We start from the raw sequence: 72089 nt of genomic DNA on the forward strand, positions 1-72089 counted from the left end.
GTCCCTAAAAGCCTATTTAAAACGACTAAGCCCTCTTCCCATTCCCAGGTCCACTGCCTCAGGGACCCTGTCTTTGCATCTCAGTGATAGCTGCTGGCAGGTGGTACCCTGGTCAGAGTTCTCTGAAAATCCACGTGTTTGGGGGGCTCAGGCTTGGCCTAAGAGTATGGCCAACCATTTCTCCATGGGTTGGAGAAAACCTCTCTAAGGGTTTCTCCCTGACTAAGCTTCCACAAGGCTCTGGCACTTTTCCTGGGCCCCCTCTTCCCCCGGCCAGTAGAATTTCTATACATATCTTCTGACCTCTTCTTGCTGAGAGCTCAAGCGGGCTCTACGGCCATATTAAGGCTCTGAGCCAAGAGTCAATGTGACTCAAGAAACTAGGAACATTATAATTATCACATGGGGGGGGGGGAAGTCCCAGTCTATCCACATACCTGACCCCTCTAATTCCTAGCAGTCCAGACAAGAAGGGAAGATGGTAAAGGGCTGGTTGGAGGTGGTAGGCATTGATCTGAAGTTCATGTGTGTGGGTGGTCGATGCTAAGGCCTGGGGCAAGGGTTAGACGTGAACCTCGATTTTCCACCAGGTTCCCTACAATTGCTCGGCTTCTCACAAATACTCTAATCAATGGAACAGCTTTTCTTCCCTAAAAAAATCCTACTAGACCAGGAATCTCCAAAGCAGGATCTGCAAAATAAGAGCACTATAAGTCATACTTTTTTGGGGGGAGGGGGGGCAGGATATGCAATATGCTACGGTCAAGTCCATTTGAAAAGTGGTCGGTTAAACAAAGACAGTACATCTCGGAGCTACGTTAATATACACGGTGACTCTGAAAATCTGGGCTGTCGATTGAGTGTTGTCTACACCTCTATGGAGCCCTTTCCAGGGAAAGCGTCCCATGAACCTAGTGTACATGCTCTGGGAAACGCTACAGCGGACCTAATGGGATCTAAACTGGAGACGAGCACAGCACTCTGACCCCTAATCCTGCTGCCAGCCCTGGAACAGGAGAAAGGTGCAGGAACCTAAGGCATTTCACACGTTCCCGGCCGGCCTCCCCGTGAGACTCCCCTCCATCTGCAGCACCTCCTTCCCCAGGCCCCAGCGATATCACAGGTAAGGCACTTGCATGGTTTTTTTCTCTTTCTTTGAGGGAAGATGCAGAAGAGTGGGACACACAGGGGATGCCTGATTTTTATTTGCCTTGGACGTGATGGAAAATCCTAAGAGTTGTACCTGAGATTCTGAATATAACTAAACACATATACAGGTATGTATGAAACAAAATTGTGCAAATTATTTGAAAATGAGAGAAACATCTATTACGCTCCCATCCTAATACCCTGTCATCACATTTATGTCTTCACTGCTCTTCTATTGGTAGCTCTTTATGGTTTTGTTTTTCATTTTTTTTAATTAAAGTTTATTGGGGTTATAATTGTTAGTAAAGTTACATAGATTTCAGGTGTACAATTTTGTATTACATCATCTATAAATCCCATTGTGTGTTCACCACCCAGAGTCAGTTCTCCTTCCATCACCATATATATGATCCCCCTTTACCCTCATCTCCCACCCCCCACCCCCTTTACCCTCTGGTAACCACTATTGTCTTTGTCTATGAGTTTTTGTTTCTCATTTGTCTTGTTCTTTTGTTTTTGGTTCATATACCACATATCAGTGAAATCATATGGTTCTCTGCTTTTTCTGTCTGACTTATTTCGCTTAGTATTATACTCTCAAGATCCATCCATGTTGTCACAAATGATCCTATTTTATCTTTTCTTACCACCAAATAGTATTCCATTGTGTATATATACCACAACTTCTTTATCCATTCATCTATCGAAAGACGTTTTGGTTGTTTCCATGTCTTGGCCACTGTAAATAAAGCTGCAATGAACATTGGAGCACACGTGTCTTTATGTATAAATGTTTTCAGATTTTTTGGGTAGATACCCAGGAGAGGGATTGCTGGGTCATATGGTAATTCTATTCGTAATTTTTTGAGGAACCTCCACACTGCCTTCCATAACAGCTGCACCAGTCTGGCAGCTCTTTATGTTATCATCACGTTAATTCCTGTAGTCCTGGAAATGGAAAAGAAGTCCCAATCTTCGTCCCCCATTCCTGAATCTGTCTTTCCAGAGGTTGGGAAAGGCACAACAATGAAGAGCCAACTGACCCTGCGTGAAGACTCCCCCTTTCCTTTAGCCGCCCCCGACTCGTCCTCCTAGCCCACAACTCTATGCTGATCCCCACCCAGAATTGGTCACTGCCACTTCTCCTCCCCATTATCCTGGGTATGCTCCCACTTCTAGCCCAAGGATACCGGGTACCACTGACTAAAATGATGACCCTTTGCCCAGTGACCATATTAACTTTGGCCTTCTACGTACAAACATCTTGCCTTTGTCAGGCATCATTTGTTGAATTGAATTCATCCTTGTAGGCCCAATTCTATACCATAATGCTAGAAGGTTTTTGGATGGTGAAAGATGGTGGCGGGCAGGCACTACTTACTGTGGGACCTCCTTTCGAGAATATTCAGGGAATTAGGTAATGCACCCTACAGTGGGCAACTATTGTTTCTGCCTTCCCAGTGTCCGTTCTCTCCTTTGCAAAAGCATTCAGATTTTCCCGTGGGAATCACCTCGTAATCCACACAATTTGGGTGAGGCTGACATCACTACCACTCCAGGGATGAGAATAGGACCCAGGATCTGGTCAATCAAAGTTGGAGTTAGCAGAGGGAGACACAATTCTGGGCTTTTTTTTTTTTTTTTAAAGTATTGACTAGAGAGAAATCTGTCCACTATGGTTGCTGAGAGAACAAAATATTAAAGAGACTTCCCTTGGTATGTATCCAAAGAAATCCCAAACATTAATTTAAAAATTAAGAGAATACCTGCTAGAGAAGGGAGAGAAAACTGAAGGAAGCAGAGCTGAGAGATGGAAGAGAGTTGAATTCTGACGATACTGTAGTTCTTTACATTGGAGTTGTACCTACATTGTAGTCTGATGCCATTGTAATCCCTCAGTTAGGTTCGGTGCGCAGTGGCTGTAGGATCTGACAGCCAATAGCCCTGCCTTTTCCCTTCCCCCTGACTGGATAGATCCTGTTGGAACATGGTATCACAGAGATGCCTGCAGGCCCTCTTTTTCACTCTGTGACCTTTGTCATGGGGCAACTGACCCCAACATGCATGCAGGTGCCATAGCTTGTCTCTGGTCTTCTAGCTGTGTATATACAAGTACCAGATGTAGAGATCAGCCCTGTAACTCATGCTGACATTAACCTGTCAGGTAGAAGACTGCTTTGAATCCTCACCAGGGATTGAACAGATAAAAGAATCCTAAGCATTTAACACATAACCATCATGTCTAATAAACCCTCTCAAGAGCGGGGTGGATGGTAGATAGTTCCCATTTTGCAGATGAGGAAACGAATCCCAGGTGGAGGGCCTGCCCAGTGCCACGAATCTACCGACACGGCCAGGATTCAAACACAGGTCTCATTCCTAACTAATCCTGTCACTTCCAGAATGCTCTACTGAAACTCAAGAAACCAGAAGCTTTCCTCATAAATGACTGAATTTTTTTTTTTTAAATAAAGACTTTCAAAAACAACTTTAAAATCAGAGCCACACCAAACCTTCAAAGAGGAACCGAGTCATAGGTTAGCAGGGAGAAGAATTAAGCAACAACTGAGTGTAGAGCTAGCTAAGACTGACGCCCCAGGCGTCCCTGAGAATACGGGGTGGGGACCACTTCAGGAGCTGCTGAGGCTTTTGGATTAAGAAGGTGGCTCAGTGACAGTGGAGGGCTTACAGTTCACTCTCTAGGCCACTTGCAACGGCATCATCAAACCACACATATTAAAATGTAGCCACATCCCAAAGTTTTGAAATGCTTTTTATAATTTTGCCTTTCACATTGATCGGTGACCAGCAATGCACTTAACAGATAATTAACTATGATTCGTTGGCAATCACTGTATACTTGGAAATACTTATGAAGAAAACAATTCTCACCTTTATCATTTTCAATATTTTAACAATTAAGGTGGGAAATGTTTCCTTTTGTGACTATTTCATTAATTTTCCTCTTTGCATAATTTGGAGCCAGTATTGTTTTTCCTGTTTTTGTGTGAATGTGTCCATTGGTTCTTCAGCGTTTACAGATCTTAGGCATGATGCCTTTAATTGCCTAACAGGTAAAATAGCAGAGAGGTCGAAACAGCATGGGACCAATAGAGGAACATGCGGGAAGGTCCAGGAACCAAGTGCACTCAATGCTGAAAAAAACCTGAGGTTGGTTGTCAAGACCGGATGTTGGATCCCCATGCAGAGCAAGACAGGCACCATTTCAAAATATACGGTCCCCACCAGTATCTTTTCTTAAAGACTAGAAAGAGCTGCAGGATGTCCTACCATTCCCAGATACAGCAAGAAAAGGCTGCTGCCACTACCATTCCCCTTTCTTCCAGACACCCTCTACTCCCAAGACAGAGATGAGTTGCCCAAACGGCGAGCAGTGAGTCCAGCAGCAGGCTGACCACTGTTATGGCCACAGTGACAGAGCAGACACATGAAGTTGTCACACGTGTTATTGCTGGGCTGGTTGGTTCATTTTTCTTTGTCTTTAAGTTGGACTCTGATGTCTAGAAATTCACCTTTTATCAGTTTAAATATATCATTTCCCAGAATCGCAGCAGAAAGTATTAATCAATCTGAATATTTTTGGATGTAAAGATCTTTAGAGGGTTAAAAATGGGGAGAAAACACTGGAATAAAGTGTCCTGAGACCTGAGAAAACGTCTCAATGCTTTAAAAAAATGCTCATGCCAACTAACCTGCCTGCCACCCCAAATAAACACAAGAATGGGGGTGAAGTAGAAAAGGCAGTAAGGGGCATCTTTTTGAGTTTTGGGGCACCATCTCACACATCCACCCCAATTTGACAGAGGAAACCCAAGTGTGAGGCAGTGAATTATTTAAGATCATAACAGCTGGTTAGAAGCTGAGCTGGGCCAGAAAGCAAGCTGTGCCACCCTTACCTCCTGAGATCACTGTCACCTCCCCAATAGACCCAAGAGAAGGTCTCAGCAGAGCAGGATCCACATCGAGAACCACTAGCATCAGAAGGACCAGGAAGAGAGGGAGTGGAAACACTCTGACCTGGCCCATCAACAGGTGCGGCCCCAAGGCTCGTGCCTCAGGCTTGGGGTCAGACTACCTGACAGGTATGGGCCAAATGTGACAAAGAATCAAAGGCAGCCCCTGACAAAATGACAACTTTTATTTGCTTGAGGAAAGGAATGATGTGGCGTGGTCTCCCTAAGATGCCAAACATTGATAAACTATTCCATGCAAATGGCTTCTGAGACCTAGCCAACTTAGAATCCAAAAGGACCTGGCTTGCCTATTGATGTTCCCATGAACTATTAGTCATTTCTGAAAAACAGGCCAGTCATCTGAACATGGACACTCGTAAGTACCAGGTACTGCTTCACTCTGGAGCCAGGTGAGGAACAATGGAGATCCACGCCGGGCATAACGGCCTGTGGGGCTGCTTTCCCATTCGTCACAAACTGACTACAACTGCCCACTGGTACCTCCACAGGTCTCCAACACAGAGGACTGCAGGAAAATTCAAGGCCCTCAATAAATCTATTTCTTCATCCCCTCTTTGTCGCCATACCTCACCCAGGTGAATCCCACTACCTTGGGCACAGCCAAAACTGTAGTCGTTCCATATTTCCCTGGTGTTTCCTTGTCTCCACCTACCTTTGATTTTACCCATTTAAGTCTCCTCTACTCCATCTTACCTCTTTCTTTCCCTCCCTTTTGCACCCGCAACCCTTCCCCTCATTCTCCGTACAATTAACTCAGCACTGGCCTCACCGACAAGCCACCCAACACAAAAGACCTCCTGGAAAACGGCTACCTCGTGGTCTTCTGTGGTAGAGGGACAGCGAAAGGACAGGCACCGCGGTGCAGCTGTAGTTTTGTGGTTTGTTTGTTGGGTCTGTAATCAGTGATATCCTTCACCACTTTTTATCAGCAAAGATCGAACAAAACAAAAGCAACAAAACCCCGAGGTTTAGCTGCCCAACGAGGGTACTGCGGATTTCAGCAGAGCCTCCTGCTGCTGCTTCCCCATGAGCACATCACGGTGCCACACCCTAGCTTCCTCTCACCCCTTACCAACTGTTCGGATGAATATTGTAAAACAATCATGGTGGAGGGGGGCTGGCTGATGTTTACATAGAATGTAATTGAAGGGCAGTGACAGGCAGAAGCAGGGCCTGGTAGGTGACAGGAAGGTAAAGACAGTCATTCTGCCATGACCCCGATAAGGTCACAGGGGTAGCTGCCTGAAAAAGAAAAAAATCACTAGTCTCCTGGAGTGGTCTGTCTCGGTCGAGGAGAGCAGACAGGTCCCCAATGCTGGAAGCTCTCATCCGTCTACCCCAGGGAAGCTGGACCAATCAGGAGCTACGCTAAGAACAAGGCAGAGACCACGGGCACCGCGTGTCACTAAGACGGACCAGCAACCTGCACAGGACGGCTTCTTCCCAAGGCCTGGCATTCCTCCTCTTGGGCATTGGAGAGGGCCTGGGAGCAGGCTGTTTAAATAAGTATTACATTTGTCCTCCTTTTGGCCATCTCGTCACCACTACTGCCAGATGTTCCCACTCTAAACGCAGCAGGAGGGCTGCAAACCAGCAGATGCTTCCTTGTTTGTAGCAGATAGGGGCCCACGTTCCTTCCACTACTTGCAATGATCTGCCTGGAGTCTACATGCCACCCTAAATTGACCAACAGGAGCTTGTTCCAAAGGACAGAAAGCTCCTGCAGGATAGCACTGGACATGCAGTGCTTTAGTTCTGTATCTGAGCGTGGGCAGATCTGGGTTCAAACACCAGCAGCACTAAAGAAAACTGCAACCTGTGTGGTATGCAAAATTCTCAGATGACCGACCAAGATTCCCAGCCCCTGGCTATTCCAACACAAATCTAAGGACGCCTGGGATCAGGTGACCTTAGATAGGGAGATTATTCAAGGGGGACTGTGATATGAGTCATTGAAAAGCAATGTTCTCTTCAGCTGGTACCACAAGAGGAAGTCAGATTAACAGCACATGAAGGATCTGCTGCATCATTGCTGGCATGAAGATGCAGGGAACCAAGTTACACGGAATGCCTGCAACCTCTCTATAAGCGGAGAGTTGTCCCCAGCGGCCAGAAAGGGAGAGCTCCAGTCCTGCAACCTGAATTCTACCAGTTGAATGAACTGGAAGCATATTCTCTCCCAGAGCGCAGCCTGGCTGACACTTTGACATCAGCCTTGAGACCCTAAACAGAGAACCTGATCAAACCCACCAGGACCTCTGACCTACAGAACTAGAGGGCCACCTTCAGTGCTAGCCCTTCCTCCCCACACCCTCCTACACCCCCAGGCGAAACAGTAGACTGCCTCTGGCCCCTTTCACTGAAAAAGAAAGGGGTACCAAGAGGACTAGGGGACAAAGACCGTCACACTTCCAAAGGTCACCCAGGTGCAGAACATCATTTAGAATCCTAGTAAGAAAGAATCAGATCTTTCCCCTTCTACCAACTCCCACACACCAAATGTAGACTCTTATTAGTGGACAGGGGTGTTCCGGCACATTCCTGTTGGGGAAGCCTTCACCCGGGCCCTTTCTCCTCCTCCATGTTGAGAGATGAAGTAGTGTCCACACCTGGAACAAAGAGCAGGCCTGCTGCGAGGGGCAGCGTCCCCAGGCATGCATGTTTCTTGGCTGTGATGCAAACCCACTGTGTGCAGAGCATCTACCTGGGGCCCCTCCATGTCGCCACTGAGAGACTCGGGGGACAGGGGAAGCCAATACAAACACGAAGCGCATGAGGCTTGCTGTGCTGAGTCTCGAAGTTCTTCTGACCAAGGACTCTCACGTCTTCTCCAGGCATCCATGACACGGTAATCATCTGATTAGCTTGTACATAAGGTAAAATTCCAGACGCTGACATCTTTAATAAGTCAGGAGAGCTGATGTCTTTTCATTATACATTTCAAAGGAACAAAATATCCTTTTTGAATTTTCTTGTGGCGATAATACAATCTGTATGACAGGGCTACTGTGAGAATAAAATAAGAAAATGGAGAGCACATCTGGGATATAGAAAACATCCAACAACTTTAATTGGAGCCCGGCAGCCCCAGGCATTCATCCCCCAACACACACATACAATGGACCAGACAGGGAGCAGTGTCTGTTTCCAAGGTAGCTCAGTCCATTCCTGAGACAAGGTGAAATACTCTCATGTACCAATTTCTGACACTGGGATAACACTGCACTAAATAAAGAGTGTTCACCCATATTATCTCATTTAATCCCTACACAGAAACCAAGGTTCAAAGAGGTCAGTCCTTGCAGAAATGATCTGAAAAGCAGCCACCCGACAGAAGCCCGGGGATGTGGGCCGAGGAAACACTGTGGGGATGCAGCTGTGATGGTGGTCTCACAGCACGACGGGATCCTGAAGTCACTTCCCTTGTCCGGCTAAGCCCAGGGAGCTCTCATCAAGACAGGGCCTCCTGCGGAATATCAGGACCGCTGGAGAAATGGCTGGAAACCATGTGACATAAAGATGTTTTCTATTTGGATACTCTGATTGCTTGTAAATGGAAAATTGAGAAAGGCCTTAATGTAAAAGGCTATCCTGTCCTGGATGAATTTGGACTTGGTCCCTTTGGGTGCTTGGCGGCTTCCGCTTTGTCTGCAGGCGTTGGGGCCTTTGATCCCGCGCCAGGTTCACTTGAGGGTCTTGCTTAGGTTGGAGAAGCCAACGCCAACACAGGTCATCAGCACTTTATCCCCACCCTTAAGTTCTTCACCACATGGCTTCGTTTCAATTTTAAACATAATCTGGAAAAAGCTCTTCAAATGCCGCAAAAATTCTATCCTAAAAAGAAAAAAGGAGGAAGGAATCAAAGAGGAATCGATTTTTTAAAAGAAGTTCTCCTCCCACCTAGAACCCAAGCTTTTTAATTTCCCAGATCAAGAAGAATGACCAAAATTATGACATTCTCATCAAAGCTGATTCAATAATATTTATTTACAGTCTGACAATTTCCAGAGGATGTAGACAGCTTGCAGATGCACACGACAGAAGATTAAATAAGTAAATAAATGCATGTATACATCTATACATAAGGTTAGAGGTTAGTACATGACACAAGTCTTGTCCTACACACTCATTCCAGTAGACATGGATATGGCATTAATAGTTGAGTGGCTCCTGCAAAGAGAGAGACGCGTACTTTCACGATTCAGTGTCCTGAGGTAAAACCAAGTGGAATGACTGCTGCTGATGCCAAAATAGAGACGCCTCTCTCTTCATTCCTCAATCTCAATCCCTCCATTCACTTAACAAACAGTGATTGAATGCCTACAACGTACCTGGCACTGTTCTTGGAGACAGATATTGCAGTCAACTGAAAATCCCTTCTCACACGATGGTTTCAATCAAGTGGGACAGACAAGCTAAGTTAAGAATTCTTGAAAAGGGAAATTTAAATAAAGTAAACAAGGCAGATGGGAGGAAATGTGGGTCTAACAATATCTGTATGCATACAGCAGGAGGCAATACTCAATACGGTGGTCAGGGAAGGGCTCACAGTAAATGTGGTGAAAAGTTTCATGTGGCTGTTTCGTGTCATCTTCCTGAAGGCAGAGCGATGGCGTCACTCATGCCAAGAATACCTTGGGAACCGCGATTCTGTGAAAGGACCATGGTATGGCTATGCAGGCCTCTACCGGTCTGGGCTAGCACATTCAGCATCGCCCCAGTGACCCTGACCAGATGACTCACCTAGAGAATTCATTAAACACACAGGTCCCTGAAGGTTCTGATCAACTGCAACTGACAGGGAGGACATGTCCACGTGGAAGACCCCAGAATCATAGGCTACATGCAAAGATGTCCCCTCCCCACCCCTTTCCAAGCCCTTTCTCCCCAGTGAACAGGGGCCAGAAATATACTGTTCACAAGCACTCCTGGTGATTTTTATCAGGCAAGTTTGAAAAACAGGTTTAGTTAAGAAGAGACGGACTGTACATCTTGAATAAAGAATTCCAGCAACCATGTGTTGTGCTCCCTCCCAATCGAACCATCCAAACTCCCTACCCCAGCACGACGGTTCTCTATGCTGACTGCACGTGGGATCACCTGAGCTTTCAAAATACTGACCCTAACATGCAGCTCAATGGAAAAGAATTGAGAGTCAAGAAAGAAATCCATTCATTTGTGGTCAACTGATTTTCGAAAAGGGTGCCAAGATAACAGGGAAAGAATAATCTTCTCAATGAATGATGCATGAACAATTTCACATGCAAAAGACGAGGTTGGACCCTTCCATCACATTATACACAAAAATTAATTCAAAACAGATCAAAGACCTGCATGTAAGAGCTGAAACTATGAAACTCACAGAAGAAAACAGGAGTAAATCTTCATGATCTTGGGCTAGGCAATGGTTTCTTAAACACAACACCAAAAGTGGAATGATGAAAGAAAAAAACAAATAAACTGGACTTCATCAAAATTAAAATCTCTTGTGGACACTATCAAGAAAGTGAAAACACAACTCCCAAGATGGGAGAAAATATCTGCAAATCATATATCTGATAATGATCTAATATCTAGAATATATACGTAAAGAACCCTGACAACTCCATAATAAAAAAACAAATAACCCAATTTAAAAATGGACAAAGAATCTGAACATTTTTCCAAAGAAGATATACATACGGCCAATAGCACATGAAAAGTTGTTCAATGACATTAGTCATTAGGGAAGTGAAAATCAAAACCACTGAGGCACCACTTGCCACCCAATAGAATGGCTCCAATCAAAAAGACAGATAATAACAAATGTGTGGGTCAGGACGTGGAAAAACAGGAATCCTTACACACTGCTAGTAGAAATTACCACCACTGTGGAAAACAGTCTGACAGTTCCTCAAATTGTTAAACAAGGAGTTACCACATGATCCAGCAAATCCCCTCTTAGGTATATACACAAGAGAAACAAAAAACTACATCCACACAAAAACTTGTATACAAAAGTTCATAGCAGCATTACTCATAAAGGTCAAGGTGAAAATAATCCAAATGCCCATCAACAGATGAATAAATAAAATGTGGGGTATCCATACAATGGAGTATTATTCAGCCATAAAAAGGAAGGAAGTACTGACATGCTACACCATGGATGAACCCTGAGAACATCATGCTAAGTGAGGGAAGGCAGTCACCAAGAAACGCATATTGCATGAGTCTATTTACATGAAATGGACAGAACAGGCAAATCTATCACAGGCAGAAAGCAGATTAGTGGTTGCCTGGGGTGAGGCGAGTGGGAGGAATGGTGAACAACCATGAATGGGCAAAGGGTTTCTTTCCAGGGTGGTGAAAATGTTCTAAAATTAGATTGTAGTTATGTTTACACAACTTTTTGATTATACTCAAAACTATTGAACCGTACGCTTTAATGGGTAACCTGTGTGGCATATGAAGTACATCTCAATAAAGCTGTTTAAAATAAATAAATGAATATATATTTGTGAAGGCAAAAAAAAAGTCCTGATCCTGGCTCCCACCCTCACACAGTATATACCAAGCTAAGTATAAAGTTTACTGAAATGAATTTCCCACCCCCTCCTGTCCCTCCGTCCGAGTTGATCTAGTCCGAGGAGAAAAGGAGACCCAAACAATTCCTCACCCTGCCTGGCTGCCCTGACGGCATGTCAGGGGCGAACAGGAACAGGAACTGCTCTGCGCAGTAGGAGTTCTGGTGAAGGCTGCACACTAACAGAAAAATTCCTCACTTCTTTGCTCTCAATTCCTCTTATGGTTTTGCTACTTCATCTCCATCTTGAAAATACCACCGCATCTGTCAACTCTTCTCTCTGGTCAATAACCCCTCTGCATTGCTGCCTGTGCTTGTAGTGTCTAATTAAACGCTCATGTGTAGTTGTCTCACAATTGCCCCTCCCACCGTGGTGAATTATATAAGCCCCTCAAGGGCAATGACCGTATCTGTCATTGAAACCATGACACCTGCTAGGCACTACATAAGGCATTCAATAATGAGGCGCAGAATAGAATTTAGGAGTTAAAGCTCATTTTGAGAAATGACTTCAACATCCTTAGCAATTAAGGGAAGTCAGTTCTTCCCCTACTGGCTTTCCTGTCTTACTAACCAATAGACATTTTCAGTTCTTTGCTCTCCACAATCTCCCCCACCCTGTCCTAGGAAAAAAAGAAAACAAACACACCAAACCCACAGATCAACACTGCACATCTGTGGGCAAAGCCTCCAGCTGGCAGCCATGCAGACCCAGCCAGCCATCTCACCCACTCGTCTGGGTTCTAAGGAGCAAACAGCCTGTTCTCTCCTCCATTGCGGCCTCGGCTCTCACAGGCCTGCTCCCAGTCAGCACCTCTCGAGCCTACTTCACTCTGAATCGTTCAACTGTGCTAGAAAAACCAGACACCCTCCCAGCTGGCAGAACTCCTAAGAGGCCTCAGCTTGCCTCTGATCTCTTGGAGAAGGATAGGAGAAACACAGATCTGAGTGTGCAGGCCTACAAATTTGCAGCTTTGGGATATTTGTAGCCTTTGGAATGGTTAGAAAAAGCAGAGTTGGTTCCACTTTTTACATAATGTTCTGCCAAGCCCTCAGCCTGAGGAAGGCTGCAAGGGATTGGCTTAAGGAATGTTTCAGAACATCCTCCCAGCTCCAACCCCATTCTCCCTGTCTGCTGTAGCTGGGGTATCAAAGAGCAAACATGCTCGAAAGCTGAGAAATAACCACAGACAATATTAAATCCTAACAGTCTCTTTAAGAAAATGAAAACCAAACAGAACAAGCTCGCCCATAGCTATATGCAGTCGAACAGTCACGTCCGACGCTGATACACACCCTTCTCCACAGCCCCACGGCAGCAGCCACACACAGACCCCACGAGCCCCCACCTCCCGGGTGCAGAAACTTCCCTCTCCTCTCTTCCAAACACCACACTGCAGATCCACACGTCCTAGGCACAACCACGTGACCACACAGCTAGGCAAGCGAGAGCCGCAGCACGCTGAGAGCAGCTCGGCTCATTAACCAACCGGTGACCAGTATTACTGGCAGCTTTTCAGACTAACCATTCTAGGGAACTGGGACTGTGCAACTCCCATGTAAAAGGACTTAGAGGGCTGCATCTGCAGTCAACTTTTTAAGAGGCAATTAAGTTCGCAAAATCAGCCTAGAAAAAGTGCTACACGCCTCATTGCTGAATATCACTGTGGTCACCTTCAAAGTAGTCCCCTTGGAAAGCTATGCACCGATGCCAAAATTCAAAGCAATTTTTCTGGAATGGCCATCAGAGCTGTCGTTGTATTACTCTTGATGTCCTGAATGTCATCCAAATGTCTTCCTTTTAATATTTCCTTCATCTTCAGGTAAAGAAAGAAGTCATTGGGGGCCAGATCAGGTGAGTAGGGCGGGTGTTCCAATACAGTGATTTGTTTACTGGCTGAAAAGTCCCTCACAGCCAGTGCCGTGTGAGCTGGTGCATTGTCGTGAAGCAAGAGCCACGAATTGTTGGTGAAAAGTTCAGGTCGTCCAACTTTTTCACACAGCCTTTTCAGCACTCACAAATAGTAAACTTGGTGAACTGTTTGTCAAGTTGGTGCAAATTCATAATAAATAATCCCACTGAATTCAAAAAAGGTTAGCAACATTGCTCCAACAAGTTCACGAATTTGTCAGACTTCGTATTTTTCAGAACAAAGTCATTTATTTTCAAAAAAAAAAAAAAAGCCCCAAACTAATAACCTACTTTTCATGAAAGCCTCCAGTCCATGTGACAAGTTTCAGAGAATCCTAGAACACAGAGATAATTTTTCCTATGTATCTTCCAGCAGCACTGCTGGTCAACAGGTGACAGCCTTTGGGCTCAGTCACCTGCCCATTGAATCCCAATTGCCCAGGACTTGCCAGTTTGCCCAGCGCTGCCCCTTAAAATGTAGCGCCACTCACCAGATCCCTCTTCTTATGCCTGCTAGTGCGTGGGGGTGAAAGCAATCATGGGTGCACACTCTCTCTATGGCAGCTCCACAAGCACAAAACACAACAAAAGGTGCCTGACTCCCGCGCCACCAAGCCACTTGGATACTGGGGTTACCTACTTCTCAGGTTTAAGGAGTTGCTCTGGAAGTTGAGGGGATGGGAGATACGGGGTGAGAAGAGAATCGCTGGACGCAGCCCCCTGTTGTCATTACACCACAGCTTCTAAATATACTGGTGGTGCTTTTTCTGCCAAATAGTGCCTTTCCCAAAGCCCAGATGGCTTCTGCTCTAAAGACGAAGTTATTAAATTCGACTTAAAGGCAGAAGGAAAGAGAGAGCCAGGCTGGCTGCCCTGTTGGGAGATGTGGGTGCCAAGGCAAGTGGCTAAGGACTTACAATGAGCAGACCTCTAACCTCTCTTTTTCATCTGGAAACTAAAGATATCACTTGCACCATTTGACAAATATGTTCTCGGGTTCAAACAGCTTACTCAAGGTGACAGGGCTTTGCAGCATTTAAACACAATTAAATAACACTTGGAAGGTGGAGTGGTATCACGCTAGCTCAAGGCAGCAGTTAAACAACTGAACCCAAAAAGCAGGAAGCTTGGCCAGCAGTCCCCACTTTTCCCTGCATTATCTCATTTGATCTTGACGCTGCTGTGCTACAGACTACGTGACCCCTAATCAATCAGCGTTTAACAGGGACATTGGGCTCTCGCTTCCCAGCACTTCCCAAGTAGCAGAACGAGGTCACTTATTCAAGTTAGAACAAAACAAAGTGGTATGGTTTATTTTAGACCTCCAACTAAAGATACTAGGAGATCATTTTACGGCAGAATTTGAAATGCAGGCTCTGAAAAGATGCGGCGTGGCAGCGTGCCTCAGGCCAGCGGGCACTCGGGTCCAACACTAGGGACAGAATCCAGTCCTTACGTAAGAGCACAGTGGGTCAGGCAAGCACAGCTCGGCCGAGACTGTCTGGGGCTGAGCCCCACTTGCTGACTGTGTGACTCTGGGCACATGACTTGGCCTCTCTGTGCCTCAAGCCCCTCACCTGCAGCACCGCGTGTGCAGGAGCACTTGTCTTTAGCACCCTCATAGGTTTATTATGAGAACTTAATGAGTTCATAGTTGGAAAGCGCTTAAAACAACATCTGGCCAACAGAAAACATACTGTTTGTTTAATAAACACCTACCTTACAGAATTCTTGGGAACAGTAAATAAAATGTGTGTAGTCTGTTTAGCAACACAACTGCAGGAAGTTAGTCATAATTAAAAATTAATGGATATAGATTTATAGATAGCTGAGCAAACAATTTACAACTGACTTCAGGCCTGAAACTGCCCAAAGCACGTTCACTGGGCCTCCTGGCATTCGAAGTGACCTTAACTGGAGACTGGGGCATGGCAAGGGGGGCTCTGGATGGGACCGCGGCGTTCAGCGCTGACTGAGCTCCAGTGGGAGCACTGCACTGCTGGGAGCACTGAGCACTTGACCTCATTTAAGCCTTGCTCCATCTCCACAAGCCCACCATTTCAGGACCGTCCCTCCTTTCTGAATGACAGCAAGGCTCAGAGATGCTAAATACCTATCAATGGTCTCCAGGTCCCCTGGGGATCAGCCACCACGGAAATCCAACAAAATGCAGAAAGCTCTGGGAACCACAGTCTCCAATCAAACAATTTCTGAAAGTGCTAATTAAGATGCTCACAGATATATGTTTTCTTGCTGTTAATCCTACTTTTAATTAAAGTATAAATCCTCCTTAAACTGTAATATTAAGCTTTTTTAGGGGAAGGTGGAACTACTGCCGCCAACTGTAAAACGCCTAAAACTCAATAAATTGAACAGAAATAGATTCTATCCATACCAGCATCTTATCCAATAGTACTTTATTCTACTGGGGAAAAAAAAATCTCTCTGGCCTTGCCGAAGAATTTCACACATACAGACTTACTTTCTCAAGTACCACAGAAAACCACAAACAACAATCTCCTGAAGTAAGACAAAGGGAAGAAGAAAAGGAAGAATATAGACACCTTTATTTTCCAGAAAGAGTTTAAAAGCAACACTGCAAGAAAAAACATCCTCCTTAATCCCACGGTCTGTAAATAGACATTTAAAAAGCTATTTATACAAATCAGAATGTGCAAACTGCCAGAAGAAATACATTTCTTTAAACCAAGGAGTGTCTTGCTTCTGGTTTTTTTGAGAAACTTGAGGTTTCAGAACACAGATTTTGAAGAGTTTAACTGCACATAAAAATAAGTGAGAGTTTGGCCTCTCAAGCTCTTGAATCCAACCAGGATAAACTGTTCCTCCCACCACGATTATACTGACCTTGATTCTGGGCCGCTTTCACACTAATCTGTACACACAAATATTATGTTAATTTTGTCTACTGGGACCCTAAAGGATGTATTTTTCTTCTCACCTTTGCCCTTCACCACTTGGGGCCACTGGAGTCTTCCACAGTGATAAAAGGGCTAAAAGGGTCCCAAACAGATACAGCTTTCAAAAATAAACGCCTTACTACCCCACCCCCCACCTTTTCTAGCTTACCAAAAAGAAAGGAGGCTCCCCTTCCCACCCCATGGCAGCCTCTCTTGCATGAAACCCTGGGAGGCAGATAATCCAGAAGAATGTCCTGCAATCCCCAAGTCTCAAAACATAATTTTGTAATTTGTCCCACTCCTATAAAGCTCAATTCAGAGCAGACCACTTTGTTTTCCCAGGAGATGTAGTAATTTTAGGCAAGGTTTCTAGAACACAAGACACTACAATTAATGTTTAGTGAGAGGGTGTGTAGAGGAGGACACGGGAACTTTAAAAAATGTCCAGGCTGCTGACCTGAAAAAATTATAAAGGCCCTGTAGCCAAACCAAAAAAAAAAAAAAAAAAAAAAAAATCTCTAAAAGTAAAAAGTGTCAAGGAAAAATAAAAATATACATTCCATTTTCCACATAATGTTCTGCCAAACCCCATGCCCCACGACCACACACATTTCTAGACACCACTTCATGCTGTGGAGCGGTCAGGCCTTCTGCTGCCCTGAAGCAGAGGCTGGGAAAGCAGCAGCAATGAGACAGCTGAGAAGCTGAAGGGAGCCATGGTGGTCACAGAGCTGTCAGCCGCTTCCAGCAAACTCTCTACAGGAAGCGAATCTCTGCATTTAGGGCGCTAGACTCCCAGCCCTCACCTCCTCCCCAAATGCCTTAACTACGAAGTCTATTTTAGCAATGTTGATTCCTGATCTGAGTGTGCCATTTAGGATTACTCAATTTCAGGTTTCCTGTCCTGTGAAATACTTGATACAAGTTATCTGCAGATAATGTGGTCCTCATCAGTTTCCTGCTTATCATTCTTCCCCCACTGAGAACAGAATGTATTCTCTTCCATTTCCTTGTTCTAAAAAAAACCTCCTACCACCAAGTCAAAAAAAAAAAACACAAAAAAACACAAAAAAACCCTCCAAAAGAATCTCTTTCAAGCTCCTGGTCTCCACGTCCCCCTCAAGCCATGGTCCAAGGGTACAATGCCCCCTCAGCAACACTCGCCCCTTTCTCAATGCGATGGCACCACCATTCTTCAGTTATCACAGTACTGTACCTTTCAGATATACAGCATCGGTACCATGATAACCGAAAAAGGACAGTTCAGTCTCATATCTACCTGAATACTTCCTCCCACACGACGAGCACCCCTCCCACCCCCAGATGGCCATGTTAAGATCTCAAGCATATAAGCACATGTCCCCACACCCAGATGTCAGTGCTCACATAGGCTGCTTACAGCAACCTCATTTACTATCAATGGGAAGTGCTTCTTTCACGGTGCTGTTAATAATTCAAGTCTTCTGATGAGCTGCTCTTTTGGAGACTGCTTGCTTTAATACCTCAGCAGTCAACTTCCGGTAACATCCAATGGCCTCAAGCGCACTTTTACAATTTCCCTACTTGTCCAGTGGCATGACTGTGGACTTTGCCTCTTTTCTTCATCTTTCTAGCCAATTCATACCCTATCACCTAGGACGAAGAGATGGTCCTATTTGCCACAGCTAGGGAAAAGAGGGATTAAAAAAACGAACAACAAAATCCAAGCTATAATGGAACTAGTTTACCTCCAAAACAGAAAAAACTCTAAAGCATAAACAAAAGAACTGTCCGATCTATCACACAATTTTAATGACACGGGAATGATGAAACCACAGGAGAGAAAGGAAGGCAAAAATCCTTGTAAAACACCACATTTTTAAGAGTGACAACCTCTAGCTCGTTTACGGATCAGTAAGGCAGGTGTGCACAGTGGTAGCTGTGCGCAGTACAGCACCTTTGTCATTTCATGCACTTGGGAGGCGAGACGGGATAGCATGACGAGGCTGAAGAAAGTAACTCACGTGTAGGGCGAGAGTGGGCCTAACAGGACTTTGGACACATCCTGCTGTCCAAGGGTCATGAGCAACAGAGCCAGGCTTTGGTTGGTCGAGTCCACACATCCACCCTGTGAAGACAAACACTTTAAAGATTAATCGTTGTGCCAACCAGAAAATGGAAAACCGAGGCAATGGTCACAGATACATAATAAAATAATACGATCTTTTAAGAGTAATCTTTGTATCAATTAACTTCAGGAGGTTAAACTAACAGTTAATCAGAACAATTGTATTAGCTGAGACTATCAGAATAAATGGACATTCAAATTTACTGAGGTATCTTGTAAAAAATAAAACCTTCCCTTAGTAATTAAAGCAGCAGCAGGACATGTAAGCCAAAAAGCATAATCAATGCTAGGAAGTGTATAATTAATTAACGAGGGTGAAGTAAATGCTGCTTCTATTTATTTAATCTGTCACTGACCACAGTCGATCTGACATCAAAGGGCCTTTACCTTTCAAGGATTTTATCTCCGTATAGCACTATTCAGTCACACTCAGAAACTGTTTGCCATGTTACATTACTTTCTCCTCTTTCTCTCTTCCTGTGTGCCTTAAAACTGAAGAACTGTTAGGATCAGATACCTCCATTCCTGTTATGCTCTATTTTTTCCTAATTTTCCTTGTTTTTCTCCCAAATCAATAAGCAGAACAGAATTCTTTTCACAAATTTTCTCCTGAAGTACAACTGCTTTGGTTGCCTTTCTTCTATTCTCAAATTTCTTGACTATTTCAGCCATTTTGCTTCTATTATACTAGATCTGTGCATTACTGCTGTTTACATTTGTGTCTTTAAAAAAGTCTGTACTTATGGGATAACTCTATGCAACACAGTTCAAACTTACATTGTACACAGTGAAAGCAGGATGACCTTGAATTTCTACATATTTTGCACAAGTCACAAAAAGAACCCAGTTTCTGACGAAAGCACATTACGGTCCAAGGCTAGACTCTCCCTGGCTTTGAACAGAACAGGTGGCCGGCCACCCACTGCTGTTCATGTGGACACACTTCTCTCCTTTTTAAATGCATGTAGGTAGGTAAGAAATCCGTTCTTCGGCAGACACTCACTCTTTGCTCTCAGACTTCATTTATGACAATGGAGTAAGAAAATAGAAGGCTTCTCGTACTGCTAGCCTTTATGAAAATCTATTGCTCTTCCTAAACTGAGTTAATATTTTCTTCACTTAGTAAATGCTAGGACAAGTAGAGTTGTAGTATATATATTTCCATCCAAAGAGGAAAACCTGACCTATGAAGAACGTGAGAACCCACAAAACTAATTGTTTTACAGAACTTGCTCCCTTTCATAAAACTGTCTAAAATTACGCTGTTCTCTTCAGGATCTGCTTCCCATCACTAGCCTACCAATGTTGCTATGCCACCGTTCGCAACTGATTTGTATTATGTACCAGGCCAGTATTTTAGTGCAATAAACATGTTGGGGTCTGTGTGCAGAACACCACGGAGGAGTGAGAGGGCACCCCAACAGCAAGTACAACCCTTGTGCCATGTTGCTTCAATCTCACTGCACAGATGAGATATGTGCAGGAACCAGAAACAAATCAAGGCGAAGCCACAGCCATGCAGCAGCTGAGGGCTGTGGGCACTGGGCGGACGGGGCAGGGAGGGCGGCTTTGGGGAGGTGGGGACTTAGACTGGCCCTGGAGGGGTGAGCAGGGTTTGGGGTGGGGGAAGAGCAGGAGGATGGGGTAAATATGACCCAGGGCTAGTGGGGAACAGCCAGCAGGCCAGTCTGAAAGTGGCTGCATGCTATCTGTGGGGAAGTACGGAAACTGCGGGGAGAAGGTGGAGCAGACAGACTGAGGGCTTTTTCTGAATAACGGGTTGTGACTTCACCTTGGGAAAGTGCGAAGCTAGTGAAGGTCGTTGAGCACCAAGGGGTAAAAAGATCAGATCAGTGTATGGGGTGGGGGGATTTAGACTGAAGATGTTGGAGAGGATTTGGAAAGGACTCCCCCCTCCCCCGCAAGTGGGGGGAGCCAGCACATTTAATAGGCGGGGAGGTGGGGGGAGCAGTAATGGGCAGAAGGTAGTAGACGGAAGCAGCAAAAAACATGGATAGGAAAGGGCAGTTCCAGAAAGCCTGGAACAGAACTGAGAGGACTTGGTAACTGGTGAGATATAAATAGAACAAGAGGGATTAGATCAGAGGATTAAAACTCTGGTAAAAATAAACCAGACCTTCAAAGGGGATGAATTCTTATTACTCAATAAACCATGTCACATCACAGATCTATAAAGAATTATTCACAAAAACATGAGGCATTTTGTCCTTTTAACAACTGAAGAGCATAGACACAAACAAAGGAAGTTTTCTTAAAGATTAAAACAAACTTGGTACAGGCACAATGAATGGCTTAAAGTGGAACTTAAGTAGAATAAAAAAATACAATGACCTCATCCAGGTTGCACATTTTCTCTTGTGGACTGGGGGCTGTGCTTTCACCCTGAGGTCTAGAATATGCTGTTTATGGGGATGTAAAACACTCCACTTGTGCCCGTGGTTCCCATTGGGCTGTTCTGTAATGTGATGCTTCCAACTCCCCCTGGTCTACTGGAAAGAGACGCATCCCCAGGGTCAGAGAGAGGGCCTGCCAGCCACCACACACCAAGGAAGAGAAACCTAAACAAGTCCCCAGGGACTCAGGAATGCATGTATCACATGCACATTCTGTCTTCACAAATGTCCAGATGACAAACTTCCTGAACTAAGTAACTGACAGGTAACCGCTTGATCATTTACTCTCAACTTTCAAAATAAAAATAAAAATAAAAAATCACTAAATTAAGCATCAAACATTGGACTGATTTAGCACCAAAAAGCTGAGCCAGACCTTGATTGCACAAAATCGTGAGAAGATACTTCCTCCTTCAGGATTTCATTTGACAGGATATTTCTTTTCTCTACTATTTCGTAGCTGAATGGTGAGTAAAGCGGATGGAGTTACTCTACTGAAGACACAATTATAGGTCCTTTGTCTTCCATTTTAATTAGACAGACAGTAAATAAAACCACTTAAGACCTGGACATCGTAATTAATTCTAAAACAGTACTTTTTCTTACTTGTTCCCCCTTGAGAGCAATGAGTTATTTTCAAGAATGATGACCTGCATCACGGAAGTGGACTGTGGCATATGCTGTTTGCCTTAGTGGGACCTGAGAGGGATCAATACCCACGGCCCCAGGCATCACCCTACCATAGTGATTAATAAATTACAGGAGCAAAAGGAGGAATTAAAAAAAAAAAACATCACCACTATACCCTGCCTTACTGGTTTTATTTCACTGGGCTTACACATGACTTTTGCTACTTCAAACAGGGCAAAACTTTCTTGGAGACTTCAGGAAAGAACCACAGAAATGCCTAATAACTGAGAATAAATACACAGATAAATACAGAGATGAAAGGCTCTTCAGCTGGAGGGGAAAAAAAGCCAACTTACAAATATTACGCATCACCCAGAATGCGGTTCTTGCTAGTGCTTAGCTCAAAGGTGTGCAGCCTCACATACACAGCAGAGAAATGACTGTCCCTGGGAGCCTGTCCTGGATCTGCATGGCAGGAAAAGGTTTCACCTGTCTGACATGGAGCCAAGGCGAAAGATGGTGCAGAGTAACGGAAATGTGGGAGCCACATCTGTGATTCTCCTCTAACCAAGTATATAGGACTTCAAAGAATTTATTTTCAGGCAGCCTCGTCTTATTTCTCCTGCCACCATCTTTCCTTCCCTCTCAATTTCTTTCTTGCTTATTTTAGGTCACCCCAACTATTTTGGGGAAACAGAGTAAAAGGGTATGTATGCCTCTGTGCATGCTGCTCATATGAATCAACAGAGAAAAAACTGTGGCAACGGAGAGGACAGGTTGGTCCAGGCTGGTCTGAGCTGTGCCCCCCGCAGCAGAGCTGCAGATGCAAGATGGCAACTGATGACGTCGTCTTCAGCTTCGTGTCGCCTTTCTTTGATCTGTGTTCTCATCTTTCCAAAGCCCCTGTGCCATGCTCTGACACAGGCTTGCCTTCCCTAAACATTCTTCTATGTTCTAAAACACCCACTGCAAATCTAGCCTGTTGACACTATTTTCTACCTGAATCAATTGCTACACACCAACCCCGACTTCCAACTTCCCTTGGAAAACCTGAAGACAATAAGCCCTCGTTCCCACATGGTAACACCTGGGGGAGCAGCTTCGGCAGGGCAATGCGTTCTCTTCAACTAGCCAGGCCCCACCTAACCTGCTTAATTTTTTTTTTTTTTTTTTTTTACCTCCTCTCTCGTATGAGTCTGTTCCAGTGCTTTCCTCTCGCCACAGTTAAAACTTACCTGTCCCGTGTCCTAATCCGGGGGGGGGCGGGGGGGGGCTGGATCTCTGCTCACTGACTAGTTTAGATAATCCATTAAATTATTTCATGTTAAACTGTTTAATGGGTAGGAAGAGGCTAACTCCTTGGCTTAAGCCCTTGGCTTAAGAGGAGAAAGTTGCTAAGGAGTAAGAATGAGAGATAATGAACTGCTTCCTGACGGCTCCTCTCCCGACCTGCAGAGGTTGAGTACATACCCTGTATATTTCTTCCAGGAGTAGCTTGGCACAGCTCCTCCCGAGGTCCTCTGGAAGCACCGCTGTTCCCTGGCCCTGGGGGTTAGAGGCCAGCTCCGCACTGAGGAATGTGCCGTTGGTGGTCTCAGCAACCAGCGACAACCCAAAGCCTGGAGACCTGGGGGTTCAAAGGCATAGATACTGAGTAATGTTCATGAAGTGGGGTTCACATGCAGCAGACATCCTTCTGATGGCATGCTGTCTGGTTACACCAAGGCTTATTAGGGTTCCTTCTAGCTTACACAGGAAATACACCATGTCTCCCTAAAAATAAGACCTAGCCAGACCATCAGCTCTAATGCATCTTTCGGAGCAAAAATTAATAGAAAACCCCGTCTTATTTTAATACAATATAAGATCGGGTCTTATATAATATAATGTAATATAAGACCGGGTTTTATATTACTTTTTGCTCCAAAAGACACATTAGAGCTGCTGGTCCGGCGAGGTCTTATTTTCAGGGACACAGGGTACATTACTTCGTGAGGGCACACATGGCAGAACCAAGGAAGATGCATCTTGCACTGCTTTTCCTATTAGCCTTCTGTTCCCTTCCCCCCACTCCTCCTACACTGTAAAACATCCTACTGTGTGGGTTTATAACATTAACAAGGGCTACCAGATATTGAGCACCTACTTTCTGCCAGTTTCTGCAGAGTAGATACTACGTCTCCATTTACAAATGAGGAGATGGAGACATCATGCACCTGGCACCAAGTCCACACAGCAAGAAGGTGACTGAGATGTGTTCCAATCGCAGGTCTTCGTCCAAAACCTACACAAGTTCTCCACCACAGCCTGCACTCACAACCCATGGGTAAGCAGCCCAGGGACCTCAGTGCAGCTCTTCTTGAGAAACATCAGGCTTTTCCCCTGATAATGAAAAACACCACACAAGCTAGCAAGGGCCTAGATAAGGCACACCTTTATGTTTCTGTCCCCAAGGGACACCTCTAAGTCAGAATTCTAGGAGCTGGCACTATGTTCTCTCCCATTGTGTTTCTACCACCCAACAGCCAGAACCTAATACTCTCTTGTTCAGGACCACAGCTCACTCATTCACTCATGGATCCAACAAACATTTGGGAAAAGCTTCCATGGGACAGGAACTGGGGTCACCGTGGTAACACCTGCCCTCACAGACTTTGGTGACAACCAGTTTGACACAAAACCAAATCAGTCCATAAACAGTAAAAACAAGCATGTCTCCACAAAGTTCCCATATCTGACACCTCAAATCTACTGCACCCAGTGTCTTTTAAAAACATACGAAGTCTGACAACTAAGTTCGAGAACTTATTGCTAACTTTTTTTTATATCAGAGGGATTATTATGAATTTGTACCAATTGGACAGTTAACTAAGTTTACTATTAGGAAGTGCTCAAAAGGCTGCGTGAAAAAGTTAGACGACCTGAACTCTTTGCCAACAATTCATGGCTCTTGCATTACGACAATGCACCAGCTCACATGGCACTATTTGTGAGGGAGTTTTTAGCCAGTAAACAAAGCACTGTATTGGAACACCCTCCCCACTCACCTGATCTGGTCCCCAGTGACTTCTTTCTTTACCCAAAGATAAAGGAAATATTGAAAGGAAGACATTTTGATGACATACAGGACATCAAGGGTAATACAACGACAGCTCTGATGGCCATTACAGAAAAAAGAGTTCCAAAATTGCTTTGCAGGGTGGACTAGGCACTGGTGTCGGTGCATAGCTTCCTAAGGGGAGTACTTCGAAGGTGACCGTAGTGATATTCAGCAATGAGGTATGTAGCACTTTTCCTAGGATGAGTTCGCGAACTTAACTGTCAGACCTCGTATGTCATCAGGAAGGAGCAGCCGCCTTCTGAGCAGTGCAGCCCACACGCAATCACCATACAGACCTGCCTCTTTTGACAAAATTCAACACATGTGTTCAAGAAGCACCTTCCATGCATCTGGCACAACACAAACCAAGATACTTATTTCAGAAAAACTATGTGTAAAATTAATGATGTTTCAAATGCACTATATTAGCTCACTGTAGGGAGGAACTATAATGGCCAGTCATTAATTTCTTTAAAAAAATTTGGTTGTCTTGCAGCCCAGGGTTAATAACACCTGCCAAGAGAAGGGGCTGCAGTGAGTTACTTATTTATTGAAAGGTCCCGGGACACTCTGAGTAATGCTTAACAGTCTAACACCGTGCCAGCCACTCATCATCATGGAACATTCTAGCACCATCTCAAGCTGCCTTTCAGTCACTTGACCAAGAGGAGGGAGGGGGCGTTCAGCTCAGCAGCAGCAGCAGTGGCATGCAAAAATAAAGAGTGAAAAATGGAGGGGAGGGAAAACCTGAAGAGAAGCTACTATCACTGCTTTAACCCACTTACCTGAATTTCCCAAGAACTTCCAAATTTTCCCATCCACGTGAATTTTGTAGGGTATGTGTATTTTTTATTACAACAAACTTTATATTTGATCGCTCCATTTAATATATTTGTTTTACAGAAAACCAGATAATATATTAAGCTTTATGTACATTACTCCAATTTCCCCCTCATTTGCGGTGTGTGTCGTCAGCCCCATTTCAAATTATGCTGACAAAGTAGCTGGTCACCAGGTGGCCTCACTGAAGATGCACATTAGTACAGTTTATAAGAGACAAGCCTCCCAAACTTTCCAACTCATAAAGGATAGATTTTTCTTTAAAAGTCATTACATGAGAGTCAAGAGGGGACCACACTAGAGACGTGCATGCTAGTCAGAGCATTGATGCAGACCATCAGGAAGTGCTGGCCCCAAAGCTCTAGGCCACGGCCACAACATAACTCTCACTTCCAGATTTCAAAAAGCCTAATTCACGTGGATACTTCACTGACTAAGAAGAAGGAAATATCCACCCATGATTTTATCATATCATAACAGAGAAGGAAGATCACCATTTGTCACCTGTAACTTAACAGTTAGAAAACTAAACAGAAACGAAACTGCATACATTGGTTTTAATTTCTGAAGGGGAGCTTGGAGGTGATGGCCCATGCCTCTCATACACCCACATCTCGATCCATGCCTGAGCTTCCTACTCAGCACGAGCAAGTATGGGACCAGCCCACGCCCTAGGCTCAGCCAAGTCAGTGGCCGTATAAAAAGCCACACTCGAGCTGGCGGCAGTACGGCCTTCAGGCCTGCTCTGCTTCATTCCAGGCCACTCTTTGGTAGAGGCAGAGGCCAAAGAGAAAAGGCACTATGGAGATGAAGCCATTCAGACACCTGCTGCTGCTACCTGTCCTCCCCCATCCCTCTGTAATCCACCTGGCCAAGAATAGAAGAGAAAGAAAAGTATAACCTCAGCAGCTACGGACCATTTCTACAGCACCTACTATGTGCCAGGTGCTGCCTTAGTGGCTCACGTATCTGAACTTTTCGTCTTTCCAGTAATGTAAGGATGCAGACATTATCGCTCCCACAGTATGAACACGGAAAACACTGGTGATATTTGAGCAAAACACCAAACGCTTGGGACCATCACTGACCTTTCCAAACTCCAGAAGAAAGGGCCAGCTTTGCACACAAATGCTTTCCCAATGCTAACCTCTGACACCACCACCTCTGTTGCTTTGGACTATGAGCCACCGTGTTTCGGAAATCACCTTCATCTTTCCCTCGGGCTTCACAAAGGTCAGAGATCCCATAACACGCAGCCCTCCCAGTCCAGGAATATACATACGGGTGTTTACTTCCAACTTTTCTTTATGTTTAACATTTTCACAGTAAAAAAAATGGGTTTTACTTGCTTCTCTAACTTGTTTCTAAATATACAACCAACTAAAAAACAGTTTTCATTACATAGATGATCAACTTTTTATCTTCTAAAGTGAGGTTTTCCACAAAGGCTTTCACTAAATCAAACTCAAATCCGCAATAACAACTTTTCTTTGGCTCTAGGGGTGGTGTTCCCCTTGATGGAGAGAGAATGTGACTGGCGCCTAGGCCAACAAAGGATTTTTCCCCCTAAACTGTTATTTACTCAGGGTAGATGAACTTGTTTCCATTTTTGTGGGAACAGAGTCCAGATGGGATTTAAAGCTTACAGTGCTGTCTATTAATAGTTTTCATTCCCCTTGGCTGGGGACTGGGAGCCTCATCTCCCAGCACTGGCTGCTACGACGCTTTCTGTGACGGGAGTTGTTGGTGACACTGGCAGTAAGTCAGAAGGAAATTAATGCTGAAATTGTTCTTCCTTTGGCTGCCCAACCTCAGAGCTGCAGTTCTAACTTCAGTCAGGAATCTGAAAAAGGCCGGGGTAGCTGCAAAATTAGGCTCCAAAAATGCACAGGCACTTACTTCCCAGAGTTGACGCCTTTCATGTGGTCTGTGTAAATATAGATATCGGGTATGAACTTGTTGAGGATGCTCCTTGCGGAATCCACAATCCGGTTCGCCATCTGAGGTGACACACGCACGGAGTACCTACAAACTGCAGTTAAGGGTGTCACACTGCTTTGATGTCAGAACAGAGAAAAGTCAGTTACAAAGCTAGCAGAGATTTATGAAACTGCAATAACAAATTGGGACTTCTAATTCCATTTTATTTTCCAGCTGTATTTCATTACTTGACTGTACAGTACTATTACCGATTTTTATTTTTTATTTATTATAATTTTTACATTATTGTTCTAAAAAGCTTAAATGCTCATGGTGAAAAAAATCCAAACAATATAGAGTTGGAAAGTAAAACCTCCCAACCCTGCTCTAGACTTCCTATCCTGCCCTTAGCAACAGCTCAATGCCATTTTGGAACAAGTGAAGGCAACTGCTTCTCTGTGGGGTATGAGCCAGGCTCCCTTTGAAGTATTCTCTGACCATCCCCACTGCTGCAACCAATGAGTCTTTCTCTTAGAACCTAAGATCAGAACAGACACCACCCTGGAGCTGACCAACCCACCCCCTGGTCTGTTGATAGGGAAAGCAGAAAAAGATTAGTGAAAGAGCATGGTGGCTGTTGTGTATAAAGATCTAAACAGGTTGTTGTTTTATTTTGTTTTTGTTTTTTAACTTACAGAGGCTATTTCCAATTATTTAACTATCATTTACTCCACTGACGCCTTAAAACTGTTATCTTATGGTCACAATACTGGTAATTAGCACTTTTACAACAGGGTATCCCCAGAAAGGAAAGGAGGACGATATTAGCAACTCAAGCGAAGAGGCTGGTGCTTAAGGAAGTGGAAACTGTTACCTAATTCAAACTATATTACAGAGACCGGCTCTCCCTAACCCTACAAATCAAATAAAAAATATGTACCGAGCACTTTCCATGTGCAGTGCAGTCATGAGCTAGCCGCATATGTGCAACGAGGGGCTAAAGGAACAGAGAAGTAATAACACGTGATCTTTCCGCTACCCTTATACAAACCTCGTGTGGCAAGTCCAACAGGGAGACACGGTGCATGGTACGCCTATTCCAGCTCAACTCTTCAAAAATTACTATCACTAACACATTTAATTTTCATTTGAACTGCAGAAACAAAAAGCTGAGTCTGTGCAAAATCTTGACTAGTATCGAGCTTCCCTTTGTTATCTATCCTGAACATTCCAAAGGTCGATCTTTCTCACCCTGCTAAGAGTCTCCCAGGAACTCCAGGCCCTCCTGCACCTTGCTGTTGGACCCTCCAGCCTGCTCAGTGCTCACCCCCAACCCAGCGACATCGCCTGTCCACCCAGCCAAATTCTCCAAGTTCTTCATCCCGAACTGCCTTCTTTCATTCTTCCATTACTGAGTCCCTCTTTCTCCTCACACCCTCCAGTCAACATCCAACTGCAGTCTGCACTTGAACTTACCATACATCCCCCTTCATATACACACATTTTTGTTCGTCAGCGAGACCGCACACTCCATAAGGAAAGGGGCACTGCTGCTGTATCCCTTCCAACTCTCTAATACACTACTTTTGTACTCAGAAATATTCGATAAATATTTGACTTGACTCAAAGGACAAAGCTGAAATGAGGAAAGAGCAAAGAGGGATTTTTCAATACACACACAGAGTCCAGTTACATCACCACGTCTTCTGTCCAGAATGTACTTTTGACCACAGGCAGCTTAGACAAACAGTCCCAGGTCTCATACCCTTTGGACCAGGCAGCTGCTGTTCTGAGGCCTGAGGCTGCCCACTCCTCCTAGGAGAGCACAAATGTCACTACCCTGACACATAATCCCACAGCGTTCAGAGTTCCCAAAGTTCTTTCACGTACATTATCAACTCATTTTACGCTCACGGTAACCCTCTGGCAAGGGCCAAATAATCCTGGTTCTAGGGCTTACACTGAGGACAACTGGGTCAGAGAACCAAGATTCAAAATTAAACAGATCCACTTCCCAAAGACAAGCTTCGCCTCCACCCCTCCAGAGATGTGGAAACCAGGAGGTAACTAACAATGCCAACTCAAGGCCAGTGGAAGTCTATACTAGAATCAGGCAGTGCGGTGAACAGAAAGGAGTTTTAAAGCCAGCGACATCCCAGGGTCACTATGGAGCCACTTGAGTTGGCATGGAGGCCTCACGCCCAGGAACAGCTAAGAGTTCCAGAAGCAGACCATCTGTGTTGAAGTCCCAGCTCCCAAGAACTGCATCACACTGGATCCAACGTGCTATTCTCTGGGCCTTCACTTCCTCATTAGTAAGAGAAGGATAATCATCATACTCTCCTCGCAGGGTTTGGTCTCAAATGAAATAACGCATGAGAAGTGCTTAGCGATGCCTGAGGACGGTCAGAGCCCGGTGAACGCCAACTATTGCTTTCTCTTATTGTTGGTCCAAGATTCAAATCCCAGAGCAGAGGTTCTTGTCCTTTTAGGAATCAGACCCAAGAATCTGATGGAAGCTATGGAACCTCTCTCAAGAAACACATGAACACACTTTTGCAGACAATATCAGGGGTTGTGAACATCATGAAGCTCATTTAAGAATACCATATTAAGAACTCATATCCAAGAGAGACAAGTCCATACAGAACTCCCACCCTTCACCCTCCCTGGGGTTTATTACAGGGAAAGCCAAGGAGTGAGTGTGTGTGTGTGTGTGTTTTAGAAGGGAGTGGGGAGGAAAGAGAGAGAAAAACAGAGAGATTGATTCTCTAAGTACCTTTCCTACGATCAAAAAAAGGAAACCAGATTGTCCCACAAATTGCAACTCACGCCCGTCTTCTGCCTCTACCCGTTTCTTCATTAAACTCTCATGTAGCAGATCATGAGCTACTGGGACAGCACTATAAAACTAAAACAGAGTGCTCCTTTTCCTCTCGTCCCCCATCAAGTGGGGGCAGAGTGAGAGTGGGTGGCATTAAATAAATGGTAACCGCACTGTCCAGTCCCAGCTGCTGGCAAAAGCCAACACCAGCTCCCCCCCAGGCCCTGGCCAGTTGGTCAGGGAGGGAAAAGACACAATCTGGGTGGCAGCTCATTATAACCACAAATGCACACAAGAGTGGGGACAGTTCTCCCACCTCACGCCTTCCTGTGGGGAATACAACCTCCAAGCTCAGCCCAAGTTAACCAGCCTTGCAAGTAAAAACCACGAAACCAGTTCAAAGCTTTTTCCAAAGGCGGCTTTTCTTCTCAGGCTCCACTACTGGCCAAGAAAGTGATCTCAATGCAAACCCACATTCCTGGGAGGTGTTTGGGAAATGGGCACCTCTGCAGAACAGTGCTGGAATGTTTGGTTTTCAGACAGGCTAAGTTAGGGCGCTGCTTCGACTTTCCTGGCAAGTTCAGAGGAAGTTTGGGGAGGATTCAGCAAAGGGAGGACCGTGGGCCCTCACCAGTGTCACTCTAGCTCAGGCTGTATCGAGAAGGCTTTAAGAGCACCAGAGGGAGAAGTTAGGGAACAAAGTCACACCCCAGGTTCCCAGAGCACTACAGCTTCCAGCTTTCACGTTCTCTGCTGTGTTAGGACAATACAGGATGCTTCCCCGTTTCCCAGCATCACCACCAAAGGACTACTCACGTGGCTTTTGCACACCTGGTGCAGGAAGTGCAGGCGGGACCCCCATGGGACAGCCTCTGTGAAACCCACGTTATTACCACAAGATTGTGTCAAGACAAACAGAGCATCGGCTGGAAATCACATTTCCAGACCACAGAGAATGGAATCCAGAGTTCAACTGCCACACTACAGCATTAAGGAAACATACCTCAAATGAGAAAAAACAAACTGAAGTACACCTGAAAGTGTGTAGGATGGCAATCTGAAATACTCAAACTCAAAGAAGCAAAAAGTAGAACGCTACCTGCCAGGAGCTAGAGAGAGGGAAATGGGGAGGTGTTCGTCAAAGGGTACAAAGTTCCAGTTATACAAGATGAGTAAGACCTAGACATCTGCTGTACAACCTAATGCCTATAGCTAAGAATACTGTATTGTGTACCGTCCTTAAAATTTGCAAAGAGGGTAGATCGTCATGTTGTGTTATCCCCCAAAATAAAATTTTTTTAAATAAAGAGGGTGATAGGAAACTTTTGGATGGATATATTTATGGCACTGTGTTTCACGAGCATAAACTTATCTCCAAATTTGTCAAGTTGCATACATTAAATATGTGCAGACTTTTGGATGTCAATCATACCTCATTAAAATGTTTTTACAAAAATAAAGTATATAAAGTAATTATCAATTAAGTACATGCAGAATAAACACTTAATACATAGGAGTTATTGTTCATTATTGTTCCAACCCTCCTACACCCTCTAGACAAAAGTAGCCACTCTCTACTCTTAGTTCCCCAAGCCCATTGCACATATGTCTATACCATTTTACATTATTACATCATAACTATGTGTTTACATACAATAGTACCTCGGTTTTCGAATGTCTCCGTTGACGAACATTTCGGTTTACGAACGCCGTAAACCCGAAATAAATGCTTCGGTTTTCAAACACGCCTCAGAAGTCAAACATGTCACACGGCTTCCACTGAGTGCAAGATCCTGAGGCCTTGCTGTCGGCTGTTTTCGAACGTTTCAGAACTCGATCGGTCTTCTGGAACGGATTACATTTGAAAACTGAGGTACCACTGTATTTGTTTCCTTCACCAGATGGAAACCAAACCAAAGCCCTCAGGAGAGCATCACATACATGGGAGCCATTTAAGCGTTAACTGATAAAGAAAATGAATGAATGAATCAATCTAGTCATGCAGAGGCAGATAATAAAGCATCATATCTAAGTCAACAATTACAACTTCACTGTTAAGACTTTCCCATGATTTTAAATGACCCTGGGAAGACGTAAGGTTGTCCTGAGTCATTCTTATCTTAGTGAGGTGAGAAAAAATAAGAAATCTGAACCAAATGCAAAGGATACGCCATTCCTCTGATACGTTTCACTTTTCCTGGATCTGTGAGCTGCACGGGCTTCAGGACCTTCCTTACAGGACATGAGAAAAACACTTCACCTCCTCCTCCAGGAGGCATTCCCCGCCGCACAATCTGTACACGTGGTGAGAAAGAGGCAAGGAGGTAGCAAAGAGTGGATGACCCTGACACCCGACCGGTAAGGTTTACATCAAGGGACTCTTCCTTAGAAGGGAGATGGCTCTTTCACATTCAACTCAGAATTCCCAAGTCAATAGCACGTTACAGCACATTAGCTCCAAGAGGGCACATGGGGAGCAAGGACACCCATGGTGTATCGGAAATAGCAGCAGGCGCAGGGCCAGCATGTCCCAAAGTCAAGAAGGTTTTCATCACTAAAATGAGGGATTTTTGGCCTATTTCATGAGTTAATCCCATTTCTTAATCATCAGGAACCCTTTTCCTATGCAATTAACTGACCTATCTAAACTCTAAATTACAGTCATGCCCTGCTTAATGACAGGGACATGTTCTGAGACACTATGTGTCGTTAGGTGGCTGCATCACTGCTGGAACATCATAACCTGGATCGAATAGCCTCCTACACCCAGAGGCTATAGGAACAGCCTATTGTTCCTAGGTTACAAAACTGTACACTGTAGGCAACTGTAACACAATGTTAACTATTTGTGTATCTAAATACATCTAAACATAGAAAAGGTAGGTAAGAACATGGTACAAAAGATTAAAAATGGTACACATGTATCAGCCATTTACCTCGGAGTGTGTAGGGCTGGAAGTTGAGTCAGTGAGCGAGTGCTGAGTGAGCATGAAGGCCTAGGACATTACTGCAGACTTTACAAACATTATACACTTAGGGTGCATTCAATTTATTTAAAAATAGTTCCTTTCTTCAATAATAAATTAACCTTCACTTACTGTAAATAAATACACTATTACTGAAAACCTTTCAGTGCTAGGGTCAATGTTTTCAAACTTTTTAAGGAGCTTGTTGAGGTCTGTAAAAGCGTCTCCTAACCCTTCACTGTGAATTTTCTTGGGTGTTCATCTTTTTCTTCTCCTGCAGTTCCCTTTTCTCTTGCCTCTTCTACAGCTATACATTCCAGTTCCAGTTCCAACAACTCCTCCTAAGTCAGTTCCTCAGGAACCACCTCTAGGAGCTCCTCCATGTCACCCGCAGCCACGCCCAGGTTCAAGCTGCACGCCATCTCAACCTCAACCTTGGTGAGTTTTACATCCTCCTCACCCTTGGCAAATCCCATGAACAAACCCCAAGGACAAACTCCTGAGTGTCTTCTTCCAGGTGCCACACACACACTCCTTGGTGACACTACCCCTAAGCCCGAGCAAGGCTCTTGGTGCGGTCGTAGATGTAATCCTTCCGGAACGGTATCAGTGTCTTCCTCAGCTGCAGCAACAGCCCAGGCAAAGGTCCTCCTCAAGTAGTAGGATGTATGAGCTGTTGGAACTCCTGGATCCATCGGTTGAATCGAAGAGGTGGTGTTTGGAGGGAGAAACACCCCTTTGATGTTGGGATGAAGATCACCAATGAAAGGAGGACGTCCGGAAGTATTGTCAACAATAGGCAAAATCTTGAAAGGTATGTGATGCTGCAAACCGTACTTTTCCATTTCAGTGACATGACAATTCAGGAGGGCACCTGAGAAGAGCAGCTGGTCATCCACGACTTCTTCCTGCTCTGCAGTACCCGGGCAGTGTGCTTACTGATGTGTTTAAAGGCCCTTCACTGTGCCAGATCACAGATGGTTTCAATTTGTAGCCTGAAACATTGCCTCCAAGCGAGACTGTTATCCTGTCCTTAAAAGCCTTGAAACTGGGCATTGATTTGGCCTCTTTATGGATGAAAGTCCTTTCAGAAATCTGTTTCCAGAATAGGGAGATTTCATCTATATTGAATATTTGCTCTGGCAAGTAATTTTCCTCCCACAATCAGCTTATCTAGAGTTTCCAAAAATCAGCATTCACACACTCATCACTTTCACATTATGCAATGAATAACCATTCTTGAATCCTTTAAACCACCAAGAGATAGCACTAAATTCAACATCATACTCGGGTCCAGCCTATTCTTTCAACTACTTGCAAACAAACTTTTTGCTTTGGCCACAATCGTCCTGGTGCTGAGAGGGATATGCTTCTGTGTCTGTTCTTCAATCCAGATCATGAGAAGTTCTGTGTCCGATATACCATATTTCCCCGAAAATAAGACCTAACAGGACCATAAGCCCTAGCATGATTTTTCAGGATGCTCATAATATAAGCCCTACCGTATTTCCCTGAAAACAAGACCGGGTATTATATTAATTTTTGCTCCAAAAGACGCATTAGGGCTTATTTTACATTATGAGCATCCTGAAAAATCATGCTAGGGCTTATGTTCTGGTTAGCTCTTAGTTTCAGGGAAACATGGTAGGCCCTCCTCAAATTTTTGTTAGTCTCGTTGCCTTCAATGAAGCAGACCCTTTAATAGCTTCTGTCGCTTTGTTCTTTTCCTCAAGATCGTAGCTATGGGGGACTGAGATATGCCTGACTGGAGAGCTATAACCATCACTGGTTTTCCACCTTTGTAGTCCTTAATCATTCTTTAATTTCATTTCTGGGTCAGTCACTCAATGTGGCCTCTTAATGGCAACACTAGCAACGGATGTTGTATGTTTTGGGGTCATGATGAACAAAACACGAGATTAAATCAAGCACAAGAGAAAATGATGCAATCAAGAGACACGGTAAACACAAGATGTATGCGGCTGCTGTCAGTGTGACATGACATGCTGTTTTACAGCAAACTTTTTTTTTTTTTAAAGATTTTATTGGGGAAGGGGAACAGGACTTTATTGGGGAACCAGTGTGTACTTCCAGGATTTTTTCCAAGTCAAGTTGTTGTCCTTTCAGTCTTAGTTGTGGAGGGTGCAGCTCAGCTCCAGGTCCAGTTGCCGTTGTTAGTTGCAGGGGGCACAGCCCACCATCCTTTGTGGGAATCGAACAGACGACCTTGTGGTTGAGAGCCCGCACTCCAACCAACTGAGCCATCCAGGAGGCAGCTCAGCTCAAGGTTCTGTGTTCAATCTTAGTTGCAGGGGGGCTGCCCACCATCCCTTGCGGGACTCGAGGAATTGAACCAGCAACCTTGTGGTTGAGAGCCCACTGGCCCATGTGGGAATCGAACCGGCAGCCTTCGGAGTTAGGAGCATGGAGCTCCAACCGCTTGAGCCACTGGACCAGGCCCCGCAAACTTTTTTTTTAGTAAGTAAGAAGAGTATACTCTAAACTACAATAAAAAGTATAGTAAATACATAAACCAGTAAGATAATCGTTCATTATCATTATCAAGTATTACGTACTGCACATAATTGTATGTGCTAAACTTTTATACAACTGACAGAGCAGTAAGTTTGCTTATACCAGTCAGTGCAAACATGTGAGTAATACACTGCACTGTGATGTTACAACAGCTACAAGGTCACAGGTGACAGGAATTTTTAGCTCCACTATAATCTTATAAGACCATATGTGGTCTATCATTGACTGAAATGTCATTATGCAGTGCATGACTGTATAAAATAACAACAAAGTCATTTCCCATTTAACAACATCAATTTAAAAAGTAAAAATGCTGGCGTGGCCGGTTAGCTTAGTTGGTTAGAGCGTGGTGCTAGTAACACCAAAGTTGCTGGTTCGATCCTCGCACGGGCCACTTTGAGGTGCGCCCTCCTTAAAAAGTAGAAACGCTAAACAGCTTAAGATATCTAGTTATCACACTAACTTGATATAATTTCTTTCAATAGCAAACAAAGAGATGCTTACATTACTTCTAGTCGGTTTTGAAAATACTGAAAATTCTCAGGTTGGAAGGCCCTGGACACAAATTCTATCTAGATGATTTAGAATAGAGGCATTATGGCCAGAATCTACTTACTAGCTGAGGGACATGAACGGAGTTGTTACGAGGAGTAAAGGAATGAACATATGTAGACTGCTTACCACAGCGCCTACCACAAAGAAAGTACAACTGTTGGCTCTTATTGTCATTACTATTAGGGTCCCTTTCAGCTCAAAGTCTGTAATGTTTGGATCATGAGTCCTGTGGGTCTTCTCATAAACAGTGACTTCAAATGTCTCTCTCTCTCTCTCTCTCTCACACACACACACACACACACACACACACACAATCATATAGCTCTTCACTGAGTTGGTAAGGAAATGTTTTACACAGATCTATGTAGCCAACAATTCATACATTCTTACCTTTAGCTCAAGTGATTCACCATCAACCCCAAACTGTTTCAAGACAGGGAAGGCTGCTGCCTTAAGAACATCAACCTGTGGAATTATTTCAGAACAAAGAAAACATTTCATTAAACCTTGAACAGATGGAAAGAAGAAAGAGCCCACGAAGCAGAGTTGATACAGTCCAGTAAAGAGGAAGGACGCTGGCTTACAACTCCGCTCCCAGGTAAGACTGCAGTTTCACAAGCCACCAGCTCCTGAGCCCCTTTCCTCAGAGAGACTTGCACCTACCTTAAGAGTCACCATCATGAGCATTACATGCATCATGCAAAAAACATCGAGAAACTCCTAGGCTCACACAGAAAACAAACTGGGACCTCTGCTCACTCTTTTAGGTATAAACACTACAGAAGAAAATATCAACCTTTTTAATTAATCTTTTCCCAACATGGTTGTTTAATGTTTAAAGCTGGTGGCACTCTGAGCCAAAGCAAACCAAATGAACTATTCAACAGCTACCTAAGAATCCTGCTGATGCCCACCACACAGGCAGTTAAAGGGTAGGTGGTGATTCTACAAGAAAGTAAGGGTGGGGGGCCATGACAGCCTCAAACTACCTGAAGCAGCACAAACTGCAAACTGCACAGTTAATGGCAAAACTATGCCAAATATTACTGTTATCTTCTCCCTACTCAGAACTCATACGAGGCCTGCGTTCCCTTCTTGTTCATTTATGGATTCCTCAGAATATAAGGATGACATTCAAATCATGTTTATCTGACAAATCAGCGAATGTTGCCTCAACAGCAACCAGGGAGCAGGGGGAGCAGGGGAAAGCCCCGGTCCTGGTTCAGTCCCTGCCTCTAGGTAGCTGCATAGCCTCAGACAAGAAACTCCCAACTGTGCGAATTCCCTTGTCTCGAAGGGAAGGGGCTCAGCCTCTCTGTCTCCAAGTTGCTACCAACTAACTCCACCACGCCAGGAGTCACAGAATGATACTCCAAGAAAAGCTTTACAGCAGAGCATAGGCCCCAACTAAGTATTGTGCTTTCAGAAAGGTAACAACCTGTGAAGCCTAGGGACATCTTCAGAATGGATCATGTAGGGCGCAGAAGCAGTTACTAGGAAACCCCGTAACTATTAGCTAATTTCAATTAAGTATTAAAGCTAAACACATCCAAATATTTAAAATATTTAAAATATGTATTTGGGTTGCCAAAACCAAGAAGAATTTAGTCTAGGCTAGTTTTAAGGGCAGCTGAGGAGAAGGCCAAGCCAGATTCTGGAAAAAGCAGGGGATGCAAGGATGTGGGTTACTCTGCCCACGTGACTCCTTGGACTTAGGCAACCACCAGTTCTCCTGGGAAAAGAAAGGTGAGGAAACAGAACAACCCTGTGGCTCATCCTACCTATACCTGACTATACAGGATGAAATTAGATTTACTCTGAGGGTCAGCCAGAAGCCCGAGTGGAACCTTCGGGTGTGGTCCTATCTCCTAAATTACTCTGCACCTGACACGAAGGGAGGCAGCTCAGTGTGGTGGGCCGAGGGCCGAGAGAGCAGATGTGGGCTTGAGCCCCTCGCCCGTGCGTCTTACTAGATGTGACGCCTGAAATCTCCCTATCTCCCTAGGGCCTCGGCTTCCTGCTGTGTAAAATGAGGGACTGGACATGTTCGCCGTCTCCTCACCAGTCTGCACACTAGTGTCAACAGAGAGCGGGTGGTCTGCAAGTTCTGCTAAGGGAAACTGAGGAGTCACCGCAGTTAGCAAGAAAAGGCAGAAGTCTGGCCCGAGTGGTGGCTCAGGGCAAAGGCGTCATTCTGACAGTGCAGTCAATCAATCAACAGGCAGAAAGGTCGTCAGATCCGTGACAGGTAGAAGAAGAGAAGAAACCTGCTCTCAGTTACCTTGTCGGAAACAGTGGTAAGAACACCCACCTCATAGAGTCTGTATGAGAAGAATATAAATATGGATACAGTTACTAGGACAGTGCCCCGCACACAGTGGACTCGATTGTATTTCTTTCCCCTTTCAAGACAGTAATGGAAAAGGATGGAATTTTCACTCACCATCTGACCAGGTTGTTGGCACCAATAAATATTTACTGGAGGCCGTGGTGCCAATCATTGAGATTCAAAGGAGAACTCTTAGAACTTTTCTTCTCCCTCCTGGAACTTCTCAAAATTTCTCCCCATTATCTATCCTTTCGCCTCTGAGGGGAAAAAAATGTCCTTACCCGTTTATAAGGCTAATCCCCTCTGGACTTCCACAGGAGTTACCCTTATTAAATCCCCCAACTCCTTTTATTTTCATCCTTTCCTTCTCCATTACAGCTTCTCCTCAGCCTACAAACAAGCTCAAGTCTCCAATCATCTTAAAAAAAAATTCCCAAAATCAGCTCTTCAGGAATTATCCTATCTAATCTTCTGGAAAGATCTCCTAACTTTCAATAGTTCTCTCATTCCTCAACTTGTGACTGTCCTTACACTCCAATGACACTGTTCTCTAAAAGGTCAACAAAACTCACTGCTGAATCTCCCTGCCCAGTCCTAAATCAACTCCTGCAAAGACTGACTTTCTGGGTCCTCCCTGGCTTCTCCAGACACTTCTATCTCCACGGTCACTGCCTCCAGCTCCTCTTTCCCTCCGCACACCTTAAACATTCATCTCCTCTCCTGTTCTCAGTCCCTGGGACCATGGGGCAAACACTCTACTGCCCACAGAGGCCAGAAAGGGAATTTAAATGAATGATGAGGTCAGCTAACACTTCCCGCTAACTGGACAGCTCATGCCTTACCCGCCAAGAGGGCAGCGGCTACTCAGCTCTAGCTAATGGTTGTCATGGAAGAACAGCCATCCAGTGCTGCCACATCAATCTACAATAAAGTTAAATCTGGGGTTTCAAACATGAACATCCAGTTCAGATACACACATCACCACGCTATGCAGGCCAAAGGAGAAACACCAGTCGGGATAATTCAGCCCAAAAGCCACCAGTGTTCAACCTCAGCACTGGTCAATCTCATTCTCCTAGGGATGCATCTATCAGTAGGTAAGATCCTGATGACCTGAGACTCCAGACAATAATCTCCAGCTGCCACGTGGACAACCCCACGTGGATATCCTGCCAACATACCATGGAACAGGGCTGAAATCAAATACATCACCCATCATCCAACCACAATCTTCTTCTTCCCTGTGTCTAACTCTTTCTGATCACTATCCTTCAAGACAACCAGAAGAGAAATCATGGAGTTACTTATGACCACTTCCTCCTATCCCACCTCCAATTAGTTGTCAAGTTATGAAGTCTCCCCGCCACACTGCCCTTCTATCTGTCCCTTCCTTTCCACTTCCATGTCCATTATGTTCCAACTAGGTGACACCTCTGCAGTTCATCCTTCTCTCAGCCTCCAGAGTGCTTGTCCTAAAAACCAGACTGATTCTGTGGTTTCCCTCCCTCTAGAAAAGCCTCCCAGCCCTCAGCACTTTTTGGACTTCTTCTATCAAAGCCCACAATCTCTCAGCCTTGCAGTCTCCCTAGCTGTGCTCACAGCTGTCCATCCCGTGAGACCAAGTTCCCAGGGGCAGAACTCATCATATTCACACTGGTGCGGAGAGTAAATGCAGACATGAACTCACACATTAAAGAGAAAGCTCAAAATGAAGAAGCCAAAGGCTGAAAAAGTTACTCTTTATCCAAGATTAAGTATATTTATTTTATCCTGGGTTGGAGCCAAGTACTAACTAAATTCCTTTTATTCGAGCAACTAACAAAAGCAGAGAGTCCTGCAGCATATGAACCAGATTTTTTTTTTAAATACTCTGTATAAAAGTTAAGTACTATTTCTGGGGAATTCATCAACTAATCTTTGTTAATGTACAAAACCTTTTTTAGTATTGCCAGTGATAATAACAGCTTCTAAAATCATTAGCAATTATAGAAAAAGTATTACACTGGGACAAACAGTGCCGAAGTCTCCTGTATGCTTCAGGGCCTTTAACCATTTTTCAAGGCACCTTCCCCACCCTCCAATCTAAAAGTTTACAGACCTCCTCTCAAGAACACTTTTAAATGAAGGGCCCATTTCCTAGAATCTTCCAGAAAATGCAGGGGAAAAGCAATCATTTGAAATTAATTTAAAATTCTAAACAGTTTATTTAACATTCCTTCACAGCTAAGAATTTCAGATCTTGCACTGTACTCCAGATTCGAGGAAAAGAGTTTATGTACCTGAATTCCCAAGAATTGAGAAATAAGTCTTTTAATGCCTAAGAACACACTACCCAGGTTTATACCCCAATAAGTGTCTTGGTGAAAACCAGCAGTTTCCACTCTGGGGCTCAGTGAACCACCTAAATCGTCTTTCCTGGTTAGGAAGGCTACACACTTGACATTCTGCCTCAGAAGCAAGCCTGCATGGGTTTTGGTTCCATGTCTGCAGAGGTGAAGGGAAGAGTCCTCCATTAGGACGTCACATCATGGCCCTCAGCTTTAAGACACCTTCTCTGGACAACAGAGCATCCACAGGTGGGGGTCCTTCCCTCCCTAGAAGAGGTCTAAGGCAGGTCTAGAAAGGACTGCTCTCATCTCTCTCTCCCTTACACACACACACACCCCCCAAAACCCATCCTAGACTGGCACTAAGACAGTTGTGACCACAATGAGAATTGCAACTGTATATGAAACTATCCTCCCCAGACATGCAGGAAAATTACCAGGCTTAAGAAGGTTGCTGGTGTCCACATACTATCAAAGCTCACATACACCTTCCCTGCCCTGATGCCCTTTTCGAAATCTGCAAAGTCTTCTCAGAAAAAGTCCTAACATTGGCTGATGCCTGAATAAGTCAAGATTATGCTGCAGCAATGCCAAGGAGATATTAATTTCCTTCTAAAATTCTGGTCTGCTGCCTTCCAGCCTTGGCTATTACATGACGCTACGAAGCTCCACTTGCACACACTGCAGCCAGCGAAGCCGTATTTCATGTCATGCATGATGAGACTGCCAGCATCTGTTCTGAAGGCTCTCAGCCACGACAATGACGGGCCCCTTGATGAACGCTGACAATAGTCACAGGATTTGATGATTACAAGTCTTGGTTCATCTGCACTTTATCAGGAACTTAGTTCTCCGAGTTGGGTGGTAACAAGAGACAAAACAAAAACCACGCCATGGTTTGGCTTCACTACTCACCGAAGGGTCAACCTGGTCATTGGTCACTCCTCGCAGAACTATTCGTAACGGGTGCTTCATAAATGGAGCCAGGCACAGCAGACCCTCCAGGTAATAGCCAATGCTGCGATGGACACTGCAGTCATGTTCCACAGATCCACCAGACAGGAGGCCAGGCTGGTAATACAAGGTTGTTCCTTACACAAGAGGAAAGAGCCACATTCAGCAGGGGGAAAAAAACCTCAGTGTCACAGGGCAACAAAGGTAGTGAGTCCCAGGGGAAAGTCTGACAAGGGCATCCAAGAGAGTTCAAAATGCCATTCCTAAGAGCCCACACTTCACTCCAAAAGCTGACTCATTACTGTCAAGCCCTGTAATAATAAACTGTGAGTGTAATTTAATAAAGAGTAATAAATTAAGCCCTTCCCTAAGCTATCTGAATTGCCCAAGTCAGGGCAGGGCACAGAGGAGAGATGCTAACAGGCACCTTAGTCTCCCAACAGCACACTCTCAGACTGTGCTGATGGGGGGGTGGGGGGGTGTTTACAAATGACACTCTGAAATCAACACACCAGCAATCAGCTTCTGCTAGGCCCTCGAAATGAGATTTCCCATATACTGCACTCACCAAACAAGATGTCTAGAAAAGGCAAGTATTTTATGGCAATTCCATTAATAGTAGCTATTTTAATAGTAACAAATGGAAATGTCTAAATTTATTCTATAGCTTTAGTGGAAACTATTCACTTTTTCACATATTCATATCATCCAAAAAGTTCCTTACTAGATTTGTATATTAGAGGAAAAAATAAAGCAAGATACTCCAGATGATTTGGGGGTATAAATGGGTGAACAAGGTATTTTTGCTGCTAAAATATTTTGCAATGCCTTCTGGCACAATTTATCAATAAATAGAAGTAACATTAGAGGAAGGAGATATGTTCACTCTCTCAAAAGCAAAGCAGCTCTTAGGAGTTTCATAGAATAAATTTAGGTTTTACCTTATTAAAACCGAAAATACCAATAATCACAATCAGAATCATATTTTTCCCTCACTTTTCAAAGGCAAGCATTCTACATCAGTTAATTCTAAACACTATTAATGAGTCACAAAACCGATCCTTTAGGTCAAAAAGCCAAAAGAAAAACAAAAACTAAACCCTATATAACTACTAAACTCTGCACATCTGTTTACGCCTGCAAGTTAACCAAATGAGAAATTGACAAGATCATCAGAATATTCTACTCTGTGCGTGTGCATGTTCGGGGGTGGGGGTGATGGTGACGCTGAGGGGGACATGAGGTGGAATGGAAGCAGGATCGTGTCCAATGTCTTACTTCCCAACCTAAGCTGCAGATGTGATTAGAAACGAACAGAATCATCTGCCCTCTGAGGTGCCAACATAAACTTCTCCAAAACTCTCCAGCAATTTCAAAGGAAAGCCAAGGCAGACTAAGTGAATCACAGCTCGCAAAGGGCCTCTGAAGTATCCTGCCTAAAACCTGTTCTTTGTAATGTATGGCTGAATGCAGCTACGGATCAGTAAGTCTCCGTGGTGCCAGGCCACTTATGAAGCCAAGCTTGTCTTCTTTCTTAAAAGAGTCAACATATGGGAAAGGTCAGTTTCTTTTGTTGCATTTATATAGAGAGGTACGCAGTTCACCGGGCCTGCCAAAGGCTGTCTGCCATGGTCTCCTATACAATGTAGACAGAAGAGTTTCTAATAGCAGACAAACAAACAAAAACCTAGAAACAACCTGAATGTTGACCAGTAAGGAGGAGTTAAATAAATTAGCATGCAACCGTACAACAGCATATTGTATTAGGCCCACTGAAATACTGACAGACCTGCATGTGCCAGGCAGGGCAAGTTCTCAGAGACACCTGTGCCAGTGAAGGAAGGACAGCTGGCGGAAGAACGTAGGCAGAGTACGACCCTGCTGATGGTCTGAGGTACAGAAGTGCCCGTGCAGGCAAATGTATGTAGAGGACACAAGGGCACACACCCCAGGCTGTGCCCAGGGCTACTCCTGGGCTAGGGAATGGAAGACGGAACAGGTAGAGGGAATTTCGTCTTTTTTTTGCATATGCTTGTGTACACTTATTTTAAAAGATAAAATAAAACAACAAAATTCAGCACATATAAATACCTCACAGTGTTTGTTATAAGGTTTTATTTGTGACAATATAAGTAAATGGACTTTGAAAAGTTGTATGTAAATGCTGGTATAAAACATTTTCATTGTTAAAAACGTGGAGGTGCTTGTTTGTTGATCTGAAGTTTTCAGTCTTCTAACTTCCATAAATCAAGTGTATGCCCCTTAAATTGACAGATTGCACACACACCTCCAAACAATTGTATCAGACAGGAATTGTATTCTGGGTTTTTCCACCTGAATACAACATTTATACCATCAAAAGGAGTGAGAAACAGAGGAATGCATAAGTAGTACATATGTAGGTGCTTTCAGGAATGGAAAGAAAAGGAGCTTACCTGTTTGGTTTATTTCAATTCGAGAACCATTTGTTATTTTGTCCAATAGTCTTATGAAGCTGGCTTCAAAATCTGTGGAAAAAAGAGACAACAGATTGGCCTCAAGTTAGGTCACCATTTCCAGACAGCATATCCCACTCAGGTACCGTCATAAAGGTTAGGTTACCTCCTGCATCACACCTGGGTTTTTCTCAGGGCCTGGGTGGGATCACTGATCGAGGAACCTGAAGCAGTTGAAAAGCACTAACTAGCACACATATGTTTAGTAGAACTATTAGAAATAATCCAGCTTTCATATTCCACAGAAAGTAGCAACTCTACCAGTAATCTAAAGGGATATTAATTTCAGCAGCATAACTCTATCCATAAGACCTATTTTTACTGACCTAAGAAGTACATGCCAAATAAGGGAGAAATAGCAGAAAGTAGAGAAGAGTTTTAAAGTAAAAGTCTTACTTGTTCCAAAATACCTGAGAGGGCAGATTAAATCAAGGCCACCCTTCAGTCTCAGAAACAATTAAGAGGTCACTGTCTCCGCCATTCAACAAAGTGTCTCTTCTCCCTTCCTCTACCATCTTACTTCTAGAGCTATCTCACCAGCTCAGTTTTTAATTTCACTATAAAGATGCTTACATGTACAGTATTATTGCCACCTTTTTTTTCTTTTTAATGTGTGAGAAAAAGACTGGAAGGAAAAACACCAAATGTTAATAAATGGGTTTGTCTTCATGGTAGGACTTTATATGAATTCTATTTTCTCATTTAAATTTTAATGTTCAAATTTGCTTCAATTCCTTTTACGAATAGTTATTTAAAATACAAAAGCTGGTCATTCTTTAAAAAGGGGGGTAGGGAGGGCAGAAGCTGATTTTAAATGTGAATTATGGAAGAAGGGAGAGTGAAGACTCAGGATACGCCCTCTGGTCTTCCCCTGAATTGATCTTATACACACATACACACACACACACACCCCCCTATACACATGCCCACTTTAGCTCCAACCTCCTACCCATGAACAAGGACAGGAAGACCAACTCTTCTGCACTGAAAACACTGTGACTGCCTGAGGCTTCTCTGCAGTTCCCACTCCTATAATGCACTAGCAGATTTTGCCAGCACAGACCCAACCCTAGCAGTCACCTGAACTGAACCCAAAGGGTAAGCAGATCAATTAAGCAATTCCCGTCCACTTGTTCTGCTACTTAACACTGTCCCATAAGTTCTGTCATAGCAGATTCTGCAATCAGTACAAAGACCACTATAAGTCAGAAATTCCATTACGTCCTGAAACAAGTAACAATGGCTCAGAACAGCGGGTGTGGATTAATGCTTACCTTGCAGCCACATATCCCCTCATTTAATCCTAAAAACCCCAAAGCAGGAAGTGCCATTCCCATTTCATAGAAGGCGTATGCTTAACAATTCCTACTAGTTCTCGACCGGCAAGTGGCAGGGCCAGGAGTGGAGGCCAGGTCGCCCCTTCTCCGAAGTCCAGGCTCTCAAGCACAGCGCAACACTAATTAGTCTCACTGGGGTTAATCCCTTGCAACCAACCTCTTCCTCTAGAAAATCACCGACCTTTTCAACTGCAGGCAGTAACCTACTGAAGGATCCTGCAGACAATTTAATGGGTCCCCAATCAACATTTATTTTAATGAAATTAGAACAGAATAAATGATATCAGAGTAACTATACATAGTAAAGGTACTTTTCATGAAACTTTAATTCAGTTTTACATGTATTTGTATGTGTGTTAGGTTGTGGAGTAAGTAGCATCATAAAAGTTTGAAAGTAACTCAACTACAAAACTTAACTAGAAATTACTTCTATGGCCTTTTTATATAGAATATTCTGTTTTTAAAAAATCAGGTATGATCTATACCATAATGCCACCTTATACTTATGTTTATATAGAAAATGCAAAGCACTTGGCACAAAAAAAAAAAAAAAAAAGGAAAACTCTTGATTTGCTCAAGCTTTCAAGGTGCCAAAATAGGAGAGAGGAACAGGAATTGATGAATAAAGTCCAAAATTAAACTCCTTTTTACACATTAGGAAAGAAAAAGAAAAGCATGACTTTAGAAATAATTTTTTTTTTTTTCAACCCACAGGGGCTCTTAAGCATGAACAAAGTTAAACATGTCCATCAGAGGAACACGGGTAGTTAAAGATTGGCCACATAACAAGACCTCCAGACAGTACCATGCCCTGGTCACAGCTATTAAGTGCTTCAGAAGCCATACTTCAAAGAACCAAACACAGAGCTAGTTCTACAATCCTGGCAACAGTGAAGATATAGCTCCATCACCTGGTAAAAAAAGATCTCAAGTTCACCTACGAATAGTAAGACTGAAGTTCCCCAAGCTTCATTAAGACATGTGTAGGATTCCTTCCCCCTTCACCTCCCACACACTGTTGGTGACTCTTCCTCTTCAAGGCTGTTCCTGGGGGTACAAAATTTCAGGTATCTAAAAACATTAGTGGAAAGTCCCAAAAATAAGCACAATTTTACTACATTGCGTAGGAGTACATAACTAGGTTATAAACCTTAATGAGTGCCATAATGGTCAGGAAAGTGGCCACTGCTGGGGGCGTTGAAGGGAGCTGTAAATGGAAGAGGCCTCATAGATGCAGCCAGGAAATGTTCTATTTCTTGACCTGGATGGGGTCACACTGGTGTTCATTTTATAATCCTTTAAGTAATACTTTTGTGTCTTACGAATTTCCCTTATGTTATTATATTTCACATTTTAAACAAACTTGTACTGTTAGGACCTTCAATCTCAGAATTCCTTAAATACCATCTCCAAAGCCTAATGCCCTCCCTTCCCTAGCCCCCCAAAGAAGTGAGTTCATCAATTCTTTAAAGGGGCTGGTTACTCCTATGAGAGTATCACAGTCATCTTCCTGCCCCATTCCTCACTAGGAAAAGCAAAACCAAGTCTCAAAGAAGCGGGGTAGGGAGGGCAGGAGCTGATTTTAAATGTGAAATACGGAAGAAGGGTATTTCAAAGAAGGGGAGCCAGAGAAGGAATACTATCTAAAGATCTATGCTTTAAAACTGAGAAGCAAATCTCAAAAACTACAGTTTCAACTTAAAGGCATTACAACTTAAGAAATACTAGTCTGCTTAAATTATGACACATCTATATATCAGAACACTATGCAACCTTAAAATTAATGAGGTTTTTAAAATTACGCTAATTCATTGAGAAACAAACACAAATCAGTTGCCTCATTCATTTTTAAAAGGAAAGAAAATGTGAATTAATAAAATCAGAAATAAAAATATAATTAATAAAGATTACAAGCTTTTCTGGTAAACTATTCTCTATTATTTACTGATACATTTGAAATTAAGATATATAGCTATGTAAAGAGATGACAAATCAAAATAGATAAAACAAAAAAAGAGACAAAACTATAAACCCAAAACAAAGGGAAAATTTAAATTAAAAAATTTATCAAATAATCAACAGAAAAGAGCACTGGTGACCTTAATGGAAAATTTTTTTTCAACATTCAAAAATGGTAATTCTTATTTTAACATTCCAAAGAACAGAAAAGCATGTGTAGAGATGGCTTCCATTGCAGAACAGTTAAAAAAGCACCACACACACACACAAATTAAATTACAAGCTAACCGCATTTAATGAGCACAAATGAAAACTCCTAAATAAAATCTCAGAAAAGAGACCATAACACAATTTTTAACTATCCACTATGTCTACGAAGGGCACATCCTAGGAATGGGTAATAAAGCATAAGGAAAACTACAATATAATTAAATACATAAACAACATAATTAAAAACATACAACAAGATTAAATAAACAGGAAAAAAATCAAGTAAGTAGCTTAGTTGCTACTGAAAAAGTATCTGCTAAAATTCAACATCTATTTTTCAGTAAAATTCTGTTTTAAAAGTATGAAGAATAAATGTATTTAATGTAATAAAGTTTACATATACAAACAGAAGCCTTAATGGTTCAAGCAGAATATCTCTGTGGCCTTGTGATAGACAAAGATTTCTTTAAAAGAACATGGAAAGATTTATAAACTGGACATTAAAAGTAGTAACTATTGTTCACAATTAAGTATGTGAAAAGATAAGCCACAGAATGGAACACAACATTTGCAATACTTTAATATAGAATACATATACTGTGGCATATCAAAAAATGTAATACCATGATATAGCAATGAAAATCAACAACTACTGCCATTGCAACAGAGATGAATCTCACAAACACAATACAGAAATAAAAAAGCCAAACACAACAAAATACACACTCTATGATTCCACTTATATAAATTATGGTTACTATTTTAAAAACCTAATCTATAGTGTAAAAAATCAATGTATTGTTTATGTTGGGGTGGGAAGAAATGGTGTAATTGGGAGCAAGCATGAGAAGAAAGGTTTTAGGGGGCAGTGGTCATGTTTTATTTCTTGACATAGGTAACGACTACATGTGTATATCCACTTGGTCGTAATTCATCAAGCTATATACATTTATGGTTTGTGTACTTTTCTTAATGTGTAGTATACTTAATAAAAGATTATTTTAAAAAATAAAAAATCAAATTCAAAGAAATAATTCCTTTAAAACTATGAGAAAAACAAACCCAATCAATCATCTATCCAATTTACCATGGTACTAGAAATGCCATTAAATATATCTTAAAGACAGAAGGTGTCAATACAAGGAAGAAGTAAGTTATGGGAAAGGCTATCTTATCAATTAAGCAAGAGGATTTCGCATACTCTAATTTGATTCCACATTCCCATTAAAAAAAAAAAAAAAGCATAGTCTTTGACCCAGCAATTCTACATCTAGAATTTTATCCTGCAGAAATAGATGTTGGTTACATGTACAAAAATATTTTCTGCTGCTTTATTTATAATAACTTATACTCAAGATTACTTTTTTGGTCCGTGAAAACCAAGTTTTCCTAAGAATTTTACTTTGCTTACATAAAAACCTGTAAAAGAAATAAAATCAACAAAGGGCAACTTAATTCTCTGATTTATATTGTTTTTTTACCAGCTTTCAAGTTTTCATTCATATCCACACTCTTCAGTTCTAGTCCTTTTCTTTACAAACACATTGGGAGGAGGTAAGCTCTCTCTCTACCAAATTCACCAGAACATTTCCTCCACCTCAGAAAACTACTAGTGGCAGGAAAAAAACATTATAAAATGATAAAATAGTCAATCTGCCAAGATGTGACCATCCTAAATGCACCAAACAACAAAGCTGCAAGATATATGAAGCTAAAACTGCTCAAACTGAAAAGAGAAAGACAAAGCTATAATTATAGTTGGAGCCTTCAACAGCCCCTCTCTCAATAATCAATAGAACAACTAGACAGAAAATCAGCAAGGACAAGGAACTTAACAATGCCATGAAAATCCTCAACAAATTTTAAAAAACTGGAATCATGTAGAGCATATTCTCCAATCACAATGGAATCAAATTGAGATCAATAACAGATAGCAACATGAAAATATACCAACACTTGGAAACTAAACAACACTTACAAATAATCCATGGTTCAAAGAGAAAGTCTCAAAGAACAAAAAACACATTGAGCTGAGAAAATTTAAAATGATATCACAATTTATGGGACACAGCTAAACCAGTGTTAAGAGGGAAGCGTACTGCACCAAATACTTGTACATACATTAGAAAAGAGATTCTAATAATATAAGCCACACTTCAAGAACTTAGAAAAAAGAACAAAATAAATCCAAAGCAAGGAAAGGAAATAATAAAAATAGGAGAAATAAATAAATTTGAACACAAAGAAAAAAATAAATGAAACAAAGAGCTGGCTCTTTTAAATTAACAAATTCCTAGCAAGACTGACAAAAAAAAAAAAGACACAAATCATAAGTATCAGGAATGAAATGGGGTATTACCCATATTAACAGACTAAATAAGAAATATCCCATGATCACACTAATTGTTGCAGAAAAAGCATTTGACAAAATAATCATAATAACTTTAAAGTCTTCAAAAATCGGGATAGAAGGAACTTCCTCAACTTGATAATAAAGCACCTAAAAAATATATACAGCTAACACACCAAAATACTGGATGCTTTCCCCCTAAGATAGGGAACAAGGCAAGGAGGTTTACTCTCATCACTCTTACTTAACATAGTGCTAGAAGTTCTAGCTAGTGCAACAAGGAGAAGAAAGAAAGAAAAGGCATAAAGTTCAGGAAAAAAGAAATAAAACTGTTCCTATTTGCAGATGATGGTCTACAAAGAAAATCCAATGAATCTACCAAAAAAAACCAACCTAGAACTAATAAGTAAATTCAGCAAGGTTGCAGGTTACAAGAAAAACACCAAAAAAAAAAAAAAAAAAAAAAAGTGTTTCTATATACTAGCAATGAACACATGGAAAACAAAATTAAAAACATTATACCATTTACAATTGCTCAAAAAAGTGAAATATTTAGGTGTAAGTCTAACAAAACATGAACAAGACTTGTATGCTGAAAACTATACAATGCTGATGAAAGAAATCAAAGATCTAAATAAATGGAGAGATATACTGTTTATGGATTAGAAGACTCAACATATTAATAGTAAAGATGACAGTTCTCCCCAAATTGACATACTATAGGTTTAACACAATTCCTGTCAAAATTCTAGCAAGACTGAGATACAGACAAGATTATTCTAAAACTTATATGGAAATGCAAAAGAACTATAATAGCTAAAACAATCACAAAAAATTAATGCCCAACAGGTTTTTCACAAAGATGCAAAGATGATTAAATGGAAGAAAGCCATTTCAACAAATGGTGGTGGAGCAGTTAGACAGCCATAGCCAAAAAAGAATCTCAACCTAAGTTTTAAACCTCATACAAAAATTAACTTAAGTGTAAAATGTAAAACTATAAAATCCTTAGGAGAAAAACAGAAAATCTTCAGGATCTAGGACAAGGCAAAGAGCTTATAGACTTGACACCAAAAGCACAAGTAATACAAGAAAAAATTGATAAATTCTATTTCATTAAAATTAAAATCTTTTCCTCTGCAAAAGACCATATTAAGAGAATGAAAAAACAAGTTATGGAGTGGGATAAAATATTAGCAAACCATATATCTAACAAAGGACTAGAACAAGTAAAGAAATCTCAAAACTTAACAGTATAAACAAACAATCCTACTTGAAAATGGGCAAAAGACATGAAAATACATTTCACCAAAGCAGCTATGTAGATGGTAAATAAGGACATGGAAATATGTTCAACATCACTAGCCCTTAGGAATATACAAATCAAACTACATGATCACACTACACACCTAACAAAATGGCTAAAATTAAGAAGAGTGAACACTAAATGCTGGCAAGGATGGAGAGAAACTGAATCACACATAATATATTGCTGAGGGAATATAAAATGGTAAGGCCACACTGGAAAACAGTTTGGCAGTGTACTAAACATGCAAACTGCCATGCAGCTCAGCAACTGGACTGGATATTTCTCCCAAAAAGACTTATGTCCACATAAAAACCTGTACATGAATTTTTAGAGCAGCCTTATTTGTAATAGCCACAAAACTGGCAATGATCCAGATGTCCTTCAACAGGTGAGTGGTTAAAAAAATCTGTGGTACTTTCATACAACGGACTACTATTCAGCAATAAAAAAAACAAAAAAAAATTAAAAATAAACTTGATAAAAACAACAACCAGGATAAATCTCCAGAGAGTCATGCTAGAGAAAAAAGTCAACCACAAAACTTACTTACTGTATGATTCTATTTACAGAACATTCTTCAGATGACAGAATTATAGGAATGGGGAACAGATTAGTGATTGTCAAGGCTTAAGGAGGAAAGTGAGTGTGGCTCTAAAAGGGCAACCTGAGGAATCCTGTGGTGATGGAAAAGCTCAGTATCTTCACTCTTACTAATGTCAGTGTCCTGGTTATAGCATCATTACTGTAGTTTCCCAGATGTTACAGATGAAGTGCAGAGAGAGCTCTGTAGTATTTATTATAACTGCATGGAAGCTACAATTATCCCCAAATAAAAAGTACAGTTAAAAAAAAAAAAAGATGGTGCATAGTTCCATCTGGAATCGCATTTACAGCTTCAAAGCAATAGGAGACCTGAAATGGACCATTAGGACCATTGGAATCTGTCTTTAAAAGATGAGCGCCTTGTTTGGAGAAGCTAATAATCATCATGTGGGAGCAAACTTTACCAGTCAATGCAGACACAAGAGGGCAGGTTCCGAATAACAAGACAATATTCAAACTACACTTACTAGTATCGTCATTGGCCTTCCCCAAATCCAGTTACCTATCAACAACTCTGAATCCCAGACCATACTGAAATAAAATACAGGTATATCCTTGTGGTGTAACAAGAAATAGATCTGATATCCTCGTGGTGTAACAAGAAATAGATCTGATGTGTGTCCCAGTTCCTGGCATGGAACTCCTAAAATCCTTGGTAGTTCCAGAGTGATGGGGTGTCTTTTAAAACCTATTCATAAAGAGCCCCTTTTGAACACCTGAGTTTATGCTGCTGAGATGGCGTAGGGTGGTGCCCCTAGAGGGCCTCAGGATGGGGCACGAGACTGGTTACTAGAAAGCCCAAAGGATTAGAGGGTTGGGACTTTTAGCTCCACTCACTGATGGGGGGCGGGGAGGTCTGTCAAACCTAGAGATTAAGCCTTACAAAAACTCTTGAACATGGGGACAACTTTCAGGCTGGTGAAAAACTCCACATTCTGGGAAGGTGGCATGCCCTGGTTCCACGGAGACAGAAGCTCCTGCCACAGGACTCTTTTGGCCCTTTCCCTATCTATGTACCTCGCCATTTCACTGTTCATCCTTATAATATCCTTTATAATATCCTATATATACTTATACTGTTGTTTCCCCAAAAATAAGATCTAACCGGACAAGAAGCCCTAGCATGATTTTTCAGGATGACATCCCCTGAACATAAGCCCTAATGTGTTTTTTGGAGCAAACCTTAATATAAGACCCAGTCTTATTTTCGGGAAAACACGGTAATATCCTTTATAATAAACAAGTAAATGTAAGTAAATGTTTCCCTGAGCTTTGTGGGCCATGGTAGCAAATTATTGGACCCAAGGAGGGGACTGTGGGAACCCCCAATTCACAGCTGGCTGATAGGAAGTACAAATAAACCGGACTTGCGATTGAGACTTGATTGGCATCTGAAGCGGGGGCAGTCTTGTGGCACTGAGCCCTTAATCTGTGGGATCCGATGCTACCACCACATAGTGTAAGAATTGAGTTAAATTTGTAGGACACCCAGTTGCTGTCTGCTGAAAATTGAAGAGTTGCTTGATACAGAGGGGGAAAAAACCCACTATCTGGTGTCAGAAGTATTACGAGTAGCGGAGAAAGAGTTTTCCCTTACAATCACCCTTTTAAAAGATCTAATTTATGAACAGCCAGACTGATTCCCAAAACAATGCATCAGTTTAACCAACAGATGTTTTACCTTTTAAAGAACCTCTATGTAGCATGCTTCCTCAGCACATTTTAAAGTATTCTTATGATTAAAACGCCACTTACCCCTCCTTTTTCAGAATCTCATCGGCTTAAGCCAAGTGCAGCACTCCCATGGGATCAAAAAACCTCCTCTCTCTAATTTCGCAGGGAAAGACAGTGAGGCTTGGTCATATGACCTGCTCAGGAACTTGGAGAGTAGCAGCCCCTGTCCTAACTACTAAACCAATCCTCTTGCCCAAGTCCATCATTTCTGCATTCTTACTTTAAACAATTTTCATACTGGTGGAATTTTTTCCATTTGGACCTCACCTTACCCAGGAAATGTTAACTCAACTGAACCCTGCAAGACACAGCCCTTGTGAAATCCAGAGAGAGAGGCATTTTGGACAGCTGCTTTATAATATGATTAGGAACGCCCAAGGCCATCACACAGAGGGAGAACAAGCCCTCCAAGCTGGAGCTGCTTTCCAGCTCTGTTACTCAGTGGATGGTCAACTTCACCAGCTATCTTACTTAACTATGTCTTGGTTTCTTTACCTTCAGTAAAACAGCAGCCAAAAAATACGTATTTCCTCCTCACTGATAGGAAGAGTCTAATGAGACAACATAACTGTTCATGATTCTCAACAGTGAAGCAAAAATTACACATGTGGCTGTATAATTGATAAAAACCATTCCAGGATCATCTTTCTTTGGAGTTTGAATTCTTCTCATTATTTATAATCCCTCTGTGTTGGAAGGAGGAAGTTTTATTTAAGAGATTAACCAATCTGCCCAAAGTCACAGCATTTGAGCTGTGTGTTATCCCCTTCTGAACCCTTGTGCAGTTTTCCTGGGACCACATACTGCTATTCCCAACCATTAGGGGTACGAAGGAAAAAAAAAAGGCTTAATAATTAAGTCCAGGAGGCCAGGGTTTTTCAGCATCAGCACTATAGATATTTTGGACAGAATAACTCTTTGTGTGGGGAGCTGTCCGGTGCATGGTAGGACGTTTAGTGGCACTCCTGGGTTCTACCCCTAGATGCCAGGAGCCGCCTCTCAGTTGTGACAACAAAAAATGTCTCCAAACACTGCCGAATGTCTCCTGGGGAGCAAAATTGCCCCTGGTAAAGAACCATTACAACATAGAAATATTTGAAAGCCATCACCTAAAAGGAAACCTTTAGACCAAAAAGAGAAAACAAAGAGAAGGCATAATTCTCTTTAAATATTTGAAAAGTTACCATATATAATAGATGTAGGAACAGATTTCAGATGCCAGAGAGCAGAACTATACCCAGTGGGTAGAAGTATACATAATAAAATCAGCTAACATTTATTCTTCCTAAATTCCAGGCACTGTTCACTTCATTTAATCATCACAATAACCCGATGAAGTTGGTAGTACTGGCCCCACTTTACAGATGAAAAGGCTGAGGCTTGGAAATGTTAAAGAATTTGTCCAAGGTCCAAGAGCTAATAGCAAAAGCAGAACCAGGACTCAAACTGAGGTCTAAGTCTAAGCCTAAGCTCTGAACCACAACCTACTACAACCATGACAAATTAAGGATTTTTACCTCAACGTAATTAAACAAAACACTCTGACTTCAAAGCTGTTCTCGCAGCCACCATCGCAACCCAATCTGTCCAATCAGAAGCAGATCCAGAAAGCCTTTCTACATAACCTCCAGGGAAGTCTCTGCTCTAACTCCATTGAGCCCCTTGACAACATTCAGCTCTCCCTACTTCAAGTTACTCAAGCTACTCTGTCAAGCTCTTCATTAGAAAGCTCCTTGAGCGGGGCAACCAGCTAGTCTCCTTTATGACCCCCACAAAGCCCTGCGTGTACTGCAGCTCAATAAAACTCTCCTGAATGACTGCTCCTGAGGCAGAAGGCCTCCACACCACTCCCACCCTCCAAAGCCCACACCAGCAGGGATATTTAAGTAAGCACTTCTGAGGGATGTCATCTTGCACTTAAGCTGAAGATGGTACTGGAAACACTCTGAGTTTTTTCCAACTCTCAGAAGCTGAGTTCAGGAAGAGTCAGAAAGGGAAAGGTGACTGGTAACAAGCCCCGTGGCTACATCTTCAATCCAGCTCACAAGGACTCACTTGACTATGACCATATAACGTGTCAGGGGCTACATGTATTTATGTGTATACGTGCATGTATATACACTTACAGGTGTATGTATACATATACACATATCCGCGTCTATCTATGAATGCATGTACAGTCACCCCTTGGCATCTGTGGGGGATTGGTTTCAGGATCCTACATATACCAAAATCCATGGACGCTCAAGGACCTTATATAAAATGGTGTAGTATTTGCATATACGCTATGGCATGGTATGCCTACATATCACTTCATTTATGTGGATTCAGCATAGTGCTTGGTGAGTGGCAAATTAAAATTTTGCTTTTTGAAACTTTCTGGGACTTTTTTCCCCAAATATTTTCGATCCACAGTTGGTTGAATCCACAGATGCAAAAACCATGGATACAGAGGTCCAACTGTATATACCTGTATCTCAGTTCCCTCTATAAGAAATTGAGCAAATGTCTACAAGATTTCGCAGGCCTTGAAGCCAGCACAAGGAGGTCTAAATTAGGGACTCCTTTTCCCCCCTAGTATATTAATAAGGTAAGGCAAATAATGCTATACACAGTGTTCCTCAAAAAAAACCAGCACATCTGCCAACCAGTACTACCTCCCCCACGTCCCAGAGTCTGGGTACCCTCTCAGGAAAATGCCAAGTGGCCAAGGCCTGTCCATGTGTGTGGCGTGAGGTGATGCTCACACTGGACAGGGAGACAGGAAAGCATCCTTTGGAACATTACACATTAGTTTGGAGGCCACCTGCCAAGAGATAAACACTAAATTGTATCTTATAGTCACTATATTCCCATTAGAAATCCTAGGTCTCCAGGTTAAACTACTTCTAGTCATTAAAAAAAAAAAAAAAACTCTGCCCAGTATTCATATTAGTAGAAACCTGTCTTCTTACCATATCCAGGAAGTGGTGAGTTCTCTAGGCTAATTTAGGGGTGAAGGGGAGAGCTGGCTGGGAATATCACAGAGTAGAGCAATCAAGCAATTGCTTTGCCAAAGGATCAGACTCAAATAAGGGCAGGAGATGAGAAGGGGAACAGGGCCTGGCATAAACCACGCTAGTGGCCCCTCCTTACCGTCTGTGTTTTTGAGCAGTACAAGGGCAATAATCATGTACCTACACAGCCTTTCCTACTGTCACCAAGTTCCTCTCCATGGCATGGAGGTCTTCTGGTTCCTTCCTTCCTAACCTTGTATCTCCATCAATGACATGGCATTTTCCCCTTACTTGCAACCAATCGCCATTCAAGAGAGGCAGGAATATAAGTGTCCAGAAAATGCAGTCAGACAGATGATGAAATGGGCTGGCCACAACTAGTACAGGAGCCAGTGCAAAACTAAACATATCAACACGACTCAAAAAGCTTCCAGGACCAACTACAAACCATCTTCTTCAATCTGCAGATAGGTTTTTTTCCCTTTTCTTTAACTGAGATTCCCAATTTGGGATAACCAGACAGCTTTTAAACGCATGTGTCTTACTCCGGGTACCACTTGAAAATCCGAGCCATTTAATTGATGTGTGTTTAAATGGGGCCTACTTTTAATCTATCTATACCTTTGTAGGGCAAAAAGGAAGCTTGGAAGCCGGTAGTTTTGGCGCTTGTCAACAACACTTTACTCAAGTCAAGGCAATTAGGCCCATGACTGTTAAAAATTTATCTCAAAGCTCCTGTCCTGTGCCCATCAATCACAGTCACGGCTGAAAACAAACAAAGAATTTTTAAAGATTCTTTAATCCACAGCCAAGGGGAGGTGTGAAGGCAGCCGAGAAATCATGGAGACAGGGAAAGCCTGCGTCCAAGGGGGCAGCTGCTTCTGAGACCTGTTTTGGGACAGGGCACGGGACCAACCAGTGGTACTTTTCTCCCCAAATCTCCCTCCATCTTTACATCTGCCCATTCACCACATTTCGGTCCAACAGTTTTTCTCCTTTGAGAGGTTTATGGCGAGAGCAAGAGGGACTGAAGACAAGAGAGGGTCGAAGCCTGGAATTTGCTGCAACACTTAATTCTGGAAAACGTGTAGCTGTTTACAATCAGCGCCCGGGAGACGCCGAGCGCAGCGCACAGCTGAGTTCACCCCTCGGGGCTCGATCCCGCCTCCCCCAACCCATCAGGCGCTTCCGGCGTGGGGGAGACAAGCCACCGGCCCTCCCCAATGCGCCCGCGGGACCCGGAGCCTCCCCACGCGCCGGCCCCCAGGGCATCAGCGCGGTCTTCCCCCGGCCCCCGCGCCCACCCCGCGCGCTGCCCCGTCCCCATTTACCTCGGAGGCCCGGGTTGTCGTCTCTGGCACGAATCTTCCTGATTTTGACTGGGCGCCCGCTCAGAGTCGACAGGACCAGACGCTGGCGCAAGAAGTTGCAACCCGCGTAGCTGAGGGAGTGCGCCTGAGTCGCCATGTGCGCTCCCAGCGCTAGGCGCGGACGGCGGGGTGCGGCGACTTCTGACGGGCGCGAGGGTCACGACCCGGGAGGCGGCGGCGACAGAAACGGTAGCAACCAGGGTTCCCTCCCGCAGCCTCGTAGCCCCCGGCGCGTCCACGTGGTTTGGAACAGGAAGACGGGGAAACGAGACACCGGGTCAGAGGGGAGCGGGGCGGAGCCGGTGACCGCCTCCCCGCCTCCCACCTCCCTGCCTCCCCGCCCGGCTGGGGGCGGTCTATTACCGAGCCACGCTGTTATTGGCCCTCGCAGGATCAGGGCGGTGCCCGCGCCGCGCCACCATTGGCCCGCTATGGGGCTGGGCGGTGCCTGGGCCGCGCTGCCATTGGCCCGCACTGGAGTTGGGCGGTACCCGGGCCCCGGCAACAGAGTGCGGCGGGAGGAGCGTGGAGGGGTGGCCTAGGAGCCTAGGTGCGGGAACTCGCTGGCCCCGGCATCCTCCGCGGTTCTCTCCCAGAGTAGCAGCAAGGGGAGGCGACAGACTGGGGTTGAGTTTCTACTACATACCCGGTATTTAGGCTCACTACTTACGGCCACCACTGGGATGTGGATGGTATTAGCTCCCCCGCCTTTTTCTTAATAGCGGAGAAAACTGGATTGGCGCGCTTGCCCTGTTGCTGCTGGCGCTGTCCCCTCGTTCCCCCCTGTAATCCTGCGAGGTACTGCCATTCCCTCCTTACACATTGGGAAAGGCTCGAGGAAAATTGCAAAGCTGACAATGGCAACATGCCCTGGGACTCCAGCCTCCTCCGGACACCAGGCCAGTGTGTATTTAATTATGAGGCACCAAGCGTTGCCCCTTTCACATCGGTCCCTTCCTTTAATGTTCACAGCGCCAAGTCAGGTCCTCCCATCTCGCGTACCTCAAAATGGGTAGTTGTAATAACGTCACACAAATACACACAACTTTTCCCTCTTTCCTGCCCTCTTCTAATCCTGCACAACAAAATCTTACAAAGATTGGGTTATGTCATGCTTCTGCTCAAAAACCTTCAAAGATGTGCGGTTAACGATCAAATAACCACAAACTTAGGAGTCCGGTATCACAATAACGTGGGTTTGCAGCCATTCTTGGACAATGTCATCAGATCATGAGCTCCAGAACACGGGGGGGGGGGGGGGGGGGGGGGGGGCGGTTCTGGAAGGGGTGGGAGTTCAGACTGCCTTTTAGGAAGTTGACAATGGGGAGGTGGGAGTGTTGAACGCTCTGGACCTGTGAGGGTCTCCCTTGAATCCTGCTCTGGAGAATGCCAAAGCAAGGAGAAGAGCCATCACACCAGGAGTGGATTTTTTAACCACTCAATAACCTTAACTCAATAACCTTAAAAAAAAACTAAAAAAAACACAACTAATATCCTCTGTAGCAAAGCCTGTCGGTGCCCTGTTCATATCCCTTCAGTTCTTACTATTTTCAGTGCAAACTTGCTTAACTTTCTGCTAACCGCACCTATATCTCTTGGTCTGAGGGGTTTTCCCACCTGTATGGAACTCAGTAAGCCAAAGGTACTGGGAATTAATGTCCCCCAGTGTCCTCAACCAATGACTGATGAGAGTTGATGTTCCCCAGCTCCCTCAAGATTCCCCAGAGGTTTTAGCTCCAGTTGCCCACAGGGGTAACTTGCTTGATCAAGTAAATTTCATCGACTTCGTTCCCTTCCCTGGATCTTTCCCAGCTCTCTTCTGATAATTCCTGGGATTAACTCCCAAATAAACTACTTTCACTGAAATTATTGCCCCAGGTTCTTTTTCTGGGCAACCTCAAAATAAGTCCTGATTTTTAAAATTAGAGAACCGAGGTTTAGAGAGAATAAATGGTCTGCTTAAAGTGACATAGCTAATAAATGGCAGAACCAGAATAGAAAGTCCATTTCTCTCTCTCCCTCTCCCTCTCCCTCTATTTCCATCCCATCATCCTCCCCCTCCCCCTCTCTCTTTCCGTCTCCCTCTATCACTATCTCTGTCATTCTCCCTGGGGTCATATATCTTTGGAACCCTGAACCTCCAGTAAGAAATCTGCCTACCATGCAGCTGCCATGTCAGAGAGAACACAGAAAGAGAGAGCGCCAGCTGTTCCAGCTGACAGCTAGCATCAACTACTAGACATGGGAGTGAGCGAGACTTCAGATGATTCCAGTCCCTCGCCAGCTTCTGACCAGTCTTTGGAGCCAACCTAGCCAATGCCATATGGAGCACAGATGAGCTGTTCTCACTGAGCCCTGCTCAAATTGCATATTTCTGAGCTAAATAAATGACTTACTGTTTTAAGCTATGAGTTTGGGGGTCGTTTGTTACACAGTAATAGATAATGGAAACTACATATCCCTGCACTCTTTTCCCTGCATAATTCTGGGTTAGCAAGCCAAAAGAAACATCTTGCAGGAGATGTGGAAGGCAAAAGTGAAGTCACAGCCATATTTTTTACGTGGGAAAGTCACTGCCGGATACCAGGCTCTCTTGAAGCTCTCATTCGTATTTGATGTTGACCTTGTTGGCATGGGATATCATCCAGGCCCAAAGCTCCTCCAACTCCCACCTCATCCTATTTTATCAATTCCAACTGCGGGGCCAGCTATGCATTTACCCCCATAACGAAAAATACCATCTTCTGCTGGTCACTCACACCATGAAAGTTGGAGGCTTGGAGGCTTGGTTCCAGCTCATCCTGCTGACTTTGGGCTCCATTGCCAAATACAAAGACAACAGCCTCACAGAGACGGTGAAACGAGCCTCCACAATTGCATAAGGTCAAATCCCTATAATAAATCCCTAGTGAGTTGTTCTGCTTTTTTGATTGAACCCTACCTGGTGCAGAAGCCATTATTGAAAGCCTACTGAGGTTAAGGCTCTATGGTAAAGGCTTTATATACATGGTCTCATTTGGTCCTCACCCAACTAGCTGAAAAGTTCGATAATGAGTACTTAGGGGTTTATGATACAATTCTTTCCACTTTTGTTTATATTTGAAGTTATCCATTACATCTGCTCATATTCTTTCATGCTAAGTGATAAATGGCATATACCTTGCCTTGTTATTACTTCCACAGATACTTCCATTTTAATAAGGATAAAATTATACTTGGCTCAGCAATGGGGCATTTGATTTAGGGGCCAGAGTAGAAATGGATTCTTCCCAGTCCATAGAGAAAGCTGCTCAACACCCCACTTCTACCTATCTGCTGTCTCATCATCTCTTTTGTTCAAACTATAATGGTTCTATGGGCTTTTTCTCATCTCAGCCTGAAACTAATGCTTATACTGCTCCAGTTTTAGGATGGATTTCTGTGTCCAGAGCTCCTCCTCTGGGCTCCCACAATAACTATTCACAGCTACATTTTTGCATATATATCTTTTCAAAAGTTGTTTATGTGGCAGCCTTCCTAACAATATTTTGTATCCAGTAAGTGCAAAGACTGTGTCCTATGATTTAGAGCAGAATTAGTGTCTTATTTGTATTCCCAGTGCTTAGCACCTAATAGGAGTTTGACTAGAATTAGTTACTTAATCAATTAATTGAAAGACATACAGCTAGCCTAAATGAGTAACTCAAAACTGTCTGAACCATTGATTCTCAAAGTTTAGCATGCATTGAAATTGCCTGGAGGACTTGTTAAAACAGGTTGCTAGCCTTATCTCAGAATTTTTTCAATACATCTGGGGTAGGGCCTGACAATTTACATTTTTTAACAACGTCCCAGGTGATGTTGATGCTTTTGGCCTAAGGACCATACCTTGAGAAGCTCTAAGAAAATAACATACACATAAAGAGAATACCAGAAGGAAAGGAGAGAGAGAAAGGAGCAGAAAGAATATTTAAAGAAATAGTGGGCAAAAGTTCCCAAATTTAATGAAATACATAAATCTATAGATGCAAGTAATTAAAGTCACTACATAGAAGTTGAGCCTCCAGATGAGAACCCCACCTGGCTGACACCTTGATTACAACTTGTGAGGTCCTCCCTGAAGTGCAGAACCCAGTTAAGCCACGCCTCAACTTCTGAACAACCAGGTTGTTTGTGAAGCCCTTCCCATTATATCCCAATCCCCACTGTGTCCCAGGGTATCCCAGTTCCGCTATCTTCTAGGACTAATTTGTGTATTTAAATTTACCTCATTGTTCCTACATCTGTATCTCTTTGCTCTCATAGCAAAGTCTTGGTTCCCAAATACCCCAACATACTCGTAATTACTCAATTGCTTTAGCCCGCATATCGTAAGAAATAGTCTCAGAACAACAAGACTAACACGACCGCCAAAAATATGATTCCAGAAAAGAGTTTATAATTTTTTTCTTTTTGTCCTTAGGATATACTCCACAGGGATGTATCATGAGATTACTGCTTTGTAAAAGTACTTGAGATAGCTCCTCCCTGTGTGATTTTTGCCATCTACTCAATATGGAGTTAGACTTATTTGTTTCATTTTGCTTCCAATTTTTAGGGATTTATTTTTTAATTTAAATTTATTCCATAATTACGTAAAATTTACAAAACAAGTCATATTTACAAAACATAGTATATATTTACAAAACATAGTGAGAAATGTAGCTCCCATCTCCACCCTCTCTACCCGGTCCCTTTCCTCCTCCTATAGAGGACTAACTGTTTTAAAAGTTTTGGGTTTAGCCTTGTTTTTAAAAACTATAAGCAGATATCTGCAGTTTCATTCTCTCCCCCTTCAGCTTTCTTACATAAGTAGCAGCATACCACACACAATTTTCTTCATGTTGGTCTTCAACTGACAAAAATACCTCGTAGAAATCACTTCCAGAGCAGTACATAACATTATTATTTTCTTTAAGCTTCTTTCACATAAATGGGTCATATTTTATTCAACAGCCCACTAAAAAAATGCACATTTCCAGTGTCGTATTATTATAACACTGCAGCATTTAATAGTTCAGCTCTCATATATTTTCATATTTTGCCAGTATAACTTTGTGATATACTTCTAAAAGCAGGATGGCTGAGTCACAGTGTAAATACATATGTAATTTTTCTAGAGATTGCCAAATTCCCTTTCATATGCATCGTATTATTTTGCATTCCCACCTACAACATATGAAAGTACCTGTTTCTCTACAGCCTCACCAAGAGTATATTGTTAAACTTTCAGATTTTTGCCCATCTGAGAGGTGATAAGCAGTATTTCAATGTATTCTTAATTTACGAAAAAATTAATTTTCTCTCAAAACCAGGAAGAACATAATTTCAAAATAACGTACAGCTCTTTGAATTGAAAACAGATTTACGCAAACCTCACTCTCTGTCTTAGCCAATTCATAACAAATTACCACAGAATGAGTGGCTAAAACAACAAACATTTATTTCTCACAGTTCTGGAGGCTGGCAGGCCGAGGTGCCAACATGGTTGGGTTCTTGATGAGTGTATTATTCTTGGTTTACAAACAGCCATCTTTTTGCTGTGTCCTCATGTGCTGGAAAAGACAGCTAGCTAGCTCTCTGTGTTCTTATATGGCACTTATCCCATTCCTGAGGACTCCACACTCTTGACTTAATTACCTTCCAAAGTCACCACCTCCAAATACCACCAGGATCAGGATTTTGACATATGAATTTTGGGGGAACATAAACATTCAGTCCATTGCACCACTAAATTCTCCTTATTTTTCTCAATTTCTCTAGGTTGGTAAAGACTTGCTCAAAGACCAGTAGTCTCCAGAACAGAGTATAGTAACCATTGCTCTGGCCAGTGTTTCTCAACCACACATATAAAATAATATTTGTCATCATTATTACAAATAGCACTCAGGCGTAGAAGAGTGAGGCTGGTCATTACCAAAAACAACAGTCACAGGAGTTGTACCACCCCAAGACTGTCCAGCCACCCCAATGCTCAGGCCTTTAATATCTCCACACACTTGGAATCCATCCCTGTTACAAAGCTCTGTATTAGAAAACTAACCCCATCTATGATACATGGATCTTGTTAATTTCCATCTCGGAAGGTTGTATTTTCCTAACCATCGAGTTAGAACTACATCTTACTTTGGAGCCTATAGCCTTCTGTCCTCTAAGTACAGTAATGTTGAAACTAATTAAGAGAACAAAGAACAAACTGTTCTTAATTCCAGTGAAGCATTTCAAAAGTTCTATCCATATTTAAGTTTTTTATTCAATTATAAATTACGTGCTTTTTACATTATAAATCATTTTTATTCACTTCTTAAAAGAAGGCATGTGTATTTTGCTGCTCACCTGATTTTTAGGTGTGACCATATGTTTGCTTTGGTCAGTAAAATGCAAGCAGAATTTGTATGTGTCACCTTCAAGCTGAAGCTCCTCTTTCCCTTTGCCATGGCAACCAGCATTGTAGGTGCTCCATCAGTCGGGGTCCTGTAGTGGAGATAAATATGATGCAGAAATCAATCTACCATGGACATGTAGCCTGAGTGAGAAGTAAACCTGTATTATTTTAAGCTACTGAGATTTTGAGGTTACTTGTTATTGTAACAAAACCTACCCTGTCCTGACTAATATATTAAAGAGTCTAATGTGGCACTATGTTATGGAGACCTAAAGTTTCAATGCAGTTGAAGACATTGGAAAAATTAGTACCTCTGAAATAGCATAGAAGTACAAACGATTACTCTGTAATTAAAAGAACAATGCATATCATCTGTGGGATCAATATCAGTTTACGGGCTAATTAAGTAGTTAATTATTTGTGGAACCATTGTTTTTCAGAGCCTGATGGGATCTCAGAGATGACCAAACCCAATGTTCTATCCAACACACAGCTCTCTATACCATTCCCAGAGAGTAGTCTTACAGGATCTTCTTGAAAACCCACATGAATAGATAGCTTATGTCACATGAAGCACCATGCTCCATTTCCTGGTAACTCTAATTGTTTAAAATTCTTTGTATATCAAGTTGACTTCTTTCTCCCTGTTATTGCAATGCATTGGTTCTATGAGAAAATGAAATCTCTCTTGCTATGTACAAGACCTAATATATTACCTTCTGAAATATGTTCAGTGTTTTGCACTATTCCTTGATGTCATTATTTCTAGACCATTCTCTTTCCCAGTCACTCACCTTTGGAGCATTCTTCAGTCTGATAACCAAGAGGAGTCTGAATTTGGCATGCACTATTCTCTACTCCCCTCCTCCTACTGTACTGTCCCCACCCCCCACTGTTACCTTCCCAAGCTGGTTGCTGCTGGAATGAAAGCCCTGCCATAATAAAATAAACCCATAAAAGACACTTTTAATGTGACAATCCTCTAAGAGATCAAAACCACATCGAGAAGAATAGCTAATAGTTAGGTCTGGGACTATACTAACAACAAAAAAAGGACAAATCCTTGAATTTTGCCTTCAGGGAGAAGTGTTGGAACAATGGGCTTATTGTATAATTCCAGCCCAGTGATTTTTGGGACTAAGACAGTCTGAAACCAGAGAAGGGAAACCAGCTGCAAGAAATTCCAAGAAACATCAACATGTATGTACTTCTTGGAGGGAAATTTCCAGTGATTTCTGGGAACATTTAGTAACTTCTGTGCTTACATATGTTTGGTGTGTACAGGCAAGTGCTTACCCCAAAGATATTCATTCAGAAGTTGACACAGTGAGTCTTTCATTTTCTTGTTAAAAAAAAAAAAAAATGTGTCCTACTTTTTATGATTTTTAAAAATACTACATGCTGCCATAAAAAATTTGAAAAATATGGAAACATACACATAAGTAGAAATTAAATCAGCTATGACAGGTGCTCATACAATTATAATTTTTGCATATTCAATAGATAATGGCATATCTATTTATGGTCATGTTTGATGTAACAAAACTAAAGTTCAAAATTATTTGTCATTAAAATTTGTTTAACAGGATTTAGAATTTTAAAGCTTTAACTCTCTCTTTTCTGCTAGAATTATAGAATTTATTTCTATTCCTTGACTTTACAGAAAAGGATATCAAGAATAATAAACCCCGTGACTATTTCGTGGGTGATGAAATTGTCAAAGAAGTTTCCCTATTTGGCTGTTTTCAGTGGCCCATCAGAAATATTTAGCATTTCAAACTCAACATGTCTAAAAACTGAACTCATTTTCCACTCAAATCTGAGGTTTTTCCTAGTCAGGCCTTTCTTTTTTAAAGAGATGAAGTAATGTTATTTTTCTGGTTCACCAGACTTACAACCTCAATGCCTCTCTCTTCTTCCCAACATATTCACGAAGATAGAAATTTCTCCGTTAAACTCTCTAGGATCCCATCCCTTCCACTTGAATTCTATGCTGCTACCTTAGACCCCATCAACTGGGAAGCTGTTAGTAAAGAGGACGCTAATTAATGTCTATCCAGCTGCCTCCATTGTTCCCCCTAATGTGCCTTTATGTTTTATCATCCTTTTTCTGAAATGTATGAGAGATCCTCATTGCTTATTGACTCAAACCTAAACTCTTTGGACTAATGCTATTTCTCTAAAAACTATTTACCTCGCACAAACTACTCTGTGCCAGGTACTGTGCTCGGCAGGAAAGATAAAATGATGCACTTAACAGACAAGATTCCCTGCCCCATGGTGCCACAATCTAGTGGGAAAGACAGACAATAAAATGAACAAAATAAACATGACTTGTGACAAGTGCTCTGAAGGAAATAACCAGGGTACCGTGCCCAAGGAAGGGTCTTCTGGTTAGTGGGTGATGTGTAAATTTGGGAGTGGGGCTGAAAGAGGAAGTGGGGAAACCAATAAAGAGGCTCCTCCCGTTGCTTGGGCAGCAGATGACAATAGTTTGGATTACTGTGGTGGCAATGGAGAGGGAAATGGTCATATTAGAGATACATTTAAGAAGTACAAATGATAGGACTTGCTAATGGATTTGATATGGATGGGGAAAGGGTGGAATCAAAGATCACGTCCAACTTTCTGGTTTAAACAATTTGGTTGACAGTAATGCCAGTTCTGAGATGAGGAACATGAGAGAAGAATGGATTGGGGGATTGAAAACAAGATTTCCATGTTGGACTTAACCATCTAAAAAGGATGAGGAACCAGCCCAAGTATCAAAACAACAGTGCCAGAGAGCAGGCTCGCCTGCCTCTCCAAGAAAGAATCCAACCTTCTGGGCAGCCAGTGGTCTGTCCTCATCCCAGCTGGCAACCCACACCAGAACAGCTTTGACCTTGGCCTGTTGAGTTATCTTCTACAGCCTCCGGTGCAGGAAGAGTCTGGCCACAGCTTATTCCCAGCAGCACTGGCTTCTAACCCTCCCCTGGCTTAAGCAGAAGGGAGAGGAGAAGGGGATTTCTCCCAAGACTCCCCCATCTTGCAGATCTACCCTCTCTAGACTGCCTGTACCATAGAAAGGGCACTCCTTCCTCCCATCCCTCCAATGGTGGGACCCCTTCCAAGAAGAAGTATTGCCCCCCCCACAATTCCCTGTCCATCAGGAGGAAGAGATATTCCTCTCTCTCTGGAGGATGTGCTCTCCCTGTTAGGAGCAGAGAGAGGCAGCCCCTCCTTGGTCCACGGCCATTGTGAGGCTGAGTCCTGGCATCCTGTCCAGTCCAGCATTGTGGGCCAGGGCCTATCCGACGGGGGTGGAGCCTCTGGCTGGATGGCTCCCCTCATCCTTCCAGGGGGCCCTCCCTGGACAAGCTGAATCCACTCTGCCTCCCTGGCCATGTAACATGTGTTCTGTAGCCCCTGGAACCTGCCCCTAGCTGGTTACTCTCACCTTAGCCACCCAGGTAAGGCCCTTGCCGTCCTGAAGAGAGATATTATACCTGGTGCTTCTGCCATTATCACTCAGGCTGCAATGTGCAAAATGCATTCTCTGAGGCTCAGTCTGGCCAGAGACCATGGGTGCTGCCCACAGTTGGGGAGGCTCGGCTCTCCTGCTTCCAGGGACAGCTCCCTCCAACTGGGAGCAGCCCTTCTTTCCAGGCTGGGGGAAGGCACATTGGATAAAGACAGGAACATCTGCCACCTGACACACTCCTGCTTGGTGCTCCTCAATCTCCTGGCCACGGACTCCATCCAGGGGTAGCTGTGGGCTAACTCTGCATCATGAGGACAACCAAACCACATGGGGGGCACCTGGGAGGGTGCCCTTGGCTTCAGCGGTGACCAGGAGCCGGCCATGAAGTTCCTATCTTGCTTGGCCACCTAACGACTTTTGAATTGGATTGTTTAAGAAATCAAAAGAAAGGGAAAGGGGAATTGAATCTTTTCTCATTACTTTTATGCACTTCCATCTAATTTGTACCTATTCAGAACTTGCTAGTTATTTCTGTCTTGAATTGTCTTTAATTTGTATGATGCCTTTAAAATTATGCCTTCCCAATAAGATTGAGACTGGCTCAAGAGGAGGGGTTTTGCCTTCTCTTTCTGTGTGTTTAGCACTCCTTTTTGTTTTTTCTTTTGTCTTTTTCCCTAGAGCTGGGAAGGCAGCAAGACAGGCCGCTCGCTGGGTCCCCTCCTGAGGGCCTCTGGTGGAAAGCTCCGCCTGGGGAGGAAAACAGCTCCGCCTGCAGCTCTGGCCTTGCCTGATAGTCTCCCCAGGGCCCCTGCCAGCCCTATCAGTTATTTGCACATGGAAGCCTGGGGCGAGGAGGTTGAGAGAGGAGGCTGGAGCGGGAGGAAGACTTGTCTATGGGCCACTGGCCTGTACACTGAGCTCACTTCCAACACCTCAGGAGAATAAAGTGCTCTGCCCAGGAGGAAGACCTGGGCTTTCAGACTTTGGTTTGTGAGGGAAAGGATTTTAAAAAGTTAACCACACAGGCATTCGATAGCACATGACGGAAAGGGTGGATGACTAACAGAAATTACAGGATGGCTCCACCCTCTTGCTGAAATGGCATCTTCTTTTGAATGCTTTGGGTAATTGCACAACACTTAGTGCTCACTGGGAGCAGTTTTCCATCAAGGGAAAATAGGGGTAATTACAATATCCTATTCATCTCCTTCGTTACCTCCTCAGCTCTCCGCTGTGACCAGTCTTCTTCCACCTGTTTTTCTTCTCTAAGTCTTCATGTCTTCAGAACTCAATTTATTTATACAAGTAGGACAATGGTAGACAAACTGAGTAGGAAAAAAGAAATTCAATTATGCAGTATTCGAGGCTTGAATTCAGTAAAACAAAACTTCCTGTCTTCCTCCTGCCCTTCACGGAAAAGCATTTATGTTGACACAGCGCCATCTGCTGGCACCTGGAATCTCAGCAGCCGAATATATTCGCCTTCTTTTCGTATTGCCTTTGACCAGTGCTGCTCATTTAACTCATTCATTTAGAACACATCCACTGTGTGCTTATTTTGTGCCAGACACTGTGCTAGATACTAGAGGTACAAGAAAGCACGGCCACTACCCTCTCCAGTGTGGTGGTTCTTACACTTGGTACAAGTCAGAGTCATCTCAGGAAATGTTTACAATGCAGCTTCCTAGGCTCTGCCCTACAAGATTTTGAATTGTTGCGTCTGGGGTAAGTCCCAGGAGCCTGTATTTTAAACAAACTTTCTGGGTGATTCTGAAGCAGGGAGTCCATGAATCACATTTTAAGAAAATCTAACGATGGAGAAGCAGACAGTGGAATCCATTATTGCAATGTAATCTGGCAAATGCCACAAAGTATGGACAGGGTCTGCTGGAGACACAGAGAAGGGACATCTAATTAGACTAGGGAATAGGTTGGAGAAGGCTTCCTAGGGTAAGACTCTAGACAAATAGGAACTGATGAGATGAAGAAGGGAAGCAGGGGATGCAGACAGAATGTGTAGCATATGCAAAGGAAAGAGGGTATGAAACTGCACAACACCTGCCTTTAGTGTGGGAAGCTAGAGTGAAGTGCAGCTGAATGTCAGACAGTGAAGGGCCTAGACTACTAAGCTAACTTTATTCTGAAAGCTCTGGGGAATGTGGAAACTTTTTAAATGGGAGATCTGGGAGGTCTACTCAGATCTGCAATTTTAGGAAAATCCCTCTGTCAGCAATGTTAAGGGGACAGGACTAACAACAGGGGATTCTAAGGACAGAGGAAAGAAGTGGCAGGGCAATGGCAGAGAATAAAGAGGAGGGAGGAGATAAGGGAGACATTAAGGAGGTATAGACAAAAGGACCTAATGACTGATACACAGGACAGCAGGCAAGTGACAGAAACCTCAAGGATGAAGCAAGGGTTCTGCCTTGGGTGACAGGATGTCCTTATTTCCCAAGACAAGTCACACAGAGGGAGGGACAGGGAAGAGTAGGAGAGACACAAAAGAGAGAGAGGAAATGGACAGTTTTCCTTTCTAATGTAATTGTAACTGTCCTCCTCTGCCCTTTACGGTGTGATCTTAATTCCTCCTTAATCCAACTGTGCCTTGGTTGTTTCATCTATGAAATATGGATCATAATAGTATCTACTTCACAGGATTGTTGTAAGGATTAAATGAATTAATACACGCACGGTACTTAACAAAAGTGCCTAGCGCATGACAAGACAATAAACATTAGCTGTTGTTTTATTATTTTTTACATGTTATTCATAATAATATTTGCGGTCAGATTACTGATTGTAGTACTTTAGACCATTGTTCCCAATGCTTTACTTCCTCCATGTTTTAGAATTTTACATCCACATCCTTTACTAAATGACTTTTTTTCTTTCTTTTTTTTTTTTAAGGAGGGCGCAGCTCACAGTGGCCCATGCGGGGATGGAACTGGCAACCTTGGTGTTATTAGCCCCACGCTCTAACCAACTGAGCTAACCGGCCACCCACTAAATGACTTTTCAGTAACTCCTACTATTACAGAGTACATCTCCTGTTTGGCATCCATGACTTGCTCTGGCCAATGCAGTGTTAGTGACACTGACACAAGCACAGGCTTTAAATATGCTCATGAGGTTTGACTTGCTCTTTTGTGCTTATGCCATTGGCCAAGCATACCCTTAAGAGCCACTGGGTCTGGAATTGATGAAGATCAGAGAGCAGGCCTGGGGTGGACCTGCAGCCCAGCCAACCCACAGACTTGTGAGCAAGAAAATAAATGTTTTTGCTTGTGTGTCACTGAGATATGAGTGTTGTTATTACAGAGCATTATTGCAACAATTGCTAACTAATGCACTAAGATGGGAAAAACAGGCTCTGGCCAATTTTTTACACTGATTCAGAGATTCTTGTGTCTCTACACCAGGCTCCTTGCAAGCCGAGGCTGCCTAGGCACCCTAGATTGCTGACAGTACACCAGGGCTTCTCAGCCTTTGTCAAGAGCAATCATTTTAGAGGCTTCCCAACTTGTAGCCACTTAGGGGTTACTTGAGGTGTCCTCATGTCCCTGAGAGGCATGAGCCAACCCACTTCTGCTTATACCCTTCCTTCCCCTGACCAAACTCAACTCATGGCCCTGACCACAGAATGACCCAACAAAGCTAAATTTAATATGTTCAAAACCTAAGAGCATGTTCAACTTGACCTCCAACCATCCTAAGACAGCAGTGTTCCCAAGGCCATTCTCTGTGTGGAATGGCTACTAGAGTGGGTCTTCTTTCCCTTTGTCATGGAGTTTTTGGGTCTTTGTCCATTTCTCAATTGTACCTG

The 72089-nt window shown here is 43.1% G+C and overlaps 1 protein-coding gene and 1 non-coding gene across 7 annotated transcripts; one reads left to right on the forward strand and one right to left on the reverse strand.

The window, feature by feature from the left end:
- Nucleotides 1-8021: 8021 nt before the first annotated feature.
- Nucleotides 8022-58683, reverse strand: RCL1 (RNA terminal phosphate cyclase like 1). Of its 6 annotated transcripts, XM_033122762.1 has the most exons (10): nucleotides 58362-58683; nucleotides 44473-44544; nucleotides 41999-42174; nucleotides 36818-36892; nucleotides 32541-32665; nucleotides 27527-27652; nucleotides 23158-23314; nucleotides 18540-18643; nucleotides 13910-13953; nucleotides 8915-8978 (listed from the first exon to the last, which is right to left on the reverse strand). In XM_033122762.1, the coding sequence occupies exons 1-9, from the start codon at nucleotides 58495-58497 to the stop codon at nucleotides 13944-13946; spliced, it is 981 nt and encodes a 326-aa protein (XP_032978653.1). In that variant the 5' UTR covers nucleotides 58498-58683; the 3' UTR covers nucleotides 8915-8978; nucleotides 13910-13943. The 6 variants fall into 6 exon arrangements, with proteins under 6 accessions (XP_032978652.1, XP_032978655.1, XP_032978654.1 ...); XM_033122761.1 differs by lacking the exon at nucleotides 13910-13953 and having other exon boundaries at nucleotides 8022-8978; nucleotides 58362-58680; XM_033122764.1 differs by lacking the exons at nucleotides 13910-13953; nucleotides 32541-32665; nucleotides 36818-36892; ... (1 more) ...; nucleotides 44473-44544; nucleotides 58362-58683 and adding exons at nucleotides 28488-28544; nucleotides 29024-29219 and having other exon boundaries at nucleotides 8022-8978; nucleotides 27527-27679.
- TRNAT-AGU (transfer RNA threonine (anticodon AGU)) lies at nucleotides 36193-36266 on the forward strand. Its single transcript has one exon. It is a non-coding gene; the product is annotated as a tRNA-Thr (tRNA).
- Nucleotides 58684-72089: the final 13406 nt, after the last annotated feature.

The sequence above is a fragment of the Rhinolophus ferrumequinum genome, chromosome 12 (genome assembly GCF_004115265.2).
Source record: "Rhinolophus ferrumequinum isolate MPI-CBG mRhiFer1 chromosome 12, mRhiFer1_v1.p, whole genome shotgun sequence".
Classification (NCBI taxonomy): domain Eukaryota; kingdom Metazoa; phylum Chordata; class Mammalia; order Chiroptera; family Rhinolophidae; genus Rhinolophus; species Rhinolophus ferrumequinum.

Bases quoted from the DNA above. Each gene is read 5' to 3' on its own strand.
- RCL1 (XM_033122761.1), bottom strand. From the start codon at position 58,497: ATGGCGACTCAGGCGCACTCCCTCAGCTACGCGGGTTGCAACTTCTTG. The intron at 23,315-27,526 runs GTAAGTGCCTGT...TTGAACCCCCAG, and splicing joins AAAGGCGTCAACTCTGGGAA to GTCTCCAGGCTTTGGGTTGT. The intron at 8,979-18,539 runs GTGAGTTACTTT...TTTTCTTTTTAG, and splicing joins GGCCCACTCTCGCCCTACAC to GATAGAATTTTTGCGGCATT.